The sequence below is a fragment of the Oryza brachyantha genome, chromosome 7 (genome assembly GCF_000231095.2).
Source record: "Oryza brachyantha chromosome 7, ObraRS2, whole genome shotgun sequence".
Classification (NCBI taxonomy): Eukaryota; Viridiplantae; Streptophyta; class Magnoliopsida; order Poales; family Poaceae; genus Oryza; species Oryza brachyantha.
The window spans coordinates 11,300,663-11,355,302 of record NC_023169.2 but is presented as its reverse complement, the minus strand read 5'-3'; the positions used below and the strand labels follow the sequence as shown (position 1 = coordinate 11,355,302).

General features: G+C 38.9%; 3 protein-coding genes and 1 long non-coding RNA gene across 6 annotated transcripts; 1 reads left to right on the top strand and 3 right to left on the bottom strand.

Moving 5' to 3' along the window:
- Positions 1–21,622: 21,622 nt before the first annotated feature.
- Positions 21,623–23,105, bottom strand: LOC102702771 (peroxidase 7-like). Its single transcript, XM_040526477.1, has 3 exons — positions 22,809–23,105; positions 22,530–22,709; positions 21,623–22,429 (listed from the first exon to the last, which is right to left on the bottom strand). The coding sequence occupies exons 1-3, from the start codon at positions 23,103–23,105 to the stop codon at positions 21,851–21,853; spliced, it is 1,056 nt and encodes a 351-aa protein (XP_040382411.1). The 3' UTR covers positions 21,623–21,850.
- Positions 23,106–23,678: 573 nt separating this feature from the next.
- On the bottom strand, positions 23,679–28,935 carry LOC102702484 (protein trichome birefringence-like 13). 2 transcript variants are annotated; one of them, XM_040525661.1, is made up of 6 exons: positions 28,495–28,935; positions 27,879–28,056; positions 27,345–27,485; positions 26,735–26,855; positions 26,188–26,322; positions 23,679–24,342 (listed from the first exon to the last, which is right to left on the bottom strand). In XM_040525661.1, exons 1-6 carry the CDS (start codon positions 28,874–28,876, stop codon positions 24,085–24,087), a joined length of 1,215 nt encoding a protein of 404 aa, XP_040381595.1. In that variant the 5' UTR covers positions 28,877–28,935; the 3' UTR covers positions 23,679–24,084. The 2 variants fall into 2 exon arrangements, with proteins under 2 accessions (XP_040381595.1, XP_040381596.1); XM_040525662.1 differs by lacking the exon at positions 23,679–24,342 and adding an exon at positions 25,017–25,182 and having other exon boundaries at positions 28,495–28,912.
- A 7,010-nt stretch (positions 28,936–35,945) lies between these two features.
- LOC102717727 (ubiquitin-like domain-containing protein CIP73) lies at positions 35,946–45,495 on the top strand. Of its 2 annotated transcripts, XM_006657666.3 has the most exons (18): positions 35,946–36,287; positions 36,826–36,955; positions 37,131–37,248; positions 37,857–37,955; positions 38,623–38,666; positions 38,796–38,846; positions 38,946–39,014; positions 39,097–39,243; positions 39,322–39,391; positions 39,476–39,624; positions 40,385–40,549; positions 40,632–40,703; positions 40,786–40,900; positions 41,297–41,869; positions 41,964–42,262; positions 43,326–43,928; positions 44,146–44,301; positions 44,769–45,495. In XM_006657666.3, the coding sequence occupies exons 2-18, from the start codon at positions 36,827–36,829 to the stop codon at positions 44,841–44,843; spliced, it is 2,934 nt and encodes a 977-aa protein (XP_006657729.1). In that variant the 5' UTR covers positions 35,946–36,287; position 36,826; the 3' UTR covers positions 44,844–45,495. The 2 variants fall into 2 exon arrangements, with proteins under 2 accessions (XP_006657729.1, XP_006657730.1); XM_006657667.3 differs by lacking the exon at positions 38,796–38,846.
- Positions 45,496–51,531: 6,036 nt separating this feature from the next.
- On the bottom strand, positions 51,532–52,536 carry LOC121055027. Its single transcript, XR_005812248.1, has 2 exons — positions 51,979–52,536; positions 51,532–51,854 (listed from the first exon to the last, which is right to left on the bottom strand). It is a non-coding gene; the product is annotated as an uncharacterized LOC121055027 (long non-coding RNA).
- Between the last annotated feature and the right edge of the window lie 2,104 nt (positions 52,537–54,640).

Here is a 54,640-nt window from a genome sequence, read left to right as displayed (position 1 = left end):
CGGCCCCGGAGACGTGTCGCGGTCGCGGGAACGAGCGCTTCGTCTCGGCTCGGCGTGTGGTGGCGCGCATCAAAAGCTGTGGCACGAGCACGAGCAGGAGCTGGAAGGGAAGCCTGCAACTGCAACCGTGGCGGCTTTACCTTACAACACCTACGGCTTTCTCTTTTTTTTTTTCTTCACTACGTTTACGAGGGGGGGCCGGTTGGTTGAGTCACTCATGGGTATTCCCGAAAGCGCAAAGGCTGGCTGCGTCTGCGTGCGCCGGCACGGGCACGCACGGCACCGCTCGAGACGTTGCTTTCTCCGACTGCGCATCGCAGGAAGCTGGGGCCTGTGTGTGTGTCCATTCCGTCATGGCGTTATCCGTTGCGTGTCAGGTTCTCGTTCGCACTGCACGTTACGTTACACGCATGGTCGACGATCCTAGGGTCCTCGTGCTACCTGCACTGCACCGATGCACGGTGCTGGCGTGGCACGGGCTCACCCGATTGCGTGGCTCCTTTCTTTAATCAAGCGCGGTGAAATGAAACAAGTAAACCGTCGTCATCGGTTTCTTTAATGGAGTAGTACTAGTTGTTTATGTGTCCAGCTCGTATATTTTGACCGTTCTTTCTTCTGAGATTATATGTTTGAGAATTTATTTTTTATATTACATGAAAAATACGTACGCAATCCATGTTTATCACACAGGGAAACGTCTCTAGCGCTTGCTTAAGAGGGAAATCAGCAACAGATATACAGTCCCATAATTATAATCCTTGGAAACTCACATTTTTTTAATTTATATTGTTACACTAACTATGGCCGCGTTCGTTTGAGGAGAGGCAAGTTGCCTTAACCCGACGTATAAAACGTAATAATAGATTAGTATATGATTTTATTAATTATTAAAAAAATATAATAGATTAATATGATTTTTAAAATAATTTTTCTATAGAAATTTTTTAAAAAGTACACCGTTTATGAGTTTAAAAAGCATGCACGCGAAAAATGAGAGAATAAGTTAACTTAGAGGGGTGGGCAAACGCGGCCTATAATGGATTAGAATTTTTTTTTACTTGTGTAATATGTTTACTCATAATAATTTTTTCAATACCGTAAAAGCATTTTCAGATAACTCCGGTGTTTATTTTCAGATGAAAAATTACAATATTTTGTATCCACTTGTTTCTAAAATTATTAGTATTGAACTGCATGGATTTCAATACAAAATCTCAAAATGGAGAGGCAGCGATAGTGTGACACACCTTCCCTCCTAATAAATAAAGAGGTAACTGTAAATTTGTCATTGATTTCAATCGTCAATGCAAAGTTGTTACTAGAAAATTATAAAACTGGCACATGAACTATCATTTGAACAGTACACTTTAAAATTTACAAAACAACAACAAATTTGTACATGCCCATAAATAAAAGAGAACTCATTCTTCGCTGATTTTGTCTAAACTAATTTTGCTCAAAAACAACACCGAAATCCCATTCACTCAATAACGTCAACACATCGTCCGTTGTGAAATAAATATCTTTCTAGAAAACGTGGAGTCAAACCTTAAATGACTAAATATTAGGATTTGACATGAGAATAATATTGATTGAGTAGTAATGAGAAGAACTTTCATATAAAGCACTTTCATATAGCTTTCACAGACATATAGTTTGAAAAAAATATTGAAACATGTGCATTGAAAACTATGTTGATTTTCAAAACGATAAGTAAAAAAGAGGTCGTGCAATCTAACGAGAGAGCAGCAAATACATTACTATTGTCAAAGGAAATATTACTGTCACCAATGGTTTTTTTTTACTCTTTAATATGTTAGCGAGAATCACTCTATTTTCTAGTTTAAAATTTAGAGCATATAAGTACTATTCTGTACCTTAAAGCACTAATTCTTTTAATATAAAATTTAGTACTCATGTGATATAAAATTTCTCGTCATCGTTTAAACGAGAAATAACAGACCGATGAAATCAAACCCACAGTGACATTAATCAAGATCACCTGACGCTTCCCTATTATCCCTCACTAGAAATTGCCCGGAGGGCTGTTTAGTTACCAAAAATTTTCACCAAAAATATCATATCGAATCTTTGGAAACCTAAATAGAATATTAAACATAGATAAAATAAAAAACTAATTGCACAGTTATGTGAAAAATCGTGAGACGAATTTTTGAGCCTAGTTACTATGTGATTAGCCATAAGTGCTAATTAACCCACATGCACTAATGATGAATTAATTATGCTCAAAAGATTCGTTTACAGGCCTGCCGTGAAATTCGTTTTTTCATTCGTGTCCAAAACTTCTTTCGACATCGAGTCAAATGTCTGATGTGACATCCAAAAATTTTCATTTCACCGACTAAACACCCCGGTCAGAACAAGAGTCAAACACAACCCAATGGAACCCAGAAATACTGGAAGCACTTTTTCTTTAACCATATGCCAGTATTGCTCGGCGTCTGACACTAGACCGGCCAGCTGAAGTGATGAAAAGAAAGAACGCACTCACGCACCCATCTTGGCCTGTGTATTGTCAGCTTCAGTGCTTCACCACAAGTCACCCGGAGGACTTGTTCTTGAGCCCAGCAACAGCAACCACCGTTGACGACGACGGCGGCGCACACAACAAAAAGTCCATCTATCTATAACCCTTCTCCCTCTCTTTTTCTTCCGAGGAAGCAGTGCACCGGTTTGGTTCAAAGACTTTTTTTTTTTTCTCTTGCTACATCTAATGTTTGGATGTTAGTTAGAAGTATTAAATATAGACTAATAACAAAACTAATTGTATAAATAAAAGTTATTACATTAGATAATTTTTAAGCCTAATTAATCCACGATTAGCAAATGTTTACTGTAGCATCGTATTCGCTAATCATGGACTAATTAGGCTCAATAGATTCGTCTCACGAAATAGTTCGAAGTATGAAGTGGATTTTATTAAGTCTATATTTCCATTTAGCGTCCAAACACTCGACGTGAGAGACTTAAAAAAATCCTAGGGAAACAAACACCCCCTAGTCTTCCCGTACGTAGACGCCATTAATTATTCTGATCAATCGATCGATCATTTCCTGCAAGAACACAGCATACATACACACGGAGGGAACAGGAAAACAACAGCAACAACAACTTTTAATACCACTATACAGCAATTAAGCACGTTAGTAGTAGCAGCAGCAGTACACATCATGCAACCACCCATCACGTTTCGTAGAAGAGCAGCCACTGTATTCAGCTGCTTCTTTATTTATTTATTTTTTCTTTTCAGGCAGGCAGGCAGCAACAACTGCGTGAGTACCAGTACTACTACTCTCGTACTGTACTCTACTCTCAACCAGATGATGAGCTGACAGGCGAGCCAGCGAGCGAGCGACGTCGTCGTACGCTGGCATTGTAGCAAGACAGTGCTAGCTAGTACTAGCCTCTCTATAGTAATAACTTTATTTTATGTTTAATTATTCATCTTATTTAAATAATTTATAGAACACTGAAAAATAAAGTTAGTATGGTTTGCCATCTGGTAACAACGAAAATTTAGTCAATCGTAAAAAAATTTAAATAAGATAAAGAGTCAACACATTGTAACTAAAAACTTAAAAATGAAGTTAATATGTGACGGAGCTATGGTACCAGATGCGTCAGATGTGTCCAGGTCGATCGCTGGTATTAGGCCTTATTTAGTTTCCAAATTTTTTTCTAAAAACATCACATTGAATTTTTGGACTCCTAAATAAAGCATTAAATATAGATGAATCAAAAAATTAATTGCACAGTTATGAAAGAAATCTTGAGACGAATCTTTTAAGTCTATTAGCGCATGATTAGCCATAAGTGTTATAGTAACCAATATATGCTAATGACGGATTAATTAGGCTCAAAACATTCGCCTCGTGGTTTCTAGGCTAGCCGTAAAATTCGTTTTTTTATTCATATCCGAAAACCCCTTCCGACATCCAGTCAAATATTTGACGTGACAATTCTTCCAAAAATTTTCTGAATCTAAACAGCACCTTAGTAGTAGTATTTGGAGCCAAATGGATTTCGAAACTTGAATGAAAAAAATGGAAAAACTGCGCGTGAAATTCGTGGGATGGGGTTTGAGTTTGCAGACCGGGATTCGGATTTATGGCGGCGCCCGAATGTCCGGTGCAGGGCTCACGGACGCTAGCGAGCGGGGGTTTTGTCGGTCGGTTTTTTTTGTCTCCTCGTTGGCTTGTACATGTGGCAAAGGTAAAATCACGGTTTTGCTGTACGGTCCTTGTATCTGCCGACTGCTGGATGTTCAATGGAACTGAAGTCCAATACATGTCGGATCGGATGTACCCGCAGTGTGCACCCCTTCGGTTACAAGATATTTTACTTTTATCTATATATATATATATTGGTATTTCTAGGTGAATATAGAGAAAGTCAAAAAAGAGGGAAAATTATTTGTGTTATATTTAACAAACACAATTCTCATAATTATATATTATTAATTTAAAATCTAGCGCTCTACCACCATCTCCCAATATCTCTCCCCTAGGTCACACATATTCACAACTCCACAAATGTTATTGACTCTCGCCTCTCCTCCACACAACACATCGCTATCTCTCCGTCTTGTTAGTATGGTATCTGACCCAAGCGAGGCATGCTAGCCAACCCACTGTCACCACCTTCATCCTTATGACTCCACGTTCCTCTCTTGTCCATTATCTTCCTCTTCTTCGGAGCTCACATGTCTCTATTCCTGTCCATCTTTACCTTCTCCAGCTACCTAAAAAGTTGGTCAAAATACCCACGTTACCTCGACCACTCTCCTTGTTCTCCACAGCTTCAACATGGCCCCGGCACCCCCATTCTTCTTCATCTCCCGACCTTAAATTGTTGGAAAAAGTTATAGAAAACTCATATGATTTAATCCCATAAAAAATTTCATATTGGTCCTTGAAAGAAAGACTGAGATTCAAAGTGTCCTACAAGATTTTTGAATGGCTCAAGGAGAGGAAGATTTTGGAGAAAGTTAGAATAAGGTCCAATCAATTGAACATTTTTCTTTAAGTCAACACCTCTTCTAATCATGCCTATATCCCCCTGTGTTTCACAGAATGCTTTAGTGTCAAAATGCTACTCTTTCCGTCCCTAAATATTTAATGCCATTGATTTTTTATATACGTTTGACTATTCGTCTTATTCAAAAAATTTACATAATTATTAATTATTTTTATATCATTTCATTTATTGATAAATATACTTCCGTCTATATGTATAGCTTTACATATTTTTTAAAAAATAAATAAAATAAATAGTCAAACATGCGTAAAAAAGTTAACGGTGTTAAATATTTAGAGACATATGTAGTATACAATTATTTCCATTCCTACGTTGCAATCATACATTTCAAAGGGGTCGGTACGGGTCATCACCTCCGGTCGTTGAAGTTCAATGAGGTCATCGGAGTAACAGCTGAAGCTGACAGAAGCACATATAATTTTTTTAATAAAAAATCATAAAATATAAACATAAAAATCAACGCACCATATAAACCAAATACGGAGAAAATAGGAATTTGCAAGATTTTGGCTTTGATTTTCGGTCAAACGCAGTCCAGTGAATCCGAAAAAATAAACATGTTTTCAGTAATCACGGTAATTAACTTTGTCCATAGTCTACAAATAAGAAATGGTGAACGGGCATTAGGGAGCTGATTTGCTCATATGCAACTGAACTGTAGAGTGTGCAGCCAGCCAGCATGCATTCAAGGACCCTTTTGCGCCTCTAATTGAGCTGCTTTTTTAGCACTTAGCAGCTAGCTAGGTGTACTTAAAAAGCTGGAGCAGAATCTGGAAACAAAATTTTGTTTTTTGTTTTTTGTTCTCTAGGCAGGAACACTGCTCGAACAAAACTAATCCTCTTTTCGTAGTCTAATTGAGCTAAATCTGCAACTACTTTCTAGTCAAGATCCAGAAGAATTCCTTCGTCGAGTTAATCAAATCCGCCATCAACTTTTTCACGCGCCGCTTGTGTTTGTTTGCCTATCTATACACGGGAAAGTGCTGTGTTTTTTTAAATAAAATATATTTGTTTATTTCAAAGTTTGAATGCGGCTCATATGATCATCGATGGATGTCTCCTTTTCTGCCTTATATTACGACGGTTATGTATATATTAATTAATTAAGATGGCCTCATTGTTTTCTCCCTGGCTGTTCCCCTGGAGGTAGTACAATAAGTACTTCAAGTGGAACATATAAAATTTATTGGATCTTTTTAGGGTTTGGTGTTATCAGTTATTTCAGTTTTTATAGAGATCGATATGTTGTGTAATTTTTATAAAAATTAGATTTAATTTTATAAAATATAGAAAAAAGTATGATGGTTTGAATACTTTGCTCTATCCGATACAATATAAATCACTCCACAAATGTTACACTTGTAGAACAGGCAACTGCATAAGAATTTAATGGGGTCGGGTATTTGTCTCTGAAAGGTCCTCTTTTCGTTTTTTTTAAAGCCAAACGATATATTTGTAAAAGAAAAATAATTTAGAAATAAAAAATTTATATATATGTTTTTTATCTAAAAACCAAGTCTGAAAAATAAACTATGATAAAAAAACACTAAAATCAACTCAAATTTAATGCTAAAAATTTAAATTTTGACTTATAAGAAAAACAAAAAGACAGTGGCGTAAGTCTCCATCTCTCTTTAAATCTATTAGAGCAACCACCATGCATGAAAAAACAGGTAAGGAGTCTTATTACCTGGTTCACCATTATAAAGGCAACCAACAAGGTGAGCAGTAGTATCATTCAACAATAACACTACTAACAGGTAACAAGAGCTAAACAAATATTGAAATATCTCTTCCCATATCTTCTCTGCTATCCACCAACCATTTACCTTCCACCCAATATTTCTTTCATATTCACCCATCTTTTGGCTTTGTTTTATGCTTATTACCCAAAATTTGAATTTTCAACCTTAAATTTAAAGTTGATTTTGAGATTTATTTACCAAAGTTTATTTTTCAGCTTTGTCTTTTAGATCGCTATGAATACGTATATAAAAGTTTTATTTATAAATTATTTTCTATTTGCAAATATATTGTTTGCCATTTTTTACAAACGACACATCTCACTAAAAAACAATTTCCAGAAAATCTTTTCGAACGGCATATTTATAGATAGAAAATAATTTATAAATAAAACTTTTGTATACGTGTTCGTATCAATCTAAAAGCCAAGGCTAACAAATAAACTATAATAAAAAAACCTTCAAAATCAACTTTAAATTTAAAGTTAAAAATTCAAATTTTTGTCTGGAATAAGCAAAACCAAAAGCTGCCCCCATATTAATTGCATAATCAATCTGACGGATCAAATACTGTAAATAGCTGTTACAAGCTTACAGCCCTACTTAATTCTATAGTTTAGTACGCATATATATAATATATGCCGCTGGGTTCCATTGCCGTTTAATATGTGTTTATAGCGTTAATTCCAGCAGTCAATTCGCCATTCATGTTCATAATATTTAACGCTACAGGCAGGAGTAACAGTTTTGTGAAAATGACTATAGGTGATTTAGTTTGATTAATTAGATATGTTCAAAACACAGTTATGGGTGCAGTAACCTCTATTCCGTCTTCAATTTGTGGAGGGACTGAATGATAAGAAGAAGCTTATTTTACGGGATACAGTACGTACAGCATGCCATATATCTTTACGACTATATCCAAAGATTAGGCCAGCACATATTAATCTAGATTAACGAAATCATCATGAACACGTCGATATCAACATGACTCATCTTTTATTAGAAGAACAATTCACCTTAAACATGGACAGTCATGTTAATTTTAGAACTTAAACCCGAAGAATGATTTGGTTTCACTGAAAGTTCACGATAAGAAGTAACTTTGCTCTCCATGCATATATACTACAATAAATTCGTATAAAAACAGCAAACTAGAAAAAAATCAAAGTAAAAGGAAAGAGAAAAAGAAAAAATAGTATGGAGTACGACTATTTTGGGCTGTGATGAACATTTTCTTCGCTCGATAGTCCATTCCCTCGACTGCTTGCTTCTAAGCTAATCCATTTCTTTTCTCCTCGGCCGAGACGTCCAATTGAATTGATCATCAGGCATCCAGCTGCGCGATGGAAACGCCACAGGGGAATCCATACGTGCAAACGATGCCCAATCGCCAACGGCATCACGCTACGTTCTTTTGATGGATATGGATAAAAGATAAAAAAATATATGTAATATTTTAATAGCTATTCAATACAATAAATGATAAAAATAATTACTATAAAGTAAAAATTCTATTTCATAAACATAAGATAGTAAAGTTATATATATATAAATTTAAAAATGCATCCATTAATATTTAGAAAGCGTCCAAAAGCGGACGAATAAACGAACGCACCCTCGTTGTCACGGAAATTAATTAAATACTTGGCGCTATCGCGTTGGAATGCTTCGAGAACACCCCGGCCTGCCGTTATGGCCGTAACATGTGACACGTACGTACGCTGCGGTTCGCTACCCCTGTAAACCTGCAGCTAACAACTTCACACTCTGTTTCTACTACAGTACTATACTATACTACTACCTCCGTTTATATCGTAAGACTCTAAATTTATTAATTGATAAATATATATAATATATATATAGATTCATTAGCATTTATACGAATATAGACAAGACTAAAAAGTTTTACATTGTGAAACAGGAGGATATTGGACCTTTTGTTATAACGTCTTACCATTCGTCTTATTTAAAGATTTAGTACAAATATAAAAAAAGATAAGTTATGATTAAAGTTCTTTTTATAATAAATAAAGTCACAAGTAAAAATAAATGATATTTCTATAATTTTTTAAATAAAACAAATGATTAAACATTAAAATAGAAAAATCAAATATCTTACTTTATGAAACAATGTATGTTCGTACGTAAGCAGCTTCTACGTGGCTTTGGTTCAGTCTTTCCAACTTCTGCATGTTTTCATGTTATTTTACACGCGTTTCTCAAACTTTGGTCCGGTCAGTTCGGCTCGGCGCGCGTGTGGTTTTCTATTCTTTTGCCTCGACCTCTTAATAAACGGTGGGATCTAGTAATCGATATTGTCTTTGAATAAAATATATCGAGATCTATTACTCTTTCTAGTTTGTATTTCACCTTGACATAAAATCTTATAGGGACTTAATAAGGGTTTTCATAAACTTAATGGGGGTATGGATGCCTGGTCAGATCCACCCCTCTCAATAGATACATATAAAGTAGTCTTTGTCGATTTGAACCATTTTTAATTTTCTGTATGTATTAAACATTGCACCTAGCATTAATCGTGGGTTTAGAAATTTAATGGAATTAATTTGGGTGGCTCAACCCATAATATTCCAACAAGTTTTTGATGATATAAATTAATGAGTTAGTTACAAAGTTAAAAACTATGTTTAAAAGCATTTCTAAAAAGACTTGTATGGAAAGTTTTTTAAAATCCACATTATTTAGAAGTTTGGAAATCATGTTGTCTATAACTTTCACAAGTTCATCTTAACAAAACATGAAAAATATCTCAAAATATCTCAGGGGACCGTACTTATAACCCTCAATATCTCAGGTGGACCGTACCAGAGATAGGTCTTGCCGGAGTATAGGCTCGCAAAGCCTTATCGTAGGCGGGCCACTTAACCTAACCACCTGCGATGATGCAATTATCGAGGCTTGTTCGAATTTTGTCAAATTCTATTGAATCTATTGATTCATAGAGCATCGATGTTCACCAAATTCTATTGAATTTTGTCTATTTCTATCTCACCAATAAAGTTGATAACGATGATATAATTGATGGGGGCGGTAATTGGTAAAATTGCATCGATTTTTATTGGACCCTTTTCTTTTATTTCCATCCCATCAAATTCTATTGGATCCCTTCTTTATTTCCATCCCCCGCAAAGCCTTATCATAGGTGGGCCACTTAACCTAACCATCTACGATGATGCAGTTATCGAGGCTTGTTCGAATTTTTTCAAATTCTATTGAATCTATCAATTCATAGAGCATCGATGTTCACCAAATTCCATTGAATTTTTGTCGATTTCTGTCTCACCAATAAAGTTGATAACCACGATATAATTGATGGTGTGGTAATTGGTAAAATTGCATCAGATTTTATTGGACCCTTTTCTTTCATTTCCATCCCATCAAATTCTATTGGATCCTTTCTTTATTTCCATCCCATCAAATTCCATTGGATCCTATTTTCAATGAAAATGACCGCATATTTTCCTGATAAATTGTTGGTCGGTCAAAACCTGTATTGTCTTTTTGTGAATGGATGAACTGATTTGGAGCAATCTTCCGGAGACATGCTGATCACAGACACATCAGTTTCAGACTAAAGCATTGACCATGGGGGTTCATGCATGCACATGGAGATCATTTGCACTTTTGTTGTTGTTGGCTTTTGCCTAGCCATATTCTGAAGAGAGCTTTCCATACTTATTAATGATGAGTCCTGCATATGCATAAACAAAAGAGTTTGTCCTGATTAAATCTAATTGCACTCTGACCCCACAGGCACCAGATAACTCTCTCAATCTTTAGATAGATCTCATTCATGCACCATATTGATAATTCTTTTCATGTACTTGTTTTTAAGAAGCCTCTAGTGCTTAGCTCCATATCAATCAGTTGAGATCCAAACCACACACAAAAAGTTATCCAGTCTTTGGCTACTAGCTACTAGCTAGCAGCAAATGCTGATTACAGCTTCATGTGTTGAACACTCCAACAACCATAGTAGCCGGATTCGGCCCCCCTATCTTGAGAGATGTGTGAACAGTGAGTCTCAACCTAATGCATAGAATTCGGCCATAATTCAGAGGTCGAAATTAAGTACTTTACAAAAGCTATTTGCCAGTCAAATGGTTCCAAAATGAAATAGGCTGTTGCCACAATTTTATAAATATCAAAACCAGAACTTTCGGGAAAGAAAAAAAAAGAACAGCGAGTTAATTAGAAGGTGTTGTTCCATAATAATTGTGGAAAACAAGGGACCATATTATAAATGAGGCCTACTCGATCACCTCATTGGTTAGCTTCGGGTGTGTGAAAAGAACTCTTAACAATCCTATAATCAATTGCTATTAGGTTCCGACCAGTTTAACATCTTCAGCTCGATGGACACTAGGGTGCAAAGGACTAATTGACCATGGGAGTGTGTATGGCCCGTATGCCCAAGATACCGTTGGTGTATGATGAAAGGGTGTTGAACGGCTAGGAGACACCAATATGTAAATGGAGTGATGGTTAAATAGTGCTATATTTGATTTGGTGTACATGGGCGGTTAACGACACCAATATATGAAGATAAAGAGAGTTCGGGCTAAGGGTTAAATAACCAATTTGCAGTGACGGAGGATGGATTGAAAATAAGGTGTAACTAAGCGCTTTCTCGTCCACGACCATCGTGTGGAGTCTTCATCCTGGCCGTCGCAATTACAACCAATTTAGATTAAAATGGAGAGGTACAACACATACATACATAATTTGATATATGGGTTTAAATCAATTTTATGTAATAATTATTGCAGCTTTTAGTACTATCTTTTAAGCACGTTAAAATGCTTATGAAATGAAGATAACAATTGATATATGTTAGTGTGTTGAAGATATAATTAATAGTGATTGTTAGTCTTTTTGTTTGTTAGACGTGTAGTGATTGTTAGTTAATTTAGTAATATCAAGGTTCTCAAATGCTAAAACATGAATAAAAACAGTTAGGAGGATATAGGGAGAAACAAGTTGGATAGCACGAATTACACTATATATCATAAGCGGATGAACAAAAGCTATGAACAAAGATTGAATATTTTACATTACATAACTCAATATCCGAAGCAAAAGCTACATTGATATTTATTAATAATTAATTATACGAAAAAGAGAAAGCGATATTCGATGGCCTCGGTAAGGTATGGAGAGTGCCAGACCTTGTCACCATGATTCTCCGCCACTACCAATATATGAAGGGGGAGTGGGACGATGAACAGCTAAGGGACACTAATATGTGAAGAGTGAGAGAGTTGAATAGTCCAGTATTTGTTGTGTAGAGATGGTGAACAGCTAAGAGACACTAATGTGTGAAAGAGGTGATTGTTGAATAGTCTCGCATCGATTGTAGAAAATTAGTAGCCCTGGTTTATAAGCGAGGAAGCCTCACCTCAATCACTACCTTGCTTTTGACATGAGAAAGACCCTTTTACCAAGATATTGAAGGGTAGGTCGATACGCATGACAATTGAGGTAAAATATATACGCAATAGTTTTGGAGTGATTCTTCACAAATATGAACAATGAGAAAAGAGAACCTGCCTATGAGTTATCTTGAGAGTTTACCTATGTAACTGGAACAAAGTGGTGAGAAAAGGGCCTCGACGTTCCAGTAAAGCAAAAGGTCAAAATTATGAAGAAATTACACTGCAATGCATCCCTTTATGTTTTGAAAACTTTTCAGCTACCTAATTTTCCCATTTAGCCTAACATGAGCAGCCATCAAACTAGTATTATTAAAATTCATCGTGAAATATATCTTGTATTTATTGGTACTATAGGTGTTATTTATCTATTTATTTATAGACTTTGTATAAGTTAAAGAAAGTTTGACTTAAAAGATAAATTGAAACACCTTACGTTTCGAAATGCATGGAGTATGTAACTTTGGCTCGCAAGTAGACAATAAACTTGAGACAAGTTATAAAATCTAAAAAAATATTGGTTGTTTCTCAAAGATGTTTAATGTAACTAATCTTATATCAAATTAAAACGAAGGAAAAAATTGCTTTTGATGTGTCCACTTACCACTGACTCGTACTCTTGTAACTTATTGGTACCCAATTATCTATAGCCTTAATTCTTAAAACAAAGTCAGCATATCAAGTATTTAGAAGGGGTTGTACATGACACAAATCCTAACAGGTGCAAATGCTGCAAAATAAGCTACAGCTGTTTTCTCGAAGTAGAAGCAAATAATATACTCCATCCATTTCACATGGTAAGATATTTTGGTTATGTCTAAATTCATATATATCAATATATATTATCTATATGTATGTCTATATTTATTAGCATCCATATGTATCTAAGCAATGCTTAAAAGTTTTACATTGTGAGATGGAGGTGAGATGGAGGTAGCGCTTTATTTATGTGTTGATGTTAGCACAAAACTAAATACCAACATGTATCGATTCTAGATCCAGTATCAAGGCCTTATTTGGTAGGGCTTCAAATTTCAATTTCTAGCTCCAAACTCTGACTTTAGTGTGAGGTTGTGAGCTAGCTCCTGACAGGGCTAGAGGGTAGCTCAAAACTATCTGACTAGTTTCGTCAGCTCTAGAACTCTCGAAAAAGAGGATAAGTGATAGGTTGATAATAATATCCTTGTGGCTTTTGTTGTATTCATGATGAAAGCCATAGAATTGATTATTTTTCTTTAGAATTTCAACAAAAGGTTAAAAAATAATCGACATAATATGCGACATATATAATTAGCACATGATATAAATTAATAATGAATAGCAGGATTATCAATGAAAATTAAAGTAAATGTCGAGAAAATAACGCACACTTTGATATAGATCTATTTTAGTATTTACCGAGAAAAGGGGATGATCACTGGCTACATGAGTCGCTGCCGACAAGCACACGCCTACAGCCGTCCCTCGCACCACCGCCCCGTGCGCAAGTGTCCCGACGTGAGATAGTGAGAGGGAGGGAGAGAATGTGTTTTACGAGTAGGTGGGTAGCAGTTTTAGATAGTTAGAACAATAAATTTAGAGAGTTTTAGGTCTTTTGGAGTGGAATGGAGGTGTGAAGTAGATAAAAAAACTAACTTTACCCTATAGTTTATTTTTGGAGCAATTCTCCTATTTCCACCTAGTTCCATCTCAAAAATATAGAATTCATGACGTTTGGTATAATTCTGGTTACATAAACTGGAATTGGGAGCTAAAGTTGTATCTAGCAAAACCCCCAGTCTGATACAATAGAATATAGATACGAGTGGACGATAGTCATTACTTATGTACCCGAGCCTCGGTGATCTGCGTAACTGTCAGCACATAAACCATCCGGACTCTCAACGAAAAATGCAGTAGTGTCCTGTTTTTTTTCTTTCAAGAACGTGGTAGCACTGTGGCATACCAACGTGCCAACGCAAAATAGGCTATCCAAGATCCACCGGTGCACCAATCCAAAATAAAGCGTGCAATCATAAATCATTTATTAAATCGTAACAATAGCATATCCCTTTCGCTTTCTGATTTATCACAGCTTGTTTTCTAGTAGGATTAAAATAACAATAACAACAACCACCAGCAAAAAAAAATTAAGCTGCCATCCGAGGGCAGGCAGGCAGAATGGATGTCGTTGTAAGGTAGCATTCGTTGCTAGGCGAGGATGATGGGATCCATCCATCATGCATGCATTCGGGCATTCAGCTAAGCTACCTATAGCTTAGCTTAGCCAGGGCCAGTCCTGACATTTTAGCCCCGATGCAAAACTAAATATATAGAAGTATTTATCATACTATTTGATAATAATCAACAGATATTACATATCTAAATTATTATCATAAATATTTAAATTATATTTAAAAATAATATTTATATAGAAAATATTGTACATGTTAGATAAAAAATTCAGTGATAGGGGCTCTTGAGATTGGAGGGCAGAGCGGCCACACCGCTCGACCCTGGCTGGCCCTAAGCTTAGAGGTGATCGCATGAAAAAAGTTAAATGATATATTTACAAACAAAAAATAATCTATGAATAAAAGTTTTATATTTATATTTATATTAGTTAAATACCCGTGCTTTGTTAGGAAGAAAATATGAATTATATGTTAGTATTGTTTGGAACTTGTATTTTAGAGATAAAACATAGAACCAACATATAGGACTATTTTGAAATATTTTATATACGTAAAGAAGTCGTTAGTAAGATAATATATAATATAGTTAGTGGATGGTAGATTCACTGTCACCACAATTACCTTTTTTTAAGAGTAGTATAGATTTATATTCTTAGCGATCTAGAAGCCAAAAATGAAACAATAAACTCTAATAAAAAATTCTCAAAATTAAATCTAAATTTATATTTAAAAAATTAAATTTTAGCTACTAGCTGTGCAGCTGCTACTGTTAGCAGCGGGGTCGTGGTCGGCGTCGTTGGGGTGGCTGGGCCACGAGAACTAAACGGAAGGCGAAACGGGCGGTGGAGAGGTTTGGGGGGATCCGATGGATGGGCGGGCGGGGTCCCTTTCTGCCGCGAGGTTCGCTGGCAAGGTTCGTTCGGCCTGGGGACCTCCTCGCCGCACGCGACGTGCCTCCCCACCCCCGGCCGGCACCCTGCGCTGCTTTGCTGCAGGCTAATGCTCATGACCTCCTCCTAGCTAGCGACCAGCCAGAGCCGAGTTCTTTTCCCCGTGGCACTCAAACCCAGATTCTCTTTGTTCTTCGCATGTGCATCTCTTGAACCGCTAAATTACATGTTTTTTTCTAAAAATTATCTATAGGAAAGTTGCTTAAAAAATCATATTAATTTATTTTTTAATTCTTATAACTAATAATTAAGCAATCATGTACTAATTTATTATTACGTTTTTCGCACCGGATAACTGCCGAGCGTGGCCCCAGTCCCCTACTGCCTCTGTTTCATATTGTAAGATTTTCTAGGCTTGACTAAATTTATCAATTGATGAATGTATATAATTTATATATATAAAGTCTTATATTGTAAAACGGAGGGAGTATCTTTCAGCCTAATACTTAGTACATCTGTCCCTAAATATTTAACTATTCGTCTTATTCAAAAAAATTACATAATTATTAATTATTTTTATATAATTTCATTTATTGTCAAATATACTTTTATGCATATATATAGTTTTATATATTTCACAAAAAAATTAAATAAAACGAACGGTCAAACATATGTCAAAAAGTCAACGGCGTCAAACATTTAAGGACGAGGTACTATATATTATTGTTAAAGTTAAAATTTTAATATTTGCTGGATTATCTTTTATATCTTTTTCATTGTAGTTTTTTTATTAAGCATTGGTATTTAAGTCGTTAAGACTCAAATGTAAAACTTTTGACCACGTATTATTTCTTTCTCTTCTAATACGTGGTTTGGCGTGTTTTGTGCGCGTATGGTCGTCCGATGAAGCCCCTAGTAATTTGCGTCTCAATGGCCGTAGCTACCGGCCGGGCCCTAGATACTCTAGCTTTTACTGGTGGCGATGGAGAATGCTGTGTGTTTCTACTTAATTAACCTGTGTACGGTGAATTAAGGTTAGTTGAGATCTATTTACTGATGGTAGGTGTTTGCTCCTATTTAATTTTGTTCGTTATGGTTTGAACAGCTTGAATTGTATATGGGATCCTCTCTACGGTACTACTCACTCATATACGGATCTAGTTGGATGCATCTATATCAGTGAGCAGTTATGTGATAAAAGTTGTACTACTGCAGAGGATCCAGGTCACTTGGTTTAGTTGTCAGGTTAGAGCATCTCTAACACCATGGTCATTTAGCACTCCAAGCTAAAATTTAGCAATTTTGGCAAAGAAAAACGCACTCCAATAGACTTACCAATAAACTTGGCCATCCGTATGGCCAAACTGGCCTCCCCACTTGTCAAAGTTGGCCAGCCAAATCAGGGTTGCCATCTGTGGCCCCACGCGTGGGGGCCACGCTCCACCTCTCCTCCTACCCCACCCACCCGAGTTGCCATCTCCTGCATAGTGACCGCCGCCACCGACACCACTCGTCCAGCTCGCCGCTGTCGTTCGGCCACTCCCCTGTCCGACCAGCCCGTCGAAGTTCGTTGCCGACACCGCCCGCACGCCGCCTCCGCCGCTCGCAGGCTCTCGCCGGCGCTGCCGTCATCGAAGTCCGTTGTCGCGCCACCTGTGGAGGCCGCCCCCACCGCTATTGCATCCATGGCAACCACCGCTGCTGCATCTGTGGCGGTCGTTGCCACCGCTACCCCCTTCTACGGCCGTCACCGCTGTCGTCGTTCGCAATGTTCATTTGGCATAGAGGGAGAGGGGTAGGTTGAGGGAGAGAGAAAGAGAGAGAAAGAGGGAGAGATTGAGGGAGAAGAATAGGGATAGAGGCTGACATGTGGTGCCCAGCTGTCATAGACTTAGAACAGAGAGGGTGAATGAAGATGTTGTTGGAGTAAAAAATGAATTTGAGTGGCTAAATAGGTATTTGGATAGTCAAATATGGTCATGCTGTTGGAGATGCTCTTAAGCAGATATTTCATCTGGTTTTTTGAATCGTTGTAAAGTTAAAAGTTTGTCCATAATAATCCTTAATCAATAATGAGAAAAAAGGGGTCTACACCCTTATATTTCCCTCTCTTCTATCTCCTGAGCTTCAAACCATTACTCGACCAATGTTGTGTTTTTTCTAACTAAAGATGAAAGATAAAAGATTATATACGGTAGTTTTTTGGTAGCTATTTAATAGTGTAAAGAATGGAATTAGCTAATAATCTATTTTAGAAAGGTATGATGATGAACTTTTATATATAAACTTTTTGAAAAAATATACCGTTTGGTAATTACAAAAGCGTGTGCACAAAAACTAAGGAAAAATATTAGAATAATTACGGGAAAAGCATGCAGCCCGACCCTATTGATGTTTATAGGTGATAAAATTTTGCTTCTCACTTCCTCAACCATGTTGACCTCTCCTCCATCCTCAATCTCTACCATACACTCATGCTACAACTGAACAGCCAACTCATCCTTTATCTTTGAATGTCATCCATATTAGGAGAGAAACGTTATGTTTGAATATTCTCGCCATCTCCAAAAAGATATAAATGATGTTATGTATAGATGATTTGTTAAAGTATAAGGTGATATGAAGGATTAAACTATTTTAGATGATCATCTAAATGAAAATATGGATGATCAACTTTAGATGAGCTTTTAACGATGGTGTCAGGAGGCATCGCCATCTAATCCTCCTTGTTGCATACAAGCATCGAGCATTCTTCTAAACTAATTTCCTATCCTTTCAGCCCACCAAAACTCCATAACAGTTTTTTGCCCCTTCTTCCCTATCCGTACTCCCAAAACATCCTGTCAATGCAAATGTCGATACTCGCTCTTCTACTATTGCGCATTGTCTCTTAATAGAGAATATATGCGTATTTTAATAAACTCGTATATAAGTTATGAATCTTTCCTATAAATATACAAATCCCATTAATACATGGTTTTTCTTTATCCCATCCCTTGATAATTACCACCAACCCAACCTCACATATCGCATTCCTCAGGCTTAACGCGTCAACACCATCTAAACTCTTATTTGTTTGCTAGTATCAAGCATTCTCTTCTAAACTTTTCTTCTTACCCTCCGGCCCACACCACACTAGATATTTTTCCTTCTTTCCTCCCATCCATCCCCTCTTCCGACATCTCATCAGGAGAGATGTTGATAGACATTGTTACGTCATTACGTGTTGTCACTTTTTAACAAGAATATATCGAACACTTTGATAAACCTATACATATGCTTTAAATCTATCAAGTAATTTAATCAAGAACGGCTAGATTATGGCTCAAATATACTAGTCCTAGTGCTAGTCTTATTCAATGTCTATAAATATAGGTCACTGGTACATGTAATCATCTACCGTTATCAGTGAATTTGTCTCTCGTGGTATTTTCCTCTCTACCATAAAGGGTTTTTTCATTAAATCATGTATCCTGATCTAGAACATTTTTTTCCATCCTTAAGGATGGTGCCACTGTTTTCTGAGTAAATTTGGTACCTTCTAATAGATACCAAATTTTACATGAAAAAATAATATCTCCTGATACCTTCTCAAGGATGGTAAAATTATTCCTGGTCTATTACAGGGAGAGGGTGACATGCATGCATAGCCATGTACCGTTTTCCTGCTCCCTGAAATTAACCGTGATGGCGTGATGCCATGGACCTGACCTCTTGCTGCCCTGTGCCAAGAACCCTCCATGTGTACTTCCCTTTTCATGCCCACACACCGCTCATCCGTTTTGTTCCTCTCTTCTTGTTGAGGGAATTATCCCCAAGTGGCCAGACAGGCAAGATCACTCAATTGATTGCCGCCATGTCCTATGCTGGTTGTAATCAACGCAGCTCCGTGCTGCCAAACTGTTTCAGTGAGATGGCGAAATGGCAGTGTGACTCACACGTCCATGGATAATGGATTGACGCATTCAGATATCTGAATTCTCATGTGCTACTGTGCTAGGTATTGCCCTTTTCCTAATTCTCCGTAAAAAAAAATACTACATCCATTTCATAACGTAAGCTGCTTGACTTTTTTATAACGTTTGACCATTCGTCTTATTAAAAAATTTAGTACAAATATAAAAAATAATAAGTCATGCTTAAAGTTCTTTTGATAATAAAATAAGTCACAAGCAAAATAAATGATATTTCCATAATTTTTTGAATAAGACAAATGATCAAACATTGCAACTAAAAAAGTCAAACATCTTAAATTATGAAACGGAGAGAGTAGTGAGCAATGATAAATCAATATAAGTAAAAAGAAAAGCATGAATTCCATAATATGTCATCGTAGAACCTTTATATTAGTAACCTTCGATAACCTCTATGGAAGACAAATTTGCCCATAAAATGAAAAGCGTAGTGAGCAAGCCGAAATTTAGTTCCATTTTTTCAATGACATTGAAGTAATAAAATAGCATAATATATTATAATATCTCAAGAGTATTTTGGGCTTATTAGCTTATAAAGGTCAATTAACGACGATGGTAAGAAAGGAGAAATAAAACTTGTGTGATGGCATAGTGCAAAACTCACACTTGTCGATCGTAAATAGTAGAATTGAGTGTTTTTCGATAGCAAATCCTAGAATATCTATTAAAAAATTTCTTACTACACTATTAGTACAAATTAAGATCTCCCGCTGCATTGGTTGGCAATTGTAAAAAGTCAATTCTCGGTCCAGTATGCAACATCAGTGTTTGTATAATGTTTATAGGAAATTTTTACATGTATATTATTTCCAAAAAAATCTCATTTTATACATAGATACTAGGGTTGCATTTGGCTCTCAATTTTGAAGTCCTAGAATTCTCTCGTTTTTCGTACGCACACTTTCCAAACTGATAAACACTATTTTTTTGAAAATTTTCTATAGGAAGGTTGCTTTAAAAATTATATTAATATATTTTATAATTTTTAATAATTAATAATTAATTAATCATTTATTAATCTACTATCACGTTTTCCGTGCCGGATAACCAAGCCATCTTTCATTCACGCCAAACGCAGCCTAGCTCCTAAATACAACTTTGATCTTTGATATGTATAATAAAACATTTGAGAAATATGATAAAACTATACTATTATGAAAGTTTTTAACGCAAATCAGAACAAAAAACAATTTTTATACCTCCAATCTAAATATTTAGAAAGATGTGATAGCTTTTAAAAGTTTAATTTGAAGGATCATCACTGATATTAACAGGCCTGTGCTGGACTTTGTGATGGGCTAATCTACATGGGCCGACAATGATTTCCATTTTGGAAAACAGAAAGGTGAGACGCATTAAATGGTTTTCCTAGAGAAGAATATTTTTTGTTTGTTCAGTGCATCCAACCGCACATATACAACCATTTTAAATTGGTAGTCTCTCAAGCAACTCAATTTAAAATTCACTTCTATGGATGGAGGATATATAAAGCCTTTTTAAATTTGGAATTTCGTCCCTCAAACTACACAATCTAAAATTCACTCATATGGCGATTATAAAAACTACACCCCGTCCTTCCATCCGGACAGAATGAATAAAAAACCAGTCACATGCCTCGGTTCTCTCTCTTCTCCATATTTCTCCTCCATGTGATCAGCAGCGGCCTGCGCTTCTCCATATTACTCTCTCATGCGACCAGTAATTGTCTGTGTCGTGTAACATCGTCGTCTCATCACGTCGCTGCCACACTGCCCGTCCCGCCGCCGCCCACGGCCTGCTCCCCGTTCCCGCACCACCAGTTAGGGAGGAGGAGGGGGATCCCGTCCAGTGGGATCTCCCATCGACGCTTCCTCCCATTTAGCCTCCCACCGGTGCCGGGCATCCTCATCGTCATTCCTTGCGGTTCTCCCCCTTTTTACCGGCAACTCAGCCAGAAAACCATATAGTACCGCCTAGTACCACTTGGTATCATGCGGTACCTGCATCACCTTGTCACGCGGTGTTATGGTACCAAATGACTGGTATCATACCAGTGGTATCATCTGGTACATGCTGCGTGCTAGGATGCGAGGCGCATCTGAGTGTGGAGGTTGGAGGCGTGCAGCACGCGACAGCAAGAGCGTGACGATGGCAGAGGCGGGCGGACACAGGTTTTCTTCTCCGTTCTGTTTTACGTATCACGTCCGGACGGAATGTCGTCGTGTAGCAGTTCTCTAAGGCGATTTAAAATCAGAACCTAGGGGTGCAACCACTAGACTAGACTACGTGTTCTTTTGTATTATACGGTATACTGCACAGTTTCACTTTGTTCAGAACTTGAGGTGCAACATCATGATTAAGCATAAAAGAAGATTCTGTCTTACATCATACAAAACCAGATCAAAGATATCAACGAACAAATTGAAAGTGGATTAAGCCCCAAAACACAAGCATTGGTTTGGTTTTTTTTTTCTCCTGAAAGAAACCAAAATATGGAAAACCAGTCACATGATTAAGCGTCCATGCTTTGCTCAAAGGATGGATCGATCGATCGATAATTCGACATCGACATGGTAATTAGTGGCCGTTGATGGCGGAGCACTTGAGGCGGACCTCGCCTTCGTTGCCGGTGAGCACCTGCACGGCGCCGATGCGGGCCATGGACTTGGCGAACTGGTGGCTGAACAGCGACGGCTGCGCGGCGAGCTCCCGGACGAACTCCCCCGTCCTCGAGTCCGGCAGCAACTTCTGGTCCGTCTCCAGGAGGCCCATCCCGTGGAGGAGGTTCTGGTAGTACCGGTTGTCGAACGTCGTCGGCGTCTCGGCGTCGAGCTCCACGTAGGCGTCGTCGCCGCCGCCGCTCCGGCACTTGCGCCGCAGGAAGTCGGCGTACCGGGCGTCCAGCGCGGCGTCGGGCTTCCCCGTGCCCTGGTAGCCGCACAGGCGCGGCCTCACGGCGGCGCACGTGGCGCGGCCGACGGTGTGCGCGCCGGAGAGGACGACGAGGTCGAACACGTTGAGCCCCCTCGACTCGAAGAAGGCGACGAGGTCGGTGACGCTCTCGCGGCCCATGGGCACGTACTGGTCGGCGTCCACCATGCTCGACTTTCGCCCGTCCTTGCGCCCGTACGCCAGCTGCCAGTAGTCCACCCCGACCTGCACGCACGCGCGCCCGCCATTAACATCGATCGCCCGGTCCGGTCGCCGGCCGCCGGCGATCGAGAGCAAGGGATCAGGAGAGGAAAAAGCGCCTTGCCTGCGCGCTGGCGTCGCGGGCGGCGGCGGCGAGGATGTCGGCGCAGGAGACGGTCCTGGGGCACTTCTCCTCCAGCTCCTTCTTGATGGAGTCGATCAGGTCGAAGCCGCGCAGCGTCTTGCTCGCCCTCGCGTACCTCTCGCTCCCCGGCGCGTCGACCAGCACGGACGCGTCGACCCCCTGCACGTACACATGAGATCATGAGCCGCCATTGCCATATCAACGCTGGAGAGCTCTCTCTCTCTCTCTCTCTCTCTCTCTCTCTGCTCCTCTACGTACGCCGACGGCGAAGTCGTGGAAGAAGAGGCGGAGGAGCGCCGGGGCGAGGGTGTAGTCGGCGGCGATGGCCTTCTTGACGGCTCGCTGGACAACGCCCTCCATGTCCGGGCACGACTGCTGGTAGTACCCTGGCTGCAGCCCGCTCACCGGCTGCCGGTACGCAGGCTGCGTGTACCCCTGTCCCTGTCCCTGCTCCTGCTGCTGCTGCTTGCCATCCTCCCCCGCCGCCGCCGACACGGCGAGGAGGAGGAGCGCCGCCGCCGCGGCCAAGGAGAGAGCCACCGGCGTTCTCGCCATCTTACAGTTTTTCTCTCCTGCACCGTGAGCTAACCGTGAATCCATCTTGCGTTTCGGCCCAAGATTATATAGTTTTTTTTTAGGGTTTTGTCACCCCGAGAGGACATGGCGAGCACGTTGCATGGACACGAGATGGAAATATGAAATGGATTCGACGACGTGAAGAGAGCAACACATGATGGGATTATTGTTGTAATTAGTTTAGTTAATTAATTCGTAATTGGTTTGCACGTAGGGGAATATGAGTTATTGAATTGCTGCTGATTTTGGCGGTCAGATTTAAAGTTGGTGTCAAAGTGTTTGCGCGGGTACACGCGTGCATTGAGAGGTGTTTGAATACGTAGGCGGTCAACCAGATTAGGCTTAGGCATATTTGTGCTTCGCATGTCGAGGGGGCAAACATGCAACGATGCAATCGGTTCATAAAAATACATGGTCACAGGACATTATTTTTTTAATAATTTGCTCTTACAAATGATTGGATGATAAGATAATCCAGGCAGATGTTGGTCGTCGGTATGGATTGGAAAAAGGAATATGATGATAAGGTATACTTAGATCAACTAGGTCAGAAATCAACCAAATGCCAATATATATTTTAAATTTGTATGGTCATGAGGATCTCACAAGTTTTCATCACTCTTTTGAATCTGCTACTGCAAACGGGAAGGCTTCAAATAGACAGGATCACTGTAACCTACTCTAGCACTCGGACAAATTTGAGCAGAAGTATAAAACCATAAACCCTCACCCACACCCAAAAACACAAAGAGAGAAAAAAATGAAGTTAACTTTACATGGTCAAAATACAGTTTAAGCATAATCAATACTCTTAACGCCTATATGCACAAAGCTGCTGTGAATAAGCTTTGATCAAAACAATGCCGTGCCGCGAATTGATGCTTCATGCTGCATCACATTCGTAACCCCAAAAAATCTCGGGAGAATTTCTCAAGCAAAGGTCTCCAGTTTTGTCAAACTAACTCGCAACTGCCAATAGATTTGCTGCTAGCAAATCGTTCCATGTATCTGTTGGTCCTGGCAAACACCAATGCATGCAATCATCATGCTTCTTCCCACCGGTTGTTGAAGGATGAGCATCAGCTCTGAATTCACTCATGTGAGTGATATTCAGAACTTTGAAAGTAGACTTTTCAAGAGCACTCATCAAGTGCTGGTTTACCAAGCGTGCTTCTATGTTTGTGCCATTGTTGCCCAAGGAGAAAAGTTCTTCAACCTGAATAAATTTGAGCTCAAGGTATTAATATAAAGTTTGCAGGTCCAAGGAGGATCAAGTTCTCAAACCTCTATAGCTGGTGTTTTGGAGCAAGCAAAAAGAATAATGTGACTGCAATACCGAAACAATTAGGTGATGTTTGGATGCATGTTAGGATTGGAAAAAGAATATGGTGGAGGTGGACTTTATAATGGGATATGAGATTTTAACCTATCCTTGGGAGAAAATCTAAAAAATACCATTGACAAATGTCTAAGTCTAAGAAATGTTATTGACGAATGCGAGTTCTATGAAATGTCATTGTGTAAACGAATTTGTCTGAGAAATGACATTGTTGTTAGGGTTCCGTCCATTTCTACCGTTAAATACATTGTTTATACTATAAAACTTAACGGAAAAATATTGACATAACCCTAACGGCAATAGCATTTCTTAAAGAAATTCGTTTGTACGATGGCATTTTATATAACTCATACTTGTCGATGGCATTTCTTAGAATTAAGTATTTGTCAATGATATTTGTTAGATTTTCTCGTTTGTTTAGAATGCAATGGATTGAGATTGGTGTGATGGGTTGAGACTCTAGAACATTCCATGAAAAAGGAAATGAGAGGAAAAAACAGAGAAAAACAAATTCTATTGGAGTTGTGGGCTCAACGGTGATCATGCCTTCTTGGCTGCTGGAGATGCTGGGCCCTGGGAGCAAGCTCCATCCACAGCAGCTCTGATGATGACAACGGTTGAGCCCAGCAGCATGCAAGTTATTGTCCTTATCAAGCCCCATAGTTGTTGTGGACCATCGCTTCAACGTTGTCAACCCCCTGGCGCCACCCACTTTTCCTGATAATAACCAAGTCTGCACTGTAGATTTTCCAATCCTAATCCAACCTCAGTTCCCAACCCCAGTACCACATTACTAAACAAAGAAATATTTCAACCCACCTTGCTTCCCATTCCAAGAGACCAGAATCGACAAACCAAACTATGCCTTAGTCATTCAATCATCTTCAGAAACAAACGCCAGTTCAGCAGAAGAATGATATCCCCACACGGGTAAACAAAATCCATTGACTATCAGCTAGTGCACGTTTATGATATACTACTATACCCTGATGGATTTGTTGGGCTTATTGCAGAGATTGATGTCCACTGAGGATAAATTGTGAAAAGTGCAACTCTTTAATTGTCAACGAATGCTGAACTGTTGATTGTCAGTGGGTCAAAATGGGTTTGGGGAAACTGCAAACAGGAAAATGTTTAAGGTAAAATAGATGCTGCCATTGATTCAGATATGTAGTCTTCCATGCCCTAGCTGCAGTGGTTCATGCAATAACTTAGCTTATTGGCCTTAACACAAATAGCCAGAATGTTAAGCTGACCATAACATGTTAGGATTAAAAAAAACGCATACTGCTTGGGCATTGAGCTGAGAGGCTGAGGCCCACAAGCCCAATTACTTGCAGATGAACAGTGCCCCACGGTACTGTGGCACTGGCGTTTGTTGGGGATAAGATTAGTGTTAAGTCTCACCATCTCTATATAAGGGATAGGATTGTATTCATTTGAGTTCAGCAGAGAATGAGAATCAGATTAATCTAATCCCTCCCCAGGTGTTCTTCTCCACAATCTAATTCCCCTCGTCCCCACCATTCAGCTATCCTCCTGGCAGTGGTCCTCAGGTTGTGGCAGCTTAACACTATTTGAATATTAAGACAACCCTAAGAACACTTGAACATAGTAAGAGGAACTACTCCGTAGAGATCCCGTTTAATATCATATACATAATGTCAAAATAAAAGGTAACAACAAGAAATTGAAGTATTTAGTGTACTTTAGTTTTAGTACCTCTTCTGCTGATAAGGGTTTGTCACGTTGACAAGATCCACCTTCATTCCAGTCACCACCTTCAAAATGTCTAGGGGATTGAGTGCGGAAGAATTTCACCCCATTGGGTCTCATTGCTTTGTTCACAAATATTATCTGATGAAAATTGTTTATCCATAGAATAAGAAAGATGGGTCGAGTGGCATGAAAATTGAAAAAAGGAAGTTAGTAATGTTCTCCTTGGGTCCATACACAGCCTACCGCAGCCAGACAACAAAATAAATTTACAAGATGGCATAATATTCTGAAGGAAAAGGTAACAAGAACAAATTGAACTTACTATTTGAAGTACAATATCTACCAATCATCAAGACATGGCTAATATTTAAGCTTGCCCATTGATAACATAGCATTTCACAAAAAATAAAATACCATCCATTCTGTGCTCAGCAAATAATTTCAGTATGTAATTTACCCAAAAGGATCAAAAATACTTCATAGTTATGCGTTATCTTGAAAAGAACATGATTTTTTTCCCAAAAGAACACAACCACAGCCACAAGCATACCATGTGTTTAAGAGCCAAATCCAGTCCTGCAGGTGGCAGTAAAGGAGGTAAAACTGGAATCCCTTTCTCAAAGAATAGCATTGGTGACTGTACTGGATCAAATTTTGAAGGGGCCCACCACCTGTATAAAGTACAATAGTATGAAGCCCAGTAAGATAAAATATATGTGCATTAAAATAAACTAGAATCAGGAAATCAGGAGATAGCTTAACAACTTGGTCCTAGTCATGTGGCAAAATGCATAGATCAATAGATATGTCTAGCTCCGCATAAAAGCTAATTTACCAAAGCAACCATAAAATAGCATGCATAATTCTTACTAAATTACTATATATCCAGCCAAAAGGTAGTTAATATATCAGATCAATAGCAACAGAAAAGTTGATTGGTGGATAGTAGTTAGATGCCTGAGGTTTGAGGGAGAAGGCAAATAATGCAAGTATGCAACTACAGTACTTAGACGGAAGGGTAATGTAATATCATTCTACTGTTATCTCGTTAAGTTTTAAACATGATATCCAGAACCAACATTCATGGATCAGGAGCTACATGACTGGGCATCTAATTGAAAAAAAAATTGGTATCTGTCTTATGATTGATGTTCACGTACCAATGCCCTGTGTTGAAAATAATAACATCATGGAAGCTTGGAGCCTTTGCCCATGTTTGTTCAGGAATATCAACATCAACTCTGTAGCCTTGCTTGTATCCAAGAGATTCTAGGGGACCCCCATTTGGATTGGCTGACCACCTAAGATGTCACAACTTTGAGCAATCAAAAACAAATATATGTGTGACAGCCTCAGGAAGGAAAAGCCTATGAAACAAAATAGGATGTAGTAAAAAAACATTAAGAAAACAGCAGAGCCTGCTATATTAAAAAAAATAAAATGTAAAGACAACTATTACTGAACTGGTACGAGAAAATTATCAATGGTAAGCGTTCCAATACTAGTAAGTAGTAAGTTACAACTGCAGCACAAAACTGAAAGCAATGCCTCAAGCTGCAGAATAAGTATGTACAATTTGGCAACAGAAATGGACCTAGTCAGTAGTAAGACAGATGAGAATTGCATGCTGTAAAAGGATTACAACATACGTCCAAAGAACGGTAATTTGGTATTACTCAAATGCCACCTCTTACCTACCATAGCGTACCAAAAGATTAGTCCTGTGGTATGCCAGGGTGAGGTTATAGTTCAGGAATGTGAAACCCCGGTCTGCTCCCGCAGGACGCCACTTGCGAACCTCCCGACTTGCCCCCCTAAGCATGCAAACCAATGAGACAAACATATTCCGGTTCAATGAATCGCCCACAAATCCTGCAACAAACCATTGAACATAAATCATGAACGGCAAGTCGAGATCAATGGCCAGCAAAATTTAGACTTCTCATCCAACTATGATCATGAATGATACAGAAACAACCTTAACGACTATAATGCTTTCCCCCACATAATCAAACTAAAAAATTGCAGCCATAACCTTGCTCCTACATCTTTGACCATACAATTTAAACGTTGCAATACACATTCAATTGCAAATTAAGCAAGCAGAGATCAAATTCCTTCCGTGTTGAGCTTTCCGGCAACTAAGCCGTAAGCACAATGCGCGTTGCCACACTCTATGCACATGCCTTCGTCAACAACGTCAAACATCCCTCACTACAGAATGAGCTGCATCTAGCTCGTGTAGGTTACAGCGCTACACTAACCGCGCGCACTAACAAACACGAAACGGGAACGAGCACGAGCACGAACCAATGCTGGTGTTCCTGTGGCGTTCCAGGAACCGAAGCGGGTCGAGCCTGGGGAGCTCGCACCCGCGGGGCCTCCACCGCCAGCGGAGCAGCTCCTCGCCGTTACGCTTCCCGTTGGCGACGCAGTTCCACCCCTTGAAGATCTCCCCGCACGTATGGCCGTACCTCGCGCCGGAAGAGGCGTCGTCGGGCACCCACTCCCCGGAGGCGTAGTCGCAGGCCCGCCGCTGGGGCTCCCCGCCGCCGGTGCCGGGGAAGGGCCCGGGCGGGGAGCGGGCGGGCGAGGAGACCAGGTGCAGCAGCAGGAGAAGCAGCGGGAAGAGAAGGATGAGGATCGCGCCGCGCCGCCGCACTCCGGCGTGTAGGCTCCTCGCAGGCGGCATGCGGGGTGGGCCGCTGGGAGGGACGAGGCGTGGGGATCTCCGGCGAAGCGGTAGTGGAGTGAGGCGAGCCGGTGACGAATCGACGATCTCTACGAGAGAGAGAGAGGGGAAAGTCTCGGCCCGTGTTAGTGATGGGCTAGGCCCAGGATAATGGCAGTGATCCAATAAGTTCATCTCAGGTCCCTTACCTTGTCAAGAACTTCGATTTTCGTCCTCCAATCAAAAGCTGGTTTTTGACTCTACCTCCATGCTATTTCGGTTTAAGAATGAAAATCAAACTCGTTGTCAAGTTAATGGATCTTAAATGAACTTATTTTATTATGTAATTGTAGAGTCCGTAATCGAGAGAGCCTACTCGATAGGCCCACCATAATAGGCATCATGCGTGAGTCAGCCATTTAGGACGTGTTTGGTTGCTCTTATATATTTAGACTGGTCCATCTCTCTCATCCTAGCTGGGTTTGGCCTGGTTAAGAAAATATGCATGCAATTGTTTGGTTGATCTATTGGATGAACCTAGATGGGTAAATGATGTTAGGTTGGTTGTATCGGGAATATAATATGTAGAAGATTTTGTTTGGTTCGTTGAATCTACCATACAGTGTACTAACTGGTATGACTCATGACTAATTGTCTCACAATACAAATCCAACCATCTAGAATTATCTATATCAATCGAATGACTCAGATCGACTTTACCTCCCTCACTGTCATGCATAGACAAATTCTCTATATATTATAAACTTCATATAAAATATAAATATATATATTTCATATATATAGCTCATATAATTATGATATATATTGTGTGTATATTCCTATAATTATCAAAAGTAATGAAGTTGTGACTTGTTGAGTTTAGAAATTTATAAGATTAATCATTGTACACAAAATTGGATTTTTGAATTACATACGATGAATATTTATGATTAAGTTTTTCGTTTACCAAAGAAGTAGATCACAATTGCGTTGTATTAAAGAGTCATACTCACATATTCAAAAGATTTATATTTAGTTCATCTTTAGTATATACATGCCTTAATAACATAGTGGATGATATACATATGACCATGAAATTCTTTTGATTGAATATGACTATGCCTTAATAACATAGTGGATGATACACATATGGTCATGAAATTCTTTTGATTGAATATGACTATGATAGATAAAATTGTGCAATGTCCGAAACATAAACTTTCTTTCAATTGATTTATTTTCATCATCAAATGTCACCGTTCATTAGCACAAGTATATTTGATATATGACTGGAGTCAAATTAAAGTACAATTAGACCGATTTTACAAAAAATAATTTAACTAACATATAATTAAATAATGTATGAATATAAATATTATAATACAGTGCGTTAGCACGAGTATATTGCTAGCGGACTTTGGTGTGGTTACCTCTTTATTTGATAGGGTAAGATTAACTATATAGTAAGTACTACCTACGTTTTATAATGTAAGATGTTTGACTTATTTGGTTGTAACGTTTGATCATTTGTCTTATTCAAAAAATTTGTATAAATATAAAAAATGATAAGTTATGCTTAAAATTCTTTCGATAATACAGTAAGTCACAGACAAAATAAATGATATTTTCCGTAATTTTTTGAATAAGACAAATGATCAAACATTAAAAAAAGTTAAACATCTTGCGTTATGAAGAGTATATAAAAAATTCATCCTGAATCAGCACGTGCTAAAGGTAAAAGCCACGTCATCAAAATCAGGCTTGATAAAAACAAATCCATCGCAACAAAAAAAAAGGCACGATACTAGAAGAAATTAGCAGGGTTGAACAGTGTAGTATTAACGTCGTCTCTAGGAAAAAAAAAGTACAAACTGGGGAACAGGCGGCCACCAAAAGATGCTGCTCCCAATTACCCGTACGATACGTGGACTGCTGCTCTCCCGATCTCTCCGTGTGCGTAATTCCTGCCGTCGCCAGTGCTCGTCCCTACTGGATCAGGTCAGGTGGCCACCGAAAGACTGTAGGATCTAGACATTTTGATGGCTAAAAGGAAGGAGACGATAGCTCACGAGGAAGACGGCACCGGCGGCGGCGTCGATGGCGGTGAGGAGAAGAGAATCCTAGCACCGATGACGGTGACGACAACGCCCCTCAAAGCTTCTAGATCGGTCGTCCTCTGCAAGTTCTTCCTCCTGGGTGGCAAGACCTTGTGGAGGGGAGGTCGCCGTTGGTGGAACTAAGCTCCCACCGGCAGATCGGGTGGTCGTGAGGTCATGTATGCCCGCTACTGCCATGGAAGAAGAGGGAAATGGCTCCACCGGCAAGGGGCTCATCTAGAAGATGATGACATCGACGATGGGTATAGGGGCGATGAGCGAGCAAATAGGGAGAGAGAGTTGATGGGGTGCGTGACCCCTCTCTCCCTCTCGTAACTAGGCACAGGAGCGGATCTAATGTAGGAGTCGCGGGGCTCTAATTTATGTTAAACCCGTTAAAGCCAGGGGAACCTTCATTAAAATCCTCCTAAAAAATTATAGCATTGATTCCTAAAATTTTATGGTAAAGATCAATAGAAGGGGACTGAAAATTTATCTAGGTTGTTCAGACTTTAGACTACTCTAACCTCGTTGGCTAATCCGTCACTAGCTGGGCAACCCCGGGCTACACCCGCTCACCCTTATGACTGCACAAGCTCAGCCAAGATGAGGCAAAGCTTGATTCGAGTGGCATTTTGCATGCGTGAAGTCACGCGTTGAAGGTCGTGTGAGCAACCAAACAATGGTTGCATGCACCCTGGGTGCTAGCCATCCTCTGTGTGGGTAATCAAACACACCCTTAATCGGATCACAATAGATACAACCGTTGATGGGTCGGGCCCATGATTGTTACCATCAGTGCCGTAGCAGAGTCCGCCAGTAACAGGGATGAGCATATTAAATTACTAATAAATAATAATATAAGTTAATCATTCTATATCCTATTGTAATTAGTACAAATTAACAATAAAATTCAAATACTACAAATAAAACTTTTATATACGTGTTTTTAGCGAACTAAATTCAAAAACTAAAACTAAATTACTATGAAAAACATCAAAGCCAATTGTAAATTTAAGGTTGAAAATTTAAATTTTGGCTTATCTTTACTAGTTTAAAGGGAGAGTTTTGTCCCTTCCATCCATCGCTCCTCCCACGTCGCACGGAAAAAAGCTCACCCATGCACCTAAAGAAAAAAGAAAAATGAAAACAATAAAAAGCATGCACGCACGGATGCACCCACCGCCCAAGCACCCACGCACGAACCACCCCAGTTGTTGTCATCCGTCACCTCCACCGTCATTCGCAACTGCCATAGTCGTCCACCGCCTCCTTCTTCACTGCCTCCACCGCCGCCACCGCTTCTCTGTCGCCCTGGCTTTACACCGTTGTAGTTAGCCGCCATCGCCACCATCGTCTGCCAACTCCACTGTTGCCGTGCGCCGGAAGGGAGGGGGAGGAGGTGGTGGTGGAGGGTGTAGCGTCCGCCACGAGGAGAAGGCGACCGCCATGGTAGGGGGATTGAGATCGGGTTCGTGGTGGAGATGACAACAACGATGGTGCGGCTATGACAACAGTCGCGGTGTTGCTAGTGCTACCGGGGTCGACCAGGACAGGCATGACAAAGGTGGCGAGGACGACACTCTTCGCAACGACCATGACGACGACGGTGTGGCGGCTACAACGGCAAGAAGGTGCATCAAGTCGTAAGCAGGACATGTACTCATGTGATTTAGGTGTTTTTAAGGTACCCTTCTATAATTGTGAGCTATTCATTACTTTGGATCCAACAGATCTGATTTTCTTATACTATGCTGATAGTAATGTAGTAGAAATTTTATAGGGATAAAATTGAAACTAAAATATAAAATATTAAAATAAATTTGTGTATAAGATTTCATGTAAAATAGATGAATTGTTAAATATATCTTATCAAAGTTTTAAATAAAATGTTTAATATACTTATAAAATATATTGCTATATTTAAATTTTAGTACACTACCCTACCCTTCCTACTAGAAGGTACCATAACACAATGCCCTTCCGTTAAGAGGAGAATTTTTTGGGCTGGAAATTTAGTGATTTTGCGCAAGCATGTTTAGAGATTTTGAATGATTGAATGGACATGAAAGCATGGTAGTCTGGTTCAGCAAAGCTAGCAAACAATCGTAGGTTCGAGTCGCTTGGGAGAATCGAAATCTTGCTCAAGAATCTCATGCCAAATCTTTTACTACTAGCAATCATTTTTTCCCTCATGGCTCCTTGCCATCCCATTTTTAGTAGATGCAAATTAATATATGGGTGCATTCTCTGGTCCTTTTAACTGCAGGAATGGGCTCACCAAGAACTTTTTTACTGTTGCTTCATGAGAGGATTAAGCATAGAGCTTAGTGTCAGAAACAACCATTAGATGTGCTAGCTTAGTGTCTAGAGTTGGCAGTAATAAGCCCCTCTACTCTCGTTCTTGCTCTTGATCGGTTCTATGTCTTCAGAAATCTCGGTTGGTATTTTTCTAGGTCTCTGTAGAGATTTTTTGCATAGCCAACAACAGTTGTATATGGAGACGTCGGATAGGGGCAGACAAATTTCTGTTGATCTTGTGAGAGAAAATGATAATTCATAATTTACACCATTTTGACATGAACTTTGCTTATCTGCTCTCATCCAGACAAAGCCAACTAAAACAAGTATCGGCAAAAACCGTACATAATTGAGTTTTCAGAAAACGAGTATTGAAATTTGTGCTTAATTTGAAACAATTATTTCCATGCGAACAAATATAGCACTCTTGCGAAGCACGGACATGTAACTAGTAAACATAAAAAAGCGAAAATATGAGGTTGTTTATCTATATTGTCCTTTCCTCATCTCCAGCTTAGGCACGGTTTGGCAAGGTGATTTGGCTGAAATTTTCCATGGCATGTAGGACAAGATATTAGAAAATGAATAGGTAAGCATTAAGATACAATTAAAAATCATATTTATTTGTTTTTTAGAAATATGTATATAAAGTTTTTCTAAAAAACATAGCAATTTGAAAGGGCACTCACATTAGACAAGAGAGTAGCCAGCCCAGTAGTAGATTTGGTACCTATAGTTTAGGGCCTGTTTGGGAGAGTTTCTCTTAGCTATAGTTTTTCCCAAAAGCTACTCGAAATAGTTCACAGCTTCTAAGAATCTTCACTACTTCTAAGAATCTGTAGTTACAGATTCTGAAAAATGAACTAAGAATTCAGAAACTAGAGAAGCTGGGTTTAGTAATTTTTTCAGATTCTTAGAAGCTACCAAGCAACTGTTTCTCAGAATATAAAGCTCCCCAAACAAACCCTTAGTCTCTTCTTGTACCGAATGCCGTAGTCAACCTCAACATCAATATTTTCTTTCTTTATGAATTAAACAACCAACGTATCATTTCTGCTAGGACTTCTTCCCTTCTAAGTCCGCGTTCTTCGCACCATATTAATAACCCAGATTCCCTTGTTTTTCACACACATATTTCCCCAACTGCTAAACGGTGTATTTTTTAAAAAAATTTCTATAGAAAAATTGTTTTAAAATCATATTAATCTATTTTACAATCTTTTATAACTAATAGCTAATTAATAATGTACTAATCTCTTACTATATTTTCTGTACCGGATATCCTACCTCTAGATGAACGCAGCCTAACTATAAGCAAATGGTTACCTCTCTACCTGATATATGTATAGAGAGTAACTTATTTGTATAACTTCTAGCTAAAAATGGTATAAGCATTCAAGAGTAATATGACACAAATACTTCTCGATAACTCAATGCACGTGTTTTTTGATGTGTCCCATTTAGCGCCACTCTCGAAAGTCTTGCATGGGACAGGCAAACCACTACAGGGTCACAAGCAAATCACTTCAGTAGACATGGTTTTTTTTAAAATTTTCCAAGTGATTTCTTAACATCAGCAAAAGTATGTGAATATGGTCGATGTTTTTTTTTTATCGAAAATTGTTGTTATTGGAAGTTTTTGTTTTGCCATTTTCAAAACAAAATTTTCTTATAAAAAACTCGTTCCTTGCATAGCGAAAAAAAGCACATGTGTTTAACTTAATTATTGTTGTTGCGACATAGGTGTAACAAATGACGATCGTTCACACATAACTCACCTTTTTTACCCACTATAGAGACTATGGAGACATTAGAAGATAAAAGGTGTGCATACATGTAACTCACCTACACACTATAGAGACGTTAGGAGACAAAAGTGTACATGACTAGCAATGTATACCTGCTTAAAACTTTTGTGCACTATAACCACTTTAACGGATATTGTTGCTTATTTCTTGTTCATAGTATTTTTTTCATGTTGTAATAAGTGACGTCGTTAACTTTTCGACGCATATTTATTCGCTCGTCTGCTTTGAAGAGATTACATGATTACCATTTATTTTTTGTGGTTGGATCTATAATTATATGTATTTCAATTAAACTTACATCTTTACATACTTATATAAACATGTTAAACAAAATAAATGGTTAAGTGTACCCTTATAATTAAACAACATTAATCAAAACAAATGGTTAAGCGTACCCTTACAATTCAACAACATTATTTATTAAAACATATAGGGGATATGTCTTAAATGATCTAAATTTGATACAACTATAATACATTATATACAGTAGAAACAAGAAAGGAAAGCGGTATAATTTGCTAAGAGTGACGAGCAAGGCAAGTACTCCGTATCACGCTTCAGTTTTTTTAATAAATAATTTTATTACTAAATCTCGGAGAAAAATAATTTCGCTATATGAACCTTTTGGTCACGTTAACAATATTGACGTGACAAGATAACGTTGTCACGTAGAGTATTTAGCGTGTCTGCCACCAACACTGGCGCAGCCAAAATGTTCATACGGTGAAAATATTTTTCTCCTAAATTTAGTAATAAAATTATTTATTTAAAATGTTTAAAAAATAAAAAAATTCATCACGATTCTTCTTCTTCTTCCCCAAAGGCGAAGCAGCCGTGGAACTTTCCGGAACAGCCCGGACATGTGCCCCTCCCTCGTCTTTACTCCACTTCTTTCGCTGCGCCCCTCCTCTCTCGCAACTCGCAACCCTAAAAAAAAATCGCAACCACCGAGGAAAGAAAGAAAAAAATTTTTCTCCCCCCCTCCGGGCCGGAGCAACCGCCGCGCGGCCCGCCTCCCCCGATCCGATCGCCGCCCCTCTCGCTCGCGTGGTTCGTGCCGCAGCTGGCCATCTCGCTAGCTTAGCCGACCCAGCAGCAGCAACCCTAGTCCCCCCTCCGCCCTGCTCGGCTGCTCCCCCTCCAGCTGCGTGGACCGGGGTCGTCGGGGTTGCCAGCCGACTCCGCCTTGGCCTCCTCCGCGGCTCGGACCCTCTCTCCAGATTCCACGTATGGCTCGATCCTCCGCGTTTTTTTGGTTCGGGAATTCAGGGCTCGTTCTATTGGGAAAGAACAATGGCCGGTTTTGATTCAGTGTGACGGAAGCATTTCGGGACTAAGGGGGGAAGGGATGCGATTGTGAGGCTGTAACTTCTCGCAAAGTTCTCATTTTGGAGTTCGGTCCTAGCCAGTATAAGCTGCCATAATCTTGATGTACTGCTTGTTTGCTATATGCATCATGTTCTCAGAGGAGGGAACAATTAGGATCTCCATCTTCTATTATATGTTTGATGGATTCTTAGAACTATTGAATGCTCTATAATGTTAAGCCAGAAATCGGTGCCAGTTTCTTTGTAGATGCATGTGAGAACTTACGTCTACTGGAACTCCTTTAGGATCTCAGTGTGGGTTATCGGGTTCTGTAATCTTAGAGGTGTGGAGTGAGTTGCCTATGAAGAACTCTGAACATACGTAGGCGGCATCGTTGTTGCGTTTATACGGTCTGTGGCTTATGCGACATCTGACTATTTCGTTCCTCTTTGTGTAGTATGTCGGATGATGCTTCTAACGGCGCCAGCAGTTCAACAGTAAAAGCTGGTGATGATTCGGAGTCTACCATTGAGATCAACATCAAAACCCTGGATTCGCAAGTTCATAAACTCTCTGTTCAGAAGAATGTAACTATGCTTTGCCCCACTTGACTGTTTGGTTTCATGTCTCTCTGCTGTTGACTTTAGAGCTAGAAATGCTATAAAATGTCCATTACCTGCATACTGTCAGTTGTATTTAGAATTACAAGATGAATTCTCCCATGTGCTTATTTTGAGACAAGCTAATCACTGAAACTTTTAGGCATCTGTTCTGGCCCTTAAAGAGAAGATTGTAGAGGCAGCTGGCATTCCTGTGGACCAGCAACGGTTGATTTTTAGAGGAAGAGTCCTAAAGGATGATCACCTACTGTCAGAATATCGTATCCTTTTTTTCCCTTTGTGCTTTTCTTTTCAATGTTTAAAGTATGCTCAAACCATCTATATCTCACTTCGCTTGTTAATGTTGACAACTTGAGCTATATATATTATTTTACATGCATTTTGTTTCCCTTCTTTAGTTGCTTAGTTACACACAAGCTGTTAAGATACATATTTCTTTGGGTAAGTAGTGGTGATTTCATTACTGCGAGAAGATTTCAGCGCCTGATGCTTTTGTTAGAACACAGGCTGCCTGATTTGGTAATGATTTCATAATAGCCTTGCAATCAGACAAACAAAGTAGTACAATGTCAAATTGAAATATCTAAGCATTAATTCTTTGCAAATATGGACTAGAACCTCAAATCATTACAGGGCTTGGTTATATTTGTTAGTTTGAGGCGGTTCTGCGGTTGAACACTTGAACACAAGTACATAACAGCATCGTTGGTTGATTTTTCTAGATCCCATGGTGGTGATGACTGATGAGGGGTTTGTTTGATTAATGATTCTCATCACCACAGGATATAATCTATTGTTTTCTAGTTTTTTATGATATTTCTTTTGTAGACATAACAGTTGTGATAGCTATATCCTTGACAACCTCAAGATCTGGAAGACGGGTACACATTGCATTTGGTTGCTCGGCGTGCAGCTGCTGAAGGCCAACATTCTTCTGGAGCTCCTGATGAAAACGCCCATGCTAATGGTAAGTTAAGTTGGCGATTGCTTTGAAGATTATACCATCAATATTTAATGCACCTGAATGACAATGATCTATTGGTTCTCAAAGCCTAGTATCTTAAACAGTAATTGTGCACTTTTACTGTTGAATACCATTTTTCATGTGCCCAGTTTATAAGGTAAACAAACTGTGGCATGTGTCAAGATCATTCTGAGATAAGTAGTATATATCGTTTGAAGGGCTGAAAAAGTGTTATTGCTAGTTATTATTGTAAAAAGTAGCTAGGCATGCATTCAGGTTGATAGGATGAAGGATTGAAGAGTCCTTTGCTTTACCTTTATTATTATTGTAAAAAGTAGCTAGGCATGCATTCAGGTTGATAGGATGAAGGATTGAAGAGTCCTTTGCTTTACCTTTTTATTTAATTTGTGAGCTATGAGTCACCATTGTTTAAATGTATCTGTGTAAGCATTAGTGTGATTCTAGCTTTAATGAGTCTACCGATAGCATATTGCAAATCAGCTTGGGTTATATTGCCTGGCAATGAACTTGGGTTTCAGGAGGCATGGACTGGAACTGCCCTATGTACTACCAGATTTTTTTTCCTCAGTACCTGATTTTAGGTTATATTTTACAGCAATATGCTGAGTATGGGACTGATAAGCCTTTTACATTTTTGATGATGGTACAGTTAATGTTGCTGGAAATGGAGGACTGTTAGGAGATATCTCCAGGGTATGCTTCTAATATTGTTTTGTCTTGTATGCATCTATTTGAAAATTGACTAATCTGCTTAGATCTTAGCAACAACTACAGGTTGACTTCAGTTTTTCGTTGAATTCTTTTTTATTTACTCCCTTCTAGGAAATTATAGAGGCTATGCATTCTGAGGGGATGATAGATGACCTGGCTAGGGTATATGCTTTGTTCTAGTGTTCTATGCATTTGTCAAAATGGGGACCAGATGCCTCACTTGTCCATTGATGTAATTTCCTCCCTTCTGTTTATCTGCAGAGTGTCCGGGATATTCTTGGTTCCATAGGTCTTGCGATGCCTGGTGGCATGACAAACGCTACATTTTCGGTAATAAGATGTTTCTTCTTTAGGTCTGATTAGAGTACCTGAGACAACATTGTATTTGATTTCTATATGTTTACTTAACTAGGTACCTTTAGGCACTGCACCGGAAGGGGCCAATAATATCAATGTAAGAACTCAACCAGGGAACCATGCACAACCAGGGTTTTCAATTCTGAATCATCAAATCCAAGTATCACAACTACAACCAGCAGGCTCAATTCCTCGCAACATGGTTAAATAATCTGTACCTTTTTTCTTTGGTGTTTTGCGATGTATACATCACCATTATAATTTTTAGCACTGTTGACAGGTTATTCCTGATTCTCTGACAACTCTTTTGGAGTATATCAACCGCATGGACCAAGTATTACAGAATAACGGTATTTTTTTATTCATTTTGTAATTTTTAAGTTCTTTATGTGTCATAAAAGACCATCACATTCATTTTAGTGTTCAAAATTCAGGTACTCCATCTGTTGATTCAAATACCGAGCAACCACCAAGATCAGATGATGCTTATCTAAGTCAAAGATTTCCAAGTCCTGAGGTTCTGGTGTCAGTCATTGAAAGAGCTCAACAACTTCTTGGTGGCAGTGCTTCTTCTTCTCTTTCAGTACGTTAACTTCTCTGGTAGTTATATTCAGTTCTTTTTAGCAGGTTCACTCTTTATTGTGATACATTGATGTATAGTTTATCCTCAGTTAATATTTTATTTCATTTCATGATGGTTTTTCCTTCTTTCTAGCCTGCAAAACAATTCTCTTTGAATACTAGTATGTTGCCAGTTCATTACTTTCTCAGTTCTTATTTGAGGCAAATCTATGGAGAGCTAAACCAACAGAATTCATGGAATGGCTGATACAACTTGTTACAATATAAATGATTAGGCTGTATAAGCACTACTAGGCGAAATTTTTAGCTACTTCATGTTACAAAAATAACACAAAAGTGTTGCATGCTGAATATGTTTCTTGTTTTGCCTTGGTCACAAAGCCTGCCTTAGTGCAGTGTACCACCGCTCTGCATTATTCTTGTATATCATATGAGGATTCACATAGTATTTGTAAACGCTGTATGCTTTTTCTTTGGCGGACTGATCCTATTTCTGCTGACATTTTCCTTTCAGTGCCATACACTTCATGGCCTGCTTTTCATTATTTTCTGGTGTTCATTGACATGTGGCTGGTCTAAGTGGATCCCCAAAATATCATACTTTTCAATTTTGAACCATTTGAAACAATTGCATATTTGCCACTATACACAGATGCAGCTTCAAGATTGAATACAGTGAAATAGCTAACCCCTGAATTCACAGATAGATTCTTCTATTTGTACATTTTCATGACCCTCTGTTAACCCGATATTTGTTTCAGCATCTCGCACAGCGAATTCAGAGAGATGCTAGCACTGGTGATACATCTATACGAAGCCAGATCCAGAATGAATCTGCTCAGTTGGGAGTAGCAATGCAGCATCTGGGTGCAATGCTTTTGGAGCTTGGTCGAACAATGATGATGCTTCGGATGGGGCCATCTCCTGTATGCTTAATTTAAATTCTCTATCATGTTGTTTAACTGATTTCTACATGTGCTAATTTCTGAAAGCTTCTTATTTCTGTAGGCTGATGCTTTTGTAAATGCTGGATCTTCTGTTTATATAAACTCTGCAGGACCAAATCCAATCATGGTTCAGGTGATACACTAATTTGCTTTGTCATGGTGGTTTTGATTGTTGTGCCACTTTAATAACACGAACACATTCTCTTGATCTGCAGCCATCTTTTCAAAATACTCCCCCTTTTGGACTTTCCAGCATACCAGTTCTTGGTGGAATTTCTGGCACCTTTGGCATTGTTGACCCTTCTCGTTCATCTGGTGTCAACACCCATGGTAAGATCACATTTGAAATACTCTTCGGTGGTTCTTTTGGGTGTGCTCAGCTGAATCATGAAGCTACCATTTCAAATCCTTAATCAAATGGCTATGGAACAATTTAGCGTCCCATTTTTATTGAGCAATTCAAGCCAACTCCTTATGGCCTACCATTATAAACTATAACACTATTTGTTAGTAGGTAATTTGTCTGTTCTTCTCCATATCGTCCCCTTTTCTCCTGATTTACCCTAATCACAACCCAAAGATCATAATAGCTGTAACATATTAATGGGATTTTCCACAGGGTTTAGTTACGCCTGGATACTGTCATCTTGGTGTCCTTTAATTTCATTTTCTTTTCACATTTTTGTCTCTCCCAAGTTTCCACTGAGAATCAATATCCTTTACTAGGTAATTCTACGACAAGTGGGTCATCAGCTGGTATGGCCACTGCTTCTGTGGGTACCGTCAATGATGGCCGTCAAAATGTGGAAAGAACTCAAGGAGGTAACCCATCAGCTAACTCAATGCATGGAGTGCCAACAAGGACAGTAATTGCAGCCATTCCTGCACGGCCCACGGTTGAGGCTCCAAACCATGTCCTGAGTGTTATCCTGCCTGTTCAAGTGAGGAGTCAAGTAGCAGTGCCTAATCAATCCAACCTTTCTCAAGGTTCACACACTGCGGTGGGCAGTGGATCTCAACCAAATGCAACAGACACTATTCCACAAGCTTCTGTAGGTGGTGTTGCTAGCGTTCCTTCTATAGTGGCACAAATAAATGCACAAATAGCCAATGCATTGAGTGTGAATCAACAAAGCCAGGTTTCATCATCTGAGCAAAACACAACAGTTCAGGGATCTCGCCCCATCACAACGAATGGAGCTGACAATGCTCAGTCTGTGGCATCAGCAATTACGCAATTGCAAACTGAGCTATCAGATATTAATGGTGGACGCACTTCACTAAATGCACAATCATATGGTGTGTTTACCTTGTTTTTAAAGTATTAGTATTCTCTAATGGAAAATTTACTGAACCGTTAATGATTCCTGTTTGTTTTAATTTCTCTAATCAGATATTCCTCCTTCAAATACATCTGACCGCAATTCATCATCGGAAGGCAGCAGGACCAAACATGCAGAGATGGAAGGGATTCATGCAGATAATGTTGGAAAACCTTCTGGGGAATCAGCATCGGCCAACTTAGCAGGGCAAATTGCAGCCACCTGTACAGATGATAGTTCTGTTAACAGATCATCTGTAAATTCTCCACAGAAGAACATGCCATTGGATGGAGTATCTTCACAATCCATTATACCAAGTACAAGTAGTAGGTCTGAACCAGTAGGTCTTGGTGGAGGTCTGCAGCCTAAGGTAATTAGTTATTTATTTCTGATGTTTATTGCTTAGACTGCTGTTTCGTGGACTTTGTTGTCCATCATATCTTAGTGGGCTAATTTGACATGATTGGCTCAAAGATGGCATCAGAGACCCATTAGTCAATTACCTAAAATCCGGTCGGTAATTTCCCCTGACCCAATGAATACCTGTATAAAAATTTCAGAAATATGGTCAAAATTGAAGAAAATCACAGGTATTATGACTTATGGCACATAACCCCAGGAATTTTGGTTCTTAGGTTTCACAAAACCAGACCCCTACACATGTTAAGTATGCAATTACTTAAAGTTTTCATCTTATAAACTGTCTATGAAAACTTTAATTATTGATTTTTTTAATATAAGTTAGTTTACATTTCCCTATTTTCAAAAAATATTGTTTTAGATATGCTAAATTTACTTGAGATTTGAATAATCTAGGGTTTTATGGAACCCTTAGACCATAAGACCTCTGGTTATGTGCCACAAGTGATAGTTCTCATGGTTTTCTGTAACTTTGACCATCAAACATGGGGTTTTCTGAAATTTACTCTAATATAGATGAAGTGAAGTGAATCCCAGGCTTCTGCATAACTAAAATGGTGAAGTTGGTTGGATAGGATGATCTATGCTTAAATCTGCCTACCACCTTCTCACACACACACACACACACACACATATATATATGCTCTTTATTTGAATGCTACTTTGTCATATAGATGTGCCCTATGAGTGGATTGTTCATTTGTTTTATGTTATGCAGTTGTTTTCTATCATGTGTGGGTCAACCGTGGGTGTGTATCTAGGGACAAACTTTACTCATGAGTCATAAGTGGGTTTGGGTCCTCCAACGGATATAAAATTTTCTTGTGGAGTTCAGTTTAAAATTGTGAAACCTAACATGTATAGATCCATTCCTAACCGTTGGCTGCAGTTTAGTTGGTTGTTTTTATCACTTTATTTCTGTGGATGTACACATTTGATCTGAAAGAGGATACACATACCATTTTACTAAAAGTAGTATGTCACTAATACATGTTGAAACTGTTTTGGTGCAGAGACGGAGCAGAACATCAAAGCCACCTGGGAGTAGCAGTGATGCTGGTGAAGCCCTTAATTCCTCTCGTGTCAGCAATAGCCAAGATGCTGTTTCAATGGGCCAGCAGGTTCTGCAAGCCCTTGCTTCACAAAACAGTAATGTGAACAGAAGCAGCATTGCAGATTCTCCACCTCCATCCATTACCTCACAGTTCTCTGGTGGAATGCCTCCAAGAAGACAGGGTGGTGAAGGACAAGTTGATTTTGGCAGTATGATATCCAATGTGCTCAACAACCCAGTTTTTGGCAATCTGCTGTCCAATGTAGCAGAGCAAGCAGGCATGGGTTCTGCAGGTGATTTGAGGAACATGGTGGAAGAGTGTGCACAGAGCCCTGCAATGATGGATACTATGAGTAATATAGTGCAAAATGTGGATGGGTCAGGAAGAGGTATAGGTGGCCTTGACTTGTCTAGAATGATGCAGCAAATGATGCCCGTTGTATCACAAGTTCTTGGTGGAGCTGGGGCCCATTCTGCTGGTACAAATAGTGGACAATCCAGATTGCAGCCCCAGCACATTGACATGAGAGTGGATGATGCTTCAGATTATGGAAGTTCTCAGGTAAAGTCATCCCGCTGAATAGGAGAACTGCCTGCATTTGCATTTTTCCTGCTTAGTAAAATGGCCTACGGAATAAGGCTTGTGTTTATATGGTTTATTTGTGATCTGGACAAATGTTCTTCATCTAAAGGGTTCAGAGTTATATTTATAATGGAAAACAATAGCTGTTTTAACTTTTTGATAATTTCATAAACATTCATCTTTTTTTCATGCACAGATTGATCTACACCAAGCTTGTCAACACATTGAGCAACATAATTCCCCCAGGGATATCTTCAGTGCTGTCCTTGAAACTGCTTCTCAGGCTTATGGTGAAGATGAGAGTATTGAGGACATGCTCGAGGAGCTTGTCAGTGATCCAGAACTTACAGATGTATGTTCTCAAAAAGCTGCTCTTAAATATATAACAAGGTCAAATAATTGTCATAGGATGTCATATATTTGATATGGTAGGATGATATTATTTTGGGACGTACAGTGGGGAGATTACATTATACTCCCTCTATAAAAAATATTTATCGTTTCGGACAAGATTTGATTGACCATCAATAATTTCTTAAATGGTTGAAATACAAGAATTTATTTCAACACTATTGTTTGTAAGAATTTCAGAAGTTTGACCAAATCTTAACCTAAACGACAAATATTTTTGACTGGATGGAGTAATATATAGATAGATAAAAAAGACAACAGATAATTTTGTTGGTACAATAAGTGATATTAGCTTATACGATCTTTTGTCAATGTAGATCAAAATCATGATAGAATTACTCCTGGAAGAATTACCCTGTTTTCCCTCTGATTAATCCTAAACTGCTGCAACAAAATGCCATTTCTCAGGACTACCTGAAACTTCTGCTTCAACAAGTTCGCCAGAGGATACAGTCGGCATCACAGACCAGGAACCAGTCTTGAAGGACAGGAAGGTGATCCAAGGTGGTATAGAGGTGATTGCATAGGCAAGGTGGTTAAACCATGCAGGTATTCACTGCAGTATTTATTTCAAGTTCAAAATGGACAGAAGCCAGGGTTTGGTTTTGGTGGTCATGATTAGGCGCCCCGTGGATGTACATGTGCTGTTCTCTCTAATTTTTGCCTTGAGATAATGTTACCCCACCCATTCTACCGTTTTAGTTGTTCTACGGATTTTGTTAGTGGTACATAGCTATCATCAAGAGCTGAGAATTTCTGAATTATCTGTGGCGTCTGTGGTCGTTTTAAAGTCGTTTGTGAACGTGCTGTTTTTGTTCTTCATATTGGAAGATCATCCCAGATTGGCTCAAATTTTAGTTTGGAAACGTACGAAAGAGAACAGTTGATTGAGCTGAACATCATTTCCTACACTTTGGTACTCGCTTAACCCAGCAACATCCACCCCATGGACTGCTCTACGGCCTCAACAAGACAGTGAAAAATGTACTTGCGCATGGTATGCAAAGTTGTAAATAGTGGAGCATGCTAGGGAATCTGTCCTATCCTAGGATATAAGAGCATATTCAACAGCTCATCTAAATTTGGTCATCCATATCTTTATCTGGATGATCGAAACTAATTTTATCCTTCATATTTTTAAGTACTCCACTAGATCATTCATATATAACATCCTCTATATCTCTTTGAAGGATGAAAAGAGATCATCTAAATATGAAGGTTCTTTTTTCTAATATGGATGATATCTAAAAATAAATGATAGAATAGCCGTTCTTGGAGCTCAATTTATAGTTTTCATCTCTATTTTTAGGATAGAGGATGGGATAAATGAACCGTTGCGAATGCTCTAAAAGGGCAGAACACTATGGGCCTGTTTGGGAGAGCTTCTTCTAGCTGCAGCTTTTCTCAAAAGCAGCTTCTGTCAAAAGCTGCTTTAAACGGTCCGTAGCTTCTGAGAATCTTTAGTTACATATTCTAGAAAATGAACTAAGAATCCAGAGGAAATCTAGAGGCTGAAGAAATTGGGTTTAGAAGTTTTTTCAGTTTCTCAAAAGCTAGCTATCAACAGAATCTAAAGCTCCCCTAAATACTCGGATTTACTCCGGCCATGGCTATGCAACAATTGTGACAACTGAATGGAATAAAATTTGAAAGGTGAAGGGATAGAATGGCCAGAACAACCAATCGATGTACTATCTCCATCCTAAAATAAACTTATTTTTTTTCCTAACTTATTTTTCAGTTTTTAAGTTTTATCTCCGTCCTAAAATAAACTTATTTTTTTGTCCTAACTTATTTTTCAGTTTTTAAGTTTTTAGATGTAATATTTAACTCTTTGTCTTATTAAAAAAATATATAATTAATTTTTTAATTTTTTTAAATGTTATTAGATGATAAAACATGAATAGTACTTGACGTGTGACTAATTTTTTTTAACTTTTCTATAATTTTTTAAATAAGACAGATGATCAAACGATGGACACATAAAAAATACGGTCTTTTTGGGACAAAGGTGCTTATTGTACTTTGGAAGATTGTTTGATTTTGTAATAGCTATTTAATTATATAAATGATGGAATTAATCGCTGAAAAACTAAAAATCTATTCTAGAAAGACACTGATAAACTTTATATAATTTTTTCACAAAATATATATTGTTTAGCAGTTTGGGACCTATGCATGTAAAAAAATGATAAAATCTAAAAAAAAATTCTAGCAAAATAATGCAGCCTTATTCTTCTCAGAATCTTAGAACCGACCATTCAAAATCTCTTCTACTTACGGATGGAGAGCTGAGCTGCAATATGAGCAAGGGCACCCAAGGTACTGTGATTCTGTGAGCAGAAGGTAGTAGTGGAGGTAGAACACAAAGGGTGAGCGGAAGCGTCTTCTCGAGTTCGTGATTGGCTAGGACTAGAGACTGTTTAGGGAGCTTCTTCAAGCTGTAGCCTTCCTAAAAGCTGCTTCAGCCAGAAGCTGCCCCAAACGGTACACAGCTTCTGAGAATCTGTAGTTATAGATTCTGGAAAATAAACTAAGAATCTAGAATCTAGAAAAGCTGGGTTTAGAAGTTTTTTCAGATTCTCAAAAGTTAGCTACCAAGCAGTTGTTTCTCAGAATCTAAAGCTCCCTAAACAGGCCCTAGATCAAGTTCCGTAACGGGCTGAGCCCGTTATTCCATGGTGAATCAGCATATTTGCATTGCATCTCTCAACAAGTATACCTCGATTTGTGTGTCACTGCACTGTTGCCTAGTTATTTTAAGTCTAAGAGCAAACCTATCAGATCATCTGTCATATCATCTATGTAAGAAAAAAAAAAGGTCCAACAAATTATCTTCTCATCTTTTAAAAATAAAATATCTTCCATACTGGATTGATAAACTCTAAATATGTTCTCTCTTCCTCATTCATATCTCAACATCCGATCCGAAGAGGAGAGATCAATATCAAAAGAGATGGTTGCAAAATTTTAATAATATATATATGAATGATGTAATAGAGATGTTCCATTGCAGTAATGCATGATATGAATAAAGAATTAATTTTGAATGATCATTCAAATAACAATATGAGTTGCTGAGTTTGCTCTAAGATGCGCGTAACGTATTGCTTTCATATTCTTTTTCTACAATCTTTTGAGATAGTCTCCATCAACCTCACTTTTTCAGCACTTGATCAATAGCTAGCTAAACACTAACCCGTATCTTTTTATCTTTTTCTTTTTTTTTAATACAAGGAATGTTCTAACCCAACCATCCAATTTTTTTTTGTTTTGCTAAGAGTCATCCTCACAGATATAAAAATTGCGATATATACAAGCATAAAAGTGTGTGTGTGTGTGTTTCTGTCATGGTACGTCGTGGGCTTCCACGCGCGTCGTGCATGGGCCATCAGCCTGGATCCTCCTCCGCCCGCTGCCTGGGCCAGCCTCACCCCATGGCCTTGGCCGGCTTGCTGTCGCTATTGGGCCGCGCCCTAGCGCTGGGCTGGTCGTGCATGCGCCCGTGGCTGGGTCACCTCGCTTTTATGGGCCACCTAAGAGCAAGTTCAATAGTATAGCCAACTACTAGCTCCAATTTATCTATAGTCAATCTAATAGCCAATTTATACAATAGTTATCAATAAAATATTAGTACATGATCCTACATGTCATACACATATCATGTCTTGGGGTCCGTATGCAGCTGGCTATAAATTAGTAGCCCGTCTTTCTTCTCTCTTATCTCTTTAAAAATATGCTTATAGTTGACTTATAGCCGCTATCGTACATGCTCTTATATATTCCCGCAACGTTGCCGATAGAAAATATGCAAATTACAAGCGGTGGAATTACAGAGTGCCTATGGTTTTGGATGCGGTTGTTGAGTGGGGCCGGGGTGAGGGGCACGTTTTTTCTGCACGGGTGGGGCCTCCCGGTTGTCTAGACGGACATGTCTTCGATCTCCATGGAGAAGAAGAGATCGTGGGCTGATAGGCCCGGCTAAACAATGCCATGTCTTCTCTTGGAACAATGGGCCGATAACTGTTGCACTTTACCCAAGCACTTCTCTAACTATTTCTCCGATAAAAACGTTTAGCACATCGATGAGTTTATTTACTGTGCTAAAGTTGATGGGTTCAAGGTTATTAATGTTATGAAAAAAAGCAATTTAGGATTATCTAAAATACGAAATAATACAAGACTCGACTGGATGGCTTGGATTAACGACAACATGAGTCATATGTTTGGATTATAAGATCTATCTAACACTAGCCACATGCACTATAAGTTCTGATATGATTATCCCTAACCATTAATTCTTACAGCCCACCCGCACGATGATTATTCAACGTGCATCTTCTTTTTTTTTTTTTGTTTTTAACGTGCATCTTCTTAAACTCGATCTTGGTGTTTCCCTGTCCAAATTTAAACTAATAAGCTTATCATTATCGCGCATGATTCTTTTTATCCCGTGACGAAGCACGGGCGTTGTGGTAGTTACGGTTTTCTAGTAGTATGTATGAAAGTTTAGCTTGAATATCGTGTAAGTTTAGAGCAGTTAGAATAGCAAACTATAAATCAGCTATAAATATATTTTAAGAAGATAAGACAGAAGAGTAGCGAGTTATATATTTATATATAGCTATAGCATGAACTCCAAGACTCGATGTGTGCACAATAAGTGGGACCAGGTATTATTAGTGTAGTATATGTTTTGTATATAACTATTGTATAAATTGACTATTAGATTAACTATAAATGATTTAGAACTAGTAGGTGGCTATACTATCAAACTTGCTGAGCAGGTACAATGGCAGACTATAAGTAAGCTATAAGCATATTTTAAAGAGATAAGAGGGGAGAAAAAAGAGAGGTGGACTACTAATTTGTAGCCAGCTACATACGGGCTCCAAGACAAAATGTCTGTATGACATGTGGGACCATATATTGATATTTTGTAGGTAACTATTGTATGAATTGACTATTAGATTGGTTATAGATGATTTAGAGCTAACAGTTGACTATACTATCAAACTTGCTCTTAGGTGACCGATAGCCTGGACCTTGCCGCTGCCTCAGAGCGAGTATAATAGTAGACTATAAATTAACTATAAGATGATGTGGAGGAAAGAAATAATAAAAAAGGAGTGAGGTTGTCTCTCATGCAAGAGCCAGCTATACACCAACTTTAAAAAAATACATTTAATGCAAAGATAAGAGAAAGAGATAAGAGATAAAAATTATAGCCAACCTTATAACTGATCTATTATATGTGTTGACTATAATATAAGCTTATAGTTAGTAAGTTGGCTTTCCTATTAAACTTGCTCTCATCACTCTACAATTTAATTACTGTATAGTTATTAATTATTATGCTACAGTACATATGAAATCAGTTTTTCAAATAAAATGTCAGTGTCGCACCATTCCTTATCTAAAACACGCCCCTTAACGTGAAGTCCTGTCGCACAATTATAACAACAAATTTCGTAGTTTTATGTATACACGTATACACATTAAGTCACCTCTAAACATAAAAGAGATTCTGATGATAAATCATCTAAACAAGAACCAGTATGAAATCAGCAATAAATAGGCAATAATAATATAAGCAGGACTAAATGAATCAGATGCCCCCCATTTCACCAGAGGCCTTATTTAGTTCCCAATTTTTTTTTCCAAAACCATTGCATCGAATTTTTAAACATCTAAATAAAGCATTAAACATAGATAAACCAAAAAACTAATTGCACAGTTATGAAAGAAATCTTGAGACAAATCTTTTGAGCCTAATTAGCCTATGATTAGCCATAAGTGCTATAGTAACCACCATGTGCTAATGATGGATTAATTAGGCTCAAAAGATTCGTCTCGCGGTTTCTAGGCTAGTCGTGAAATTCGTTTTTTCATTTGTGTCCAAAAACCCCTTCCGATATCCGGTCAAATATTTGACGTGACATTTCTCCCAAAAATTTTCTCAATCTAAACACCACCTAAGCTTAGCCCGGTCACTGGTGTAAGCTTAGCCCGGTCACTGGTGTAGAAAGAAAACGAGGGAAGAAGAGAAGGCGAGGCGCCGCCGCACGCTCGCAACGGCACGTACGGTCCCATTCCATACTAGCGGTGCCTCGCATCGGACTCGATGACACAGGCATGAAATCATCCCTGCGTCCGCGTACGCCTTACGCCGGTGGCGGTGGGTTGGGGTTGGCCATGCATGCCGACGATGAATGCGTGTCTGCAGCATCATTCATCATCTGCTTAGAGCAGGTATATCAGGAGACCAGTTATAAATATATTTTAAAGAGATAAAAGATAAAAAAAAAAGAGAGCAGTAGACTATAAATTTATACCTAGCTATAGCACAGGCTCTAAGACGTAGTATATGTATAACATGTAGGACCATGTATTAATATTTTATAGTATAAATTGACTATTTAGATGAATTACAGCCAGTGGTTGAGTATAATATTGAACTTGCTCTTAGCGGTAGAGCAGGGTCCCGGGAATCGAGCAATCGGACGTGTCGTCGTGTGAAATTAGTTAATAGGTGATGAAATCAACTTCAGTCGGGGGACCCAACAAGCCGTTCGCGTCCGTTTCGTTCCCCTCATTCATCGTGCATGCCGGCCGGCTTTGCTGTGAGCCATGACCTCATCCATCGATCCCCAGTTATTACTCCAACAAACCGTGTCCGTTCGAGCTAACCCGTTGCAGTCATGTGTGGCCATCCAAAAATGAATAAAAGCGAATCCTTCAGAGCAAGTTTAACAGTTAGCCAACTACTGGCTTCAATTTATTTATAGTCAATCTAATAGCTAAATCATATAATAGTTATCTCCAAAATATCAATACATGGTCCCACATGTCATACACATATTTTGTCTTAGAATCCGTGTGCAGCTGACTATAAATTAGTAGCACACTCCTCTTCTCTCTGTCATCTTATTTTTTTAAAATATACTTATAGCTGGCTTATAGCCTGCTATATACCTGCTCTCATGCATCCCTCGTAGCTCCACTCACTTGCTTGCACGCTGACGTGGAACTTTTCAATAGCTATCTATAAAGATAACGGCAAGGCAATTTTATCCGTTGGAGATACCGTATAAATATAATATTTAATGTTATATGTACCGAGTCTTGTTTAGGATTTGATTCTTTGCAAAATGTGAAACTTTTGCGCTAGTTTTTTAAACTCATGCACTTTATTTAGTAGGAAAGTGTACACATGTCATGAGTAGTCCTCGACACCGAGGATTGAACTGTATACACCAGTAGTTTTGCAAAGAGGACCTTTAAAGACGGCCAAATTAACCTAAGCTCAGGACTTTTGCAACAAAGGATTTTAGAAGATCCAAAAAAAAGCAATCAGACCCTTCGTTGCTTCTCTGCCTGGACGAAGACATCTATGACGACGACGACGGTAATTTGAACACCACAAGCAGCTATAGATGAACGCCAAGAAGCAAACCCAAAAGGGGTCTTCGATGGAGGTTGAGGCTTCATTGACTGCAACAAGAAAGTTTAGCCACTCATTGAAGATCCGTCTGCGTTGACGAAGAAGGTCGACGTTCTTGCGAATGGATCGCCAGAGATAAAGGTAAAGGCCGGCACAGCCCGCTAAAGCGCAAACCTGCAGCACATCCAGTTGAAGACACCATGGAAAAACTCAAAACTGTCACCACAGAGATCAACATCCATGATATTACACCGAGACCAGAGGACGCGACGTCGATAACCCCTCGAGCTGCACAGAGAAGGAAAACACAAACAAAACAAAACAAAAGGATTTAGCCTACTACAGAATCTATCAGACTAACCTGAACCCCACCACCGGTGACCGAAGTCACCGGAGTCGGAGGGGAAAGGGGGCCGACGAACTCTTCGCGGCTGGCTCGAGAGGAGGAGGAGGAGCGAGGGGCAAGGGGAAAGGCGGCAGTCCCGACGGTACGGCGCGGGCGCTCGCTGTCGCCTCATACACACTTGAAGAGTCATCCTAGAGTCGGCTGGAGATGCTCTTATCGGCAAGGCAGCAATCAAATGCATGCGTGTGTGTTGAGTTGCGTCGATCCCAACTCCAGTCCAATCCTTGTGAGTTATGACTCGTGACATCGCAGGCGAACTGGCGATCGAGGCAAGCATTGTCGCACACACCGAACAGAAGCCATGCATGTGCCATCGATCATCCTGACGTACCCCTGACGATCCAATCACATCGATCTTGGTACTTCTGAACTCCAGGCATTACGGCCGAGGCGGTGTCACGCAAAGGCCGGAACTGGGCGGAAGCAATTTTTTAGCACACGGGTATATGTATACCAGTTGTTTGTATGTTATTTAAATAGTTATAAAAAATTATGAAAAAATTTAACAAGATAGTTTAATATCAGTTATATCACTCCACCAACAAGCAACTTTAAATTCAACTTCTACAAGTTGTAACAAAAATAACGAAAATATTTATGAATATACATATACTTAGTTTCAGTTTTGTTTGTTTGTTTTGTTATAACTTGTAGAAGTTAAATTTAAAATTACATGCTTGTGGAGTGATATAAATCATATTAATCTATCTTATCAATTTTTTTCATATTTTTTGATTACTATTTATATGATATACAAGCACATAGGGTGTAGGTACACCCGTGTGCTAAAAACTATTTCCCTGACTGACTGGGCGAGCACAACGGCGAAACAAATGACACGACGATTCCAATTTCGACGACACAAGACGATCGATAACTCGGTGAGACGAGCAACGGAGCGAGCGAGCGCCGACGGCCGGCAGCCGGCCGAGGCAGTGACCAGCGACCGCGGCTGCCTCTTCCTTATCCTCGATCCACGTCTACCATTCTGCTCCGTACTTCCTTACTCCGTCCACTCTAAAATATAAACATTTCTATTATTTAAACCTTATACTATAATATAAACATTTTACCAATTCCCACGATTTCGATCACTCTAATGATTTAGAGTTAATTAGATGCTTAAAAAAGAAATTTAATTAATTCAAAATTAAAAAAATAACTAATGAAGTGACTAAAAGAGATTTTTATAATATCCCTTTAGTCTATGATAAACAAATTAGAAATATTTATATTTTGGAACGGGGTCGGTGATTCGTTAGATGTTTGCACTGTAAGTTGACAGATGAGAGTTGAGGCATTGAATCAAAATTCAGAAGTAATATGAATGAATGTTTGATTAAGTTTCAAAAAAGAATGAATGTTTGATTGACATTTCTTTTTTATTTTAAATCACAGGAAGGAGACAAAGTCGTTATTCTTCAATCCTCCTCATTTCTTGTACTACAAGTTATATAATTGTCTAAATTATGTCTTATATTATATGGATCTAAAATTATGCGGACTTTTTTAGTTTACTCGAAATTTTTTTTGGACCATACATTATGCCTTCGTTCAATGGTTGATAGTTGTCTAACCTCATTGGTGGTAAGAACTCAAAACAAGGAAACATTTTACATAGCATTAAAAACATCATTTTGGATATGCATGTTAACTATTAATAAGATATCATATACAGTCTTTTCAAATTTAAATTATGATCTCCAAAATTTATTTATAAAGAAAATTTTATCCACCGTCTTTGTGAATCATATTTAAAAACTATCATGAAATTTGATGCCAAAATGTTAAAATTTTTAAATTTGCTATCAACTCAAATTTGTAGATGCAAAAACAATTAACTGGTAATTTAAAACTACAATAGAAATGTTGAAGAACCTATGTATTTGGCCATGCCACCAACTTTGACGTTGCAAAATAACGCTCCCACGCAAAGTTTTTGTTATGATAGGCTTTCCACGTTATTGTCAGCGGCGTGGCAGTATTGTCTTGGCAAGCTAGTGATAGTGGCGTGAAGCCAACCAGATTGCTTGATGACGTTGTCTTGGCGTGACCAAAAGGCTCATACGGTGAAAATATTTGCCATGAGGTTTGGTAATAAAATTATATATTAAATGTTTAAAAAATAAAAAAAATCGAAGTGATGCGGTAGTTCACTGCACATCGCCGTGTGCCGTGCTGCAGCGTGCAAGTTAACGTAGGGGGTATCAATTATCATATCAACAACTGTAGCGTCTTAACGTCGTAGTTGTACATCACTCTGTAGAATGGTTTGTTGACTCGCAGTCGGCAGTCAGTCATAGCAAAGACGAAGGGGCTGTTTTGATGGGAAATTTTTTTTTTGATAGAAATGTCATATCGAACGTTTGATCGGATGTCGGAAGGAGTTTTCAATTACAAATAAAAAAAAATTTCGCTGCTCGTCTGAAA

Excerpts from the sequence above, each read along its gene's own strand:
- LOC102702771 (XM_040526477.1), bottom strand. The coding sequence starts at position 23,105 with ATGGCGAGAACGCCGGTGGCTCTCTCCTTGGCCGCGGCGGCGGCGCTC. Across the intron at positions 22,710-22,808 it reads TCCACGACTTCGCCGTCGGC|GGGGTCGACGCGTCCGTGCT; the intron begins GTACGTAGAGGA and ends GTGTACGTGCAG. Across the intron at positions 22,430-22,529 it reads CCCGCGACGCCAGCGCGCAG|GTCGGGGTGGACTACTGGCA; the intron begins GCAAGGCGCTTT and ends GCGTGCGTGCAG.
- LOC102717727 (XM_006657666.3), top strand. The coding sequence starts at position 36,827 with ATGTCGGATGATGCTTCTAACGGCGCCAGCAGTTCAACAGTAAAAGCT. Across the intron at positions 36,956-37,130 it reads AACTCTCTGTTCAGAAGAAT|GCATCTGTTCTGGCCCTTAA; the intron begins GTAACTATGCTT and ends TGAAACTTTTAG. Across the intron at positions 38,667-38,795 it reads TGTTAGGAGATATCTCCAGG|GAAATTATAGAGGCTATGCA; the intron begins GTATGCTTCTAA and ends ACTCCCTTCTAG.
- LOC102702484 (XM_040525661.1), bottom strand. The coding sequence starts at position 28,876 with ATGCCGCCTGCGAGGAGCCTACACGCCGGAGTGCGGCGGCGCGGCGCG. Across the intron at positions 27,486-27,878 it reads CTTTTGGTACGCTATGGTAG|GTGGTCAGCCAATCCAAATG; the intron begins GTAAGAGGTGGC and ends GTGACATCTTAG. Across the intron at positions 26,856-27,344 it reads ATTTTCAACACAGGGCATTG|GTGGTGGGCCCCTTCAAAAT; the intron begins GTACGTGAACAT and ends TACTTTATACAG.